We start from the raw sequence: 70,575 nt of genomic DNA, 5'->3' as shown, positions 1-70,575 counted from the left end.
GTCTGTATCAGTCTGCCATCAGAGTATCTCTGCTCAACACTGTCTCAGGTGGTCCATCCAGCTCATTGGACAGTGGGAACATGAGTCGGCCATGTTGGTTCTGGGAGCAGCTGAGCTTGCAGATCTTGATCCCAACCCTCCTGATAGAATAAATCCACACCAGACCTGGTTGACTGGCTCAGACCAGACAAAGGAGAAAGGAGGATGATGTGCACAGAGAATGGAACCTCAGTATCCCTAATACAGCTCATGTCAACCAATCACATCAGATAAAGGTATCCCCAGCCCAGCTAAGACCACTTCTAGTCTGGAATGCTAACTTCCTGGTTCAGCATTGTTTCAACTGAGCTTCTCAGTTTGGATTCCATGCGAGACCACGAACAGCTTTATCGGGAGCCTTGTGCCTCGTCCTCAGTCCTCTACATCTGCTGCAGGGCTCCAGCCAGGTCTCCACTTAATATGGCTGTTGACCCTCTGTTGTCTGTCTGACTGAGCCGGTAGGCTCGCTTTGAGTACTGGACATCTCACAGGGAGGCAGCATCCTGACACGCCCTTTCTGCCCCTGTCCTGGCAGCTGGCAGCCAGCGCTCCACTGCCTGCTTTCTGTCCCTGTCCTGGCAGCTGGCAGCCAGCGCTCCACTGCCTGCTTTCTGTCGCTGTCCTGGCAGCTGGCAGCCAGCGCTCCACTGCCTGCTTTCTGTCCCTGTCCTGTCAGCTGGCAGCCAGCGCTCCACTGCCTGCTTTCTGTCCCTGTCCTGGCAGCTGGCAGCCAGCGCTACACTGCCTGCTTTCTGTCCCTGTCCTGTCAGCCAGCGCTCCACTGCCTGCTTTCTGTCCCTGTCCTGGCAGCTGGCAGCCAGCGCTACACTGCCTGCTTTCTGTCCCTGTCCTGGCAGCTGGCAGCCAGCGCTACACTGCCTGCTTTCTGTCCCTGTCCTGTCAGCCAGCGCTCCACTGCCTGCTTTCTGTCCCTGTCCTGGCAGCTGTCAGCCAGCGCTCCACTGCCTGCTTTCTGTCCCTGTCCTGTCAGCCAGCGCTACACTGCCTGCTTTCTGTCCCTGTCCTGGCAGCTGGCAGCCAGCGCTCCACTGCCTGCTTTCTTCGGTCCACACCTGTAGATGGATGCAACTTTACAAATGTTACTGCAGCTGGGCCTCTCTCTCCCTCCTCTCATACGGCTCCCTGCTTCTTTTATTACACTCAAGCCAGGAGGGAGGATTGGGGGGGAGAACTTTAATAACGCCAAGCCCAGACGGAGGGAGCCGTATGGAGCGTCCTGGCATCAGATGAAGACGTGCGGCTGCATCGCGGCGTTCTCTCTCTTCCCAGAGGGCCCGTTGATTAAAGAGCAGCCAGAGTCACGTGATGCTTCGTCTGTTTGTGTTGGGTAAACTCCAGACCCTCCCGCCAGGCCCTGGGAAAAACAATATCACTGTCAGTTGGTGTTAAGAAAGGAGAACAGTCCACAGTAACAGAGGTAGTAGTCTCTCTCCACTGTCCATCCTGTCTGTCTGATGGGTGGTTAGCTTTGCTATAACTGTCTGATAGCCTTTGCAAATTACATTTAGAGAAAATCAAATTAAACTTGTCACATGCGCCGAATACAACAAGTGTAGACTTTACCGTGAAATGCTGACTTACAAGCCCTTAACCAACTGCAGTTCAAGAAGAGTTAAGAAAATATTTACCAAGTAGGCTACAATAAAAAGTAATAATAACAAGGAACACAATAATAATAACAACAACGAGGCTATATACAGGGGGCACCTGTACCGAGTCAGTGTGGGTGGTATATACAGGGGGCACCTGTACCGAGTCAGTGTGGGTGGTATATACAGGGGGCACCTGTACCGAGTCAGTGTGGGTGGTATATACAGGGGTACCTGTACCGAGTCAGTGTGGGTGGTATATACAGGGGGTACCTGTACCGAGTCAGTGTGGGGGGGGGCACCTGTATATACAGGGGGCACCTGTACCGAGTCAGTGTGGGTGGTATATACAGGGGGCACCTGTACCGAGTCAGTGTGGGGGGTATATACAGGGGGCACCTGTACCGAGTCAGTGTGGGTGGTATATACAGGGGGTACCTGTACCGAGTCAGTGTGCAGGGGTATATACAGTGCCTTGCGAAAGTATTCGGCCCCCTTGAACTTTGCGACCTTTTGCCACATTTCAGGCTTCAAACATAAAGATATAAAACTGTATTTTTTTGTGAAGAATCAACAACAAGTGGGACACAATCATGAAGTGGAACGACATTTATTGGATATTTCAAACTTTTTTAACAAATCAAAAACTGAAAAATTGGGCGTGCAAAATTATTCAGCCCCTTTACTTTCAGTGCAGCAAACTCTCTCCAGAAGTTCAGTGAGGATCTCTGAATGATCCAATGTTGACCTAAATGACTAATGATGATAAATAAAATCCACCTGTGTGTAATCAAGTCTCCGTATAAATGCACCTGCACTGTGATAGTCTCAGAGGTCCGTTAAAAGCGCAGAGAGCATCATGAAGAACAAGGAACACACCAGGCAGGTCCGAGATACTGTTGTGAAGAAGTTTAAAGCCGGATTTGGATACAAAAAGATTTCCCAAGCTTTAAACATCCCAAGGAGCACTGTGCAAGCGATAATATTGAAATGGAAGGAGTATCAGACCACTGCAAATCTACCAAGACCTGGCCGTCCCTCTAAACTTTCAGCTCATACAAGGAGAAGACTGATCAGAGATGCAGCCAAGAGGCCCATGATCACTCTGGATGAACTGCAGAGATCTACAGCTGAGGTGGGAGACTCTGTCCATAGGACAACAATCAGTCGTATATTGCACAAATCTGGCCTTTATGGAAGAGTGGCAAGAAGAAAGCCATTTCTTAAAGATATCCATAAAAAGTGTCGTTTAAAGTTTGCCACAAGCCACCTGGGAGACACACCAAACATGTGGATGAAGGTGCTCTGGTCAGATGAAACCAAAATTGAACTTTTTGGCAACAATGCAAAACATTATGTTTGGCGTAAAAGCAACACAGCTCATCACCCTGAACACACCATCCCCACTGTCAAACATGTTGGTGGCAGCATCATGGTTTGGGCCTGCTTTTCTTCAGCAGGGACAGGGAAGATGGTTAAAATTGATGGGAAGATGGATGGAGCCAAATACAGGACCATTCTGGAAGAAAACCTGATGGAGTCTGCAAAAGACCTGAGACTGGGACAGAGATTTGTCTTCCAACAAGACAATGATCCAAAACATAAAGCAAAATCTACAATGGAATGGTTCAAAAATAAACATATCCAGGTGTTAGAATGGCCAAGTCAAAGTCCAGACCTGAATCTAATCGAGAATCTGTGGAAAGAACTGAAAACTGCTGTTCACAAATGCTCTCCATCCAACCTCACTGAGCTCGAGCTGTTTTGCAAGGAGGAATGGGAAAAAATGTCAGTCTCTCGATGTGCAAAACTGATAGAGACATACCCCAAGCGACTTACAGCTGTAATCGCAGCAAAAGGTGGCGCTACAAAGTTTAACTTAAGGGGGCTGAATAATTTTGCACGCCCTATTTTTCAGTTTTTGATTTGTTAAAAAAGTTTGAAATATCCAATAAATGTCGTTCCACTTCATGATTGTGTCCCAATTGTTGTTGATTCTTCACAAAAAATACAGTTTTATATCTTTATGTTTGAAGCCTGAAATGTGGCAAAAGGTCGCAAAGTTCAAGGGGGCCGAATACTTTCGCAAGGCACTGTACAGGGGGCACCTGTACCGAGTCAGTGTGGGGGGTATATACAGGGGACACCTGTACCGAGTCAGTGTGGGGGGTATATACAGGGGACACCTGTACCGAGTCAGTGTGGGGGGTATATACAGGGGCACCTGTACCGAGTCAGTGTGGGTGGTATATACAGGGGGCACCTGTACCGAGTCAGTGTGCGGGGGTATATACAGGGGGCACCTGTACCGAGTCAGTGTGCAGGGGTACAGGCTAGTTGAGGTAATCTGTACATGTAGTTGGGGTGAAGTGACTATGCATCGATAACAAACAAACAGCGAGTAGCAGCAGTGTACAAAAGGGAGGGGGAGGGGTTCAATGTAAATTGTCCAGTGGCGATTTTATGAATTGTTCAGCAGTCTTTTGGCTTGGGGGTAAAAGCTGTTGAGGAGCCTTTGGGTCCCTGACTTGGTGCTCCGGTATCGCTGCCGTTCGGTAGCAGAGAAAACAGTCTAGAGCTTGGGTGAGTCTCTGACAATTTTATGGGCTTTCCTCTGACACTGCCTATGATATAGGTCCTGGATTACAACGGGAAGCTTGGCCCCAGTGATGTACTGGGCCGTACGCACTACCCCCTGTAGCGCCTTACGGTCAGATGCCGAGCAGTTGCCATACCAGACAGTGATGTACTGGGCCGTACGCACTACCCCCTGTAGCGCCTTACGGTCAGATGCCGAGCAGTTGCCATACCAGACAGTGATGCTCACATCGATGGCTCTGAACGAACTTTATTTAACTCTCTGCAAACTGGAAACGATTTATCCGGAGGCTGCATTCATTGTAGCTGGGGATTTTAACAAGGCTAATCTGAAAACAAGACTCCCTAAATTTTATCAGCATATCGATTGCGCAACCAGGGGTGGAAAGACCCTGGATCATTGTTACTCTAACTTCCGCGACGCATATAAGGCCCTGCCCCGCCCCCTTTCGGAAAAGCTGACCACGACTCCATTTTGTTGATCCCTGCCTACAGACAGAAACTAAAACAAGAAGCTCCCACGCTGAGGTCTGTCCAACGCTGGTCTGACCAAGCTGACTCCACACTCCAAGACTGCTTCCATCACGTGGACTGGGAGATGTTTCGTATTGCGTCAGACAACAACATTGACGAATACGCTGATACGGTGTGCGAGTTCATTAGAACGTGCGTTGAAGATGTCGTTCCCATAGCAACGATTAAAACATTCCCTAACCAGAAACCGTGGATTGATGGCAGCATTCGTGTGAAACTGAAGGCACGAACCACTGCTTTTAATCAGGGCAAGGTGTCTGGTAACATGACTGAATACAAACAGTGCAGCTATTCCCTCCGCAAGGCTATCAAACAAGCTAAGCGCCAGTACAGAGACAAAGTAGAATCTCAATTCAACGGCTCAGACACAAGAGGTATGTGGCAGGGTCTACAGTCAATCACGGACTACAGGAAGAAACCCAGCCCAGTCACGGACCAGGATGTCTTGCTCCCAGGCAGACTAAATAACTTTTTTGCCCGCTTTGAGGACAATACAGTGCCACTGACACGGCCTGCAACGGAAACATGCGGTCTCTCCTTCACTGCAGCCGAAGTGAGTAAGACATTTAAACGTGTTAACCCTCGCAAGGCTGCAGGCCCAGACGGCATCCCCAACCGCGCCCTCAGAGCATGCGCAGACCAGCTGGCCGGTGTGTTTACGGACATATTCAATCAATCCCTATACCAGTCTGCTGTTCCCACATGCTTCAAGAGGGCCACCATTGTTCCTGTTCCCAAGAAAGCTAAGGTAACTGAGCTAAACGACTACCGCCCCGTAGCACTCACATCCGTCATCATGAAGTGCTTTGAGAGACTAGTCAAGGACCATATCACCTCCACCCTACCTGACACCCTTGACCCACTCCAATTTGCTTACCGCCCAAATAGGTCCACAGACGATGCAATCTCAACCACACTGCACACTGCCCTAACCCATCTGGACAAGAGGAATACCTATGTGAGAATGCTGTTCATCGACTACAGCTCGGCATTTAACACCATAGTACCCTCCAAGCTCGTCATCAAGCTCGAGACCCTGGGTCTCGACCCCGCCCTGTGCAACTGGGTACTGGACTTCCTGACGGGCCGCCCCCAGGTGGTGAGGGTAGGCAACAACATCTCCTCCCCGCTGATCCTCAACACTGGGGCCCCACAAGGGTGCGTTCTGAGCCCTCTCCTGTACTCCCTGTTCACCCACGACTGCGTGGCCATGCACGCCTCCAACTCAATCATCAAGTTTGCGGACGACACAACAGTGGTAGGCTTGATTACCAACAACGACGAGACGGCCTACAGGGAGGAGGTGAGGGCCCTCGGAGTGTGGTGTCAGGAAAATAACCTCACACTCAACGTCAACAAAACTAAGGAGATGATTGTGGACTTCAGGAAACAGCAGAGGGAACACCCCCATCCACATCGATGGAACAGTAGTGGAGAGGGTAGCAAGTTTTAAGTTCCTCGGCATACACATCACAGACAAACTGAATTGGTCCACTCACACAGACAGCATCGTGAGGAAGGCGCAGCAGCGCCTCTTCAACCTCAGGAGGCTGAAGAAATTTGGCTTGTCACCAAAAGCACTCACAAACTTCTACAGATGCACAATCGAGAGCATCCTGGCGGGCTGTATCACCGCCTGGTATGGCAACTGCACCGCCGTCAACCGTAAGGCTCTCCAGAGGGTAGTGAGGTCTGCACAACGCATCACCGGGCAAACTACCTGCCCTCCAGGACACCTACACCACCCGATGCTACAGGAAGGCCATAAAGATCATCAAGGACATCAACCACCCGAGCCACTGCCTGTTCACCCCGCTGCCATCCAGAAGGCGAGGTCAGTACAGGTGCATCAAAGCTGGGACCGAGAGACTGAAAAACAGCTTCTATCTCAAGGCCATCAGACTGTTAAACAGCCACCACTAACATTGAGTGGCTACTGCCAACACACTGTCAATGACACTGACTCTACTCCAGCCACTTTAATCATGGGAATTGATGGGAAATGATGTAAATATATCACTAGCCACATTAAACAATGCTACCTTATATAATGTTACTTACCCTACATTGTTCATCTCATATGCATACGTTGATACTGTACTCTATATCATCGACTGCATCCTTATGTAATACATGTATCACTAGCCACTTTAACTATGCCACTTGGTTTACATACTTATCTCATATGTATATACTGTACTCGATATCATCTACTGTATCTTGCCTATGCTGCTCTGTACCATCACTCATTCATATATCCTTATGTACATATTCTTTATCCCCTTACACTGTGTATGACAGTAGTTTTTTTGGGGGAATTGTTAGTTAGATTACTTGCTCGTTATTACTGCATTGTCGGAACTAGAAGCACAAGCATTTCGCTACACTCGCATTAACATCTGCTAACCATGTGTATGTGACAAATAAAATTTGATTTGATTTGATTTGAACTGGTCAGGATGCTCTCGATGGTGCAGCTGTAGAACCTTTTAAGGATCTGGGGACCCATGCCAAATCTTTTCAGTCTCCTGAGGGGGAAAGGTTTGGTCGTACCCTCTTCACGACTGTCTTGGTATGTTTGGACCATGTTAGTTTGTTGGCGATGTGGACACCAAGGAACTTGAAACTCTTGACCCACTCCACTACAGCCCTGTCAATGTTAATGGGGGCCTGTTCGACCTGCCTTTTCCTGTAGTCCACAATCAGCTCCTTTGTCTTGCTCACTTTGAGGGAGAGGTTGTTGTCCTGACACCACACTACCAGTTCTCAGACCTCCTCCCTATAGGCTCCCTTATCGTTGTCGGTGATCAGGCCACTGTTGTGTCGTCAGCAAACTTAATGATGGTGTTGATGTCGTGTTTGGCCACGCAGTCGTGGGTGAACAGGGAATACAGGAGGGGACTAAGTACACACCCCTAGGGGCCCCAGTGTTGAGGATCAGCATGTCAGACGTGTTGTTGCCTACTCTTACCACCAGGGGGCTGCCCGTCAGGAAGTCCAGGATATACAGTAACCATCCTTCCGGTACCATACAGAGAGGTGATCTTTAGATGGGATATACAGTAACCATCCTTCCAGTACCATACAGGGAGGTGATCTTTAGATGGGATATACAGTAACCATCCTTCCAGTACCATACAGGGAGGTGATCTCTAGATGGGATATACAGTAACCATCCTTCCAGTACCATACAGGGAGGTGATCTTTAGATGGGATATACAGTAACCATCCTTCCAGTACCATACAGAGAGGTGATCTTTAGATGGGATATACAGTAACCATCCTTCCAGTACCATACAGGGAGGTGATCTCTAGATGGGATATACAGTAACCATCCTTCCGGTACCATACAGAGAGGTGATCTTTAGATGGGATATACAGTAACCATCCTTCCAGTACCATACAGGGAGGTGATCTCTAGATGGGATATACAGTAACCATCCTTCCGGTACCATACAGAGAGGTGATCTTTAGATGGGATATACAGTAACCATCCTTCCGGTACCATACAGGGAGGTGATCTCTAGATGGGATATACAGTAACCATCCTTCCGGTACCATACAGAGAGGTGATCTTTAGATGGGATATACAGTAACCATCCTTCCAGTACCATACAGGGAGGTGATCTCTAGATGGGATATACAGTAACCATCCTTCCGGTACCATACAGAGAGGTGATCTTTAGATGGGATATACAGTAACCATCCTTCCAGTACCATACAGGGAGGTGATCTCTAGATGGGATATACAGTAACCATCCTTCCAGTACCATACAGAGAGGTGATCTTTAGATGGGATATACAGTAACCATCCTTCCAGTACCATACAGGGAGGTGATCTCTAGATGGGATATACAGTAACCATCCTTCCAGTACCATACAGGGAGGTGATCTCTAGATGGGATATACAGTAACCATCCTTCCAGTACCATACAGGGAGGTGATCTCTAGGTGGGATATACAGTAACCATCCTTCCAGTACCATACAGAGAGGTGATCTCTAGATGGGATATACAGTAACCATCCTTCCAGTACCATACAGGGAGGTGATCTCTAGGTGGGATATACAGTAACCATCCTTCCAGTACCATACAGGGAGGTGATCTCTAGATGGGATATACAGTAACCATCCTTCCAGTACCATACAGGGAGGTGATCTCTAGGTGGGATATACAGTAACCATCCTTCCAGTACCATACAGGGAGGTGATCTCTAGATGGGATATGCAGTAACCATCCTTCCAGTACCATACAGGGAGCAGATATCTTTCAGGTGCTAAACCAAAGCCTGTTAAATGATAGACCATCCCTGGCTAAGCCTATTTATTGAAGAGGCTCTCTGTAGTCTACCTCCAGGATGTGTTGCATGCAGAGAAGAGGATGATGACCAAAAACACAATCAATTCACAAAGTAATGGATCCAGGGAAAGAGAGGACAAGGTGCTTAGTATCATTCATACATTTCCCAGTCGGTGGTAGATTCATTCATATTGCTGTAGCAATACATACCTTAATGCTATTTGTTATAGCTCATGTGAGAGAGAAGAGCAGTTCAATTCTACAACCACCTAAAAGGAAGTGATTACCAAACCTTCCATAATAAGGCCATCACCTACAAAGCGATGAACCTGGAGAAGAGTTCCCTAAGCAAGCTGGTCCTGGGGCTCTGTTCACAGACACCACAAGAGTCTCAGGACATCAACACAATTAGACCTAATCAAATCATGAGAAAACAAAAATATAATTACTTTGACATATTGGAAAGAATTAACAAAAAAACAGTCAACTAGAATGTGATTTGGCCCTAAACAGAGAGTACACAGTGGCAGAATACCTGACCACTGTGACTGACCCAAACTTAAGGAAAGCTTTGACTATGTACAGACTCAGTGAGCATAGCCTTGCTATAGAGAAAGGCCGCCATAGGTAGACATGGCTCTCGAGAGAAGACAGGCTATGTGCTCACTGCCCACAAAATGAGGTGGAAACTAAGCTGCACTTCCTAACCTCCTGCCAAATGTATGAGAGATGGCCGCCTCGCTTCGCGTTCCTAGGAAACTATGCAGTTTTTTGTTTTTTTACGTGTTATTTCTTACACTAGTACCCCAGGTCATCTTAGGTTTCATTACATACAGCCGAGAAGAACTACTGAATATAAGATCAGCGTCAACTCACCATCAGTACGACCAAGAATATGTTTTTTCGCGATGCGGATCCTGTGTTCTGCCTTACAACCAGTGTAACGGAGTTGATTACATGCAGTGACCCAAAAAAACGACTCAGAAAAAGAGGGAAACGAAGCGGTCTTCTGGTCAGACTCCGGAGACGGGCACATCGTGCACCACTCCCTAGCATTCTTCTCGCCAATGTCCAGTCTCTTGACAACAAGGTTGATGAAATCCGAGCAAGGGTAGCATTCCAGAGGAACATCAGAGACTGCAACGTTCTCTGCTTCACGGAAACATGGCTAACAGGAGAGACGCAATCCGAAGCGGTGCAGCCAGCGGGTTTCTCCACGCATCGCGCCGACAGAAACGAACATCTTTCTGGTAAGAAGAGGGGCGGGGGCGTATGCCTTATGACTAACGTGACATGGTGTGATGACAGAAACATACAGGAACTCAAATCCTTCTGTTCACCTGATTTAGAATTCCTCACAATCAAATGTAGACCGCATTATCTACCAAGAGAATTCTCTTCGATTATAATCACAGCCGTATATATCCCCCCCCAAGCAGACACATCGATGGCTCTGAACGAACTTTATTTAACTCTCTGCAAACTGGAAACGATTTATCCGGAGGCTGCATTCATTGTAGCTGGGGATTTTAACAAGGCTAATCTGAAAACAAGACTCCCTAAATTTTATCAGCATATCGATTGCGCAACCAGGGGTGGAAAGACCCTGGATCATTGTTACTCTAACTTCCGCGACGCATATAAGGCCCTGCCCCGCCCCCCTTTCGGAAAAGCTGACCACGACTCCATTTTGTTGATCCCTGCCTACAGACAGAAACTAAAACAAGAGGCTCCCATGCTGAGGTCTGTCCAACGCTGGTCCGACCAAGCTGACTCCACACTCCAAGACTGCTTCCATCACGTGGACTGGGAGATGTTTCATATTGCGTCAGACAACAACATTGACGAATACGCTGATTCGGTGTGCGAGTTCATTAGAACGTGCGTTGAAGATGTCGTTCCCATAGCAACGATTAAAACATTCCCTAACCAGAAACCTTGGATTGATGGCAGCATTCGTGTGAAACTGAAGGCACGAACCACTGCTTTTAATCAGGGCAAGGTGTCTGGTAACATGACTGAATACAAACAGTGCAGCTATTCCCTCCGCAAGGCTATCAAACAAGCTAAGTGCCAGTACAGAGACAAAGTAGAATCTCAATTCAACGGCTCAGACACAAGAGGCATGTGGCAGGGTCTACAGTCAATCACGGACTACAGGAAGAAACCCAGCCCAGTCACGGACCAGGATGTCTTGCTCCCAGGCAGACTAAATAACTTTTTTGCCCGCTTTGAGGACAATACAGTGCCACTGACACGGCCTGCAACGAAAACATGCGGTCTCTCCTTCACTGCAGCCGAAGTGAGTAAGACATTTAAACGTGTTAACCCTCGCAAGGCTGCAGGCCCAGACGGCATCCCCAGCCGTGCCCTCAGAGCATGCGCAGACCAGCTGGCCGGTGTGTTTACGGACATATTCAATCAATCCCTATACTAGTCTGCTGTTCCCACATGCTTCAAGAGGGCCACCATTGTTCCTGTTCCCAAGAAAGCTAAGGTAACTGAGCTAAACGACTACCGCCCCGTAGCACTCACATCCGTCATCATGAAGTGCTTTGAGAGACTAGTCAAGGACCATATCACCTCCACCCTACCTGACACCCTAGACCCACTCCAATTTGCTTACCGCCCAAATAGGTCCACAGACGATGCAATCTCAACCACACTGCACACTGCCCTAACCCATCTGGACAAGAGGAATACCTATGTGAGAATGCTGTTCATCGACTACAGCTCGGCATTCAACACCATAGTACCCTCCAAGCTCGTCATCAAGCTCGAGACCCTGGGTCTCGACCCCGCCCTGTGCAACTGGGTTCTGGACTTCCTGACGGGCCGCCCCCAGGTGGTGAGGGTAGGCAACAACATCTCCTCCCCGCTGATCCTCAACACTGGGGCCCCACAAGGGTGCATTCTGAGCCCTCTCCTGTACTCCCTGTTCACCCACGACTGCGTGGCCATGCACGCCTCCAACTCAATCATCAAGTTTGCGGACGACACAACAGTGGTAGGCTTGATTACCAACAACGACGAGACGGCCTACAGGGAGGAGGTGAGGGCCCTCAGAGTGTGGTGTCAGGAAAATAACCTCACACTCAACGTCAACAAAACTAAGGAGATGATTGTGGACTTCAGGAAACAGCAGAGGGAACACCCCCATCCACATCGATGGAACAGTAGTGGAGAGGGTAGCAAGTTTTAAGTTCCTCGGCATACACATCACAGACAAACTGAATTGGTCCACTCACACAGACAGCATCGTGAGGAAGGCGCAGCAGCGCCTCTTCAACCTCAGGAGGCTGAAGAAATTCGGCTTGTCACCAAAAGCACTCACAAACTTCTACAGATGCACAATCGAGAGCATCCTGGCGGGCTGTATCACCGCCTGGTATGGCAACTGCACCGCCCTCAACCGTAAGGCTCTCCAGAGGGTAGTGAGGTCTGCACAACGCATCACCGGGGCAAACTACCTGCCCTCCAGGACACCTACACCACCCGATGCTACAGGAAGGCCATAAAGATCATCAAGGACATCAACCACCCGAGCCACTGCCTGTTCACCCCGCTGTCATCCAGAAGGCGAGGTCAGTACAGGTGCATCAAAGCTGGGACCGAGAGACTGAAAAACAGCTTCTATCTCAAGGCCATCAGACTGTTAAACAGCCACCACTAACACTGAGTGGCTACTGCCAACACACTGTCAATGACACTGACTCTACTCCAGCCACTTTAATAATGGGAATTGATGGGAAATGATGTAAATATATCACTAGCCACTTTAAACAATGCTACCTTATATAATGTTACTTACCCTACATTATTCATCTCATATGCATACGTAGATACTGTACTCTATATCATCGACTGCATCCTTATGTAATACATGTATCACTAGCCACTTTAACTATGCCACTTGGTTTACATACTCATCTCATATGTATATACTGTACTCGATATCATCTACTGTATCTTGCCTATGCTGCTCTGTACCATCACTCATTCATATATCCTTATGTACATATTCTTTATCCCCTTACACTGTGTATAAGACAGTAGTTTTTTTGGAATTGTTAGTTAGATTACTTGTTCGTTATTACTGCATTGTCGGAACTAGAAGCACAAGCATTTCGCTACACTCGCATTAACATCTGCTAACCATGTGTATGTGACAAATAAAATTTGATTTGATTTGATGACCATATTAGAGATAGATATTTCCCTCAGATTACACAGATCCACAAAGAATTCGATAAACTCCCATATCTACTGGGTGAAATACCACAATGTGACATCACAGCATCAAGATTTTTAACCTGTTGCCACTAGAAAAGGTCAACCAGTGAAGAACAAACACCACTGTAAATACAACCCATATTTGTGTTTTTTATTTTCCCTTTTGCACTTTAACTAATTGCACATCATTACAACACTGTATATAGACATAATATGACATTTGAAATGTCTCTATTCCTTTGGAACTTTTGTGAGTGTAATGTTTACTGTTAATTTTTGTTTATTTCACTTTTGTTTTATCTATTTCACTTGCTTTGGCAATGTTAACATGTTTCCCATGACAATAAAGCCCCTCAAATTGAATTGAAAGAGAGAGGGGGGGAGAGGTCCTTAGTATCATTACTGAGCTACAGACAGAGAGCAGTCTGAACACCTCTGTCACCCCTGGATACAGACACCCCATCACCACTTTCTGCACCTCTTCAATCACCCCTTCACCCTGCCTGTCACCTGCCTAATGAACACACAGCCAATGACATGCATTTAATGAGGACCAGACCTGTCCACAGTCGTCCACACAGTGGCTGTGAGAAGAGATTAGACACAGAACACAGTCCTTTTCACACTACAGCTACACAACACAAACTACTGTACACTGAAATAACCCAAGTTAATCTGATCTCCTCAGACTAGTCTGAATCAATTCAGTTTGAAATGGGTTCAAGGTAAGGACTACCTCCATAGTAACCCTGGTCCAAGGTAAGGACTACCTCCATAGTAACCCTGGTCCAAGGTAAGGACTACCTCCATAGTAACCCTGGTCCAAGGTAAGGACTACCTCCATAGTAACCCTGGTCCAAGGTAAGGACTACCTTCATAGTAACCCTGGTCCAAGGTAAGGACTACCTCCATAGTAACCCTGGCCCAAGGTAAGGACTACCTCTATAGTAACCCTGGTCCAAGGTAAGGACTACTCCATAGTAACCCTGGTCCAAGGTAAGGACTACTTCCATAGTAACCCTGGTCCAAGGTAAGGACTACCTCCATAGTAACCCTGGTCCAAGGTAAGGACTACCTCCATAGTAACCCTGGTCCAAGGTAAGGACTACCTCCATAGTAACCCTGGTCCAAGGTAAGGACTACCTCCATAGTAACCCTGGTCCAAGGTAAGGACTACCTCCATAGTAACCCTGGTCCAAGGTAAGGACTACCTCCATAGTAACACTGGTCCAAGGTAAGGACTACCTCCATAGTAACCCTGGTCCAAGGTAAGGACTACCTCCATAGTAACCCTGGTCCAAGGTAAGGACTACCTCCATAGTAACCCTGGTCCAAGGTAAGGACTACCTCCATAGTAACCCTGGTCCAAGGTAAGGACTACCTCCATAGTAAACCTGGTCCAAGGTAAGGACTACCTCCATGGACTGTAGAAACCCTTGTGTGGTTACAGTCGACACTGAAATTCAGGAAGATCCCGTGGGCAGAAATATAAATTCAAGTTTTGAAGACCTTTATCAAAACCTACTATTCTCTCTGTCTCTGAAGTGCCCTTTGTTCCTGACATAAGGGTTATTACTGTGTCTCTAATGAAAGCTCTCCTGAGCCAGAGAAACTATTAGTTTAGCTCTTTAGAGAATATAAATAGGCTGAGCTGAGCTGAGCTTGGCGCTGAACAACACCTCACCAGCAACAGACTAATTACACTTCTGGTGAAGAGAGGAGGTGAAGAGACTTCTGGTGGAGGGAGGAGACTTCTGGAGGAGGTGAAGAGACTTCTGGAGGAGGTGAGGAGACTTCTGGAGGAGGTGAAGAGACTTCTGGAGGAGGTGAGGAGACTTCGGGAGGAGGTGAGGAGACTTCGGGAGGAGGTGAGGAGACTTCTGGGGTGGAGGGAGGAGGTGAGGAGACTTCTGGTGGAGGGAGGAGGTGAGGAGACTTCTGGGGTGGAGGGAGGAGATGAGACTTCTGGGGTAGAGGGAGGAGATGAGGAGACTTCTGGTGGAGGGAGGAGGTGAGGAGACTTCTGGTGGAGGGAGGAGGTGAGGAGACTTCTGGGGTGGAGGGAGGAGGTGAGGAGACTTCTGGGGTGGAGGGAGGAGGTGAGGAGACTTCTGGGGTGGAGGGAGGAGGTGAGGAGACTTCTGGTGGAGGGGGGTAGAGACTTCTGGGGTGGAGGGAGGAGGTGAGGAGACTTCTGGGGTGGAGGGAGGAGGTGAGGAGACTTCTGGGGTGGAGGGGGGTAGGAGACTTCTGGGTGGAGGGAGGAGGTGAGGAGACTTCTGGTGGAGGGGGGGTAGGAGACTTCTGCTTCATTAGAAATTACGAGGTGAGGTGATGACTGGAATTTCAAACAAGACACTCACCAAGCCAGGCTGTGAACGGCACGCAACTCACCCAGTGGTCAGCCACCCGTGTCCTCAGAGGGCTGTGATTGTGAGCCTGAGTGGTTCCTGTTTATCTGCTCACACACAAGACAAGACACTGTTTGTTTGCACTGCTGAAGACACTGGATGCAGTCATAGAGGCATTATTGAACACATGTACAACTGTTGATTGAATATTCTCTACATTCGCTGCCATAGTATTTGTTAACCTAGATATCAACACTAAAATTAGTGTACTTTGCTCTCTGTCCTCTCTCCAACTCTACCCTGGCCTAGACACAGCCCAGCTCAAATAGGTCACACTATGGACCATAATTAGTTGAAATGTCAAAGATGGTGAATTATTGATGACAAGGGAGGAAACCTAAAATTGGCTGGTTTCAACCAGTTTTTAAAAGGACAGCTGGAGCTTTGGGGGCAGTTATATTTGGGGACACTTTTGCAAAGTTTCACCAAATAAATATTTGCTTGAGTTTTGCACTCTGTGAGCAAGGCAAGACTGCATTGTCACCAGAACATATGATTGTTTTGCCAGCTGGGGACTTTGTGGAGAAATGAGCCATGAATTTATTTCTGACTGAAGGACATATTGTATGATGATATGAATCCCCTATGTAACGACCTACACCTGCTAGTTCTGCTGAGTCTGTACTGAGCTGGCAGAATGAAGCACCTGGATGATCCAAATAAGACCAGGATGTTACTTCCGTAATACATCCATGAGCACAATACAGTGACAACAGCCATTAATCAGACGGTCAGTGCCGGCGCTACCGGGTGGCAAAACCGATCTTGGACCCCCAGATAGATTTTGTCCCAAATTGACACTTTTCTTTCGATTGGCGAGAAATCTTCATGCGAATGTGTTTAAAAAACGGCATTAAAACAATATGCGCATTTCCTAACCAGTGATGTTTCAGTCAAATTGACTTGTCGCCTATAAAAGTCTGCGTGATGACGAAGTGCACATAAAATTACGTTTTGCTGTTATATTCGCATGTACCGAATAAAAAATACAAGTTAAATGGATGTCCATTACATTTTCAACAATACTGATGATTTCTCACACAAAAAAAGTGCGTTATATAGCGAGTGTACCCACTCTGGTACTGGCAGTCAACAGCTCACAGATACACTACCTACATGGTCAGATTGTTGTGGACAACAGAGAGATTATTCTATCATGTCACCAGAATAAAGAACCTCGATATTTATTGGAAAGGAGCATCAAACTCATCACCTTGCTCTTTCACCATCTCGGTGAATTTCATCATGTATTTCATCTGTAGCATAACTGCATGCTTTCCGACGAGAAGTACTTCATACTTCGATATGATAGTTACTATACCAATATTTGCGCATAAAATCGTTTCCACCGAAATTTCTCGCATAATACCGAAACAAATAGATTTCACCTTGTCTTGGGTATTTTGTTTACCGACAAATGTTCCATTTGCATTAGATCTGTCATTACATGTTTGATCAGACACATTAGTCACATAATAAAATATTGGATCATGGAAACCTGGTTAGAGATTGAAATAAATGGTTCACTTTTGCACATAGCTACAGCTAATAATAGACTAGTTCGTTCCGTTAAGTGTTGGCAGCGGCACGCCAAGACCCTTCTCTCTCTTGACATAACTCTACAATAATACATTGCAACTATGGAATCCATATGAAGAAGTCCCTTAGTTTTCAGACGAAAGAGACTTCCTGATATATGCGGTCGGGGAGGAGTAGGCAAAGATCGACTGGTTTGTTCTGGTCAATATTATTATTGTATTTTTTATTTAATTAGGCAAGTCAGATAAGAACAAATTCTTATCTACAATGACGCCCCCGGACAATGCTGGGCCAATTGTGCGCCGCCCAATGGGCTTCCCAATCACGGCCGGATGTGAAACAGGGACTGTAGTGAGATGCAGTGCCTTATACCGCTGCGCCACTCGGGAGCCCCGATATATTTTAATCTTTCAAAAGATCTGATTGGTCAAAAGACCAAATTAGCACCAAAATATTAGAATTGGGCTGCAAACGCAAGCATAACTGCTCCATGGTCTTTTTGCCAGACCAGGTGATGACAACTAATCAATGATTGAACAGCACCACCCAGTGGATGTATGTGGTAGCACAAATAACCATTATAAAATACACAAGACCATGATGTGTTTGTGTGTAAAAACGACAGTTTTACACGTTTATTTGGGTTCCCAGTACACATATTAAGGATTTGTTCAATAGTGTCCGCTTTAGGACCTCCTAATACACTGTTATGGCAGAATAGAATGTGTGGTCTGAGGGTGTAACAAGTCAACCGACTAGCTAGTTATAACTCAGAACTGCAGTCCTATATACAATCACCTCTAGAGATCTTTTCATAGGATGGCGGTTGGTTAATTAGACATTTATCAATATTGAAGAATAGCAACTTGTTGACGACTTGTTACAATCACAAGGCTTTTTGTAAATATGCCGAGATATCTTTTTAAATGCACTTCACAGCAGATGTAACGTAAACTTCTTTTATCGCTCTAGAATAATCTGCCGTACGTTTTAGAGGCACTGCCTTTGGCATCCACTTAGTTGGACAGTAGACAGCATATGGTCCAGTCCCCAATCGACCCCTAGACCCTAAGCACTTGAGATCCCACAAGCGCATAAGGGTGTCTCTCTCAAAACGGCACACTATACCCTATGTAGTAGACTACTTTCGATCAGGACCCAGTGTTTTTCCCAGCTGGGAACTTTGCGGGCCCTGGTCAAAAAGTAGTGTCCTACATAGGGAATAGGGTGGCATTTTGGATACACACATAGGGTCTATGAGGTGTTGATCTGGGAAAGGGCCTTTGTATGTCCTCTGACTAGCCATGTGTGATGAGTTGGATTGCGTGTCCTCCCATTAGAAGACAAGCACACTGAAACAGCCTCTACGGTAAGATAGATGCTGTACTTCTGCAGCCTTCAACCAACAACATGACAGAAGTTATACATCTCTACAGATACAGGTATTACGCCAAGAGAGGAAGATTTATTTCGTTCTTTATATCAAAAAATGTTTCAAGACCTGAGTATTTCAAGGAATAAGGTTGTTTCTTAACATACAAAAACGTACACGCATTTACGTGGACACTGAACCGCCACCAGGCTGCTATCTTCCCTTATGTGATTGAAACATGCACATCATTAATAACAAATAACTAATTAAAACGCAGACTTCTCTTTATCTCTCCTTAAAAGAACAGAATTAAAATCTGGAATTTTGTCAATCACAGAACCAGTGAACGTGGCTCCCGGGGTTTTTTTAGCAAGCAGACAAGTAGCATTACAGCACTGTGTATATATCATGTTGTGGACATTTCTGAAGATCCTTAAAACATCAGTAATTATTACTGTGTGTGGACAGGACTGACTGACTGACTGACTGACTGACTGACTGACTGACTGACTGGGTGGGTGACGAAGTTACTTTCACATAACTTCAAAGTTATAAAATCATGTTTTACTTGTTTTTAAATCATAAAAAAATTTTTTGTCCAGAATTATTTTATCTCTATCCAACAACTCCTGCCAAGCCTACTATCCAGATTAGTTTGTCCAGTCTTGCCAACTCAAATGTCAAGCCAAACATATTTGGACGGAGTTGGCAAGAGAGCCAAACAGCCTGCACCCAGGCTAAACGACTGTCTGAATTTACAGGTTCATTCCCTGGGCACTTAGCAGAGAGTCCAGCATGTCAAAAGTGTCTTTGTAGTCGGTGTGTTGGCCGTTAGACCCCAGCACTCCATTTGACCCCTCCGGGCCACCGTGGTGTCTCTCCACAGTCCTCGGGCCACCACCACCGTCCGAAGAGTAGTGGGAGGAGCCTCCGGCCCCTTTGGAACTCCTGCTGCTCTTAGCAGAGTGGTGGTGGTTGTTATGACTACTGACGTCAGGGTTGGCCCGTTTCCTGGAGGAGGAACTGGAGCCCCCTAGGTCGCTACCATGGCCCCCGAGGACTCTGAGTGCGGGGTCGATGGCCCCTCGGCCGTTCCCGCTGAGGGAATAGGGGTGCGAGTGGCCGTGCTTGGGGTGTCTGCTGGGGCCAGAGTGGTCTTTGTACTTCTCTTTGCCCTGTGGGACACCAACATGGCCGCCCTGGTCCCTCTCAGCTGATACTTTGATTCTCATCTTTAGCTCCTCGTTGCTGGCCGCAACGCCGTTCTCAACCGCCGAAGCCTGTGGTGGGAGACCTCGTGTCTTTTTAGAGCTGGCCTTGTCCCTCCTGCTGTCCCCGTGCTGGGAGACACCCTGCCCAGGCTGGGAGCGTCTTTTATGGGACTGGTGGTGAGGGAGGGCGGGGGACTGGTACATGTCCACACCGCTCTGCTCCTCTCGGACACCGTTCTGCATGGTCTGCAGGTCTGCTGCCTGTTTCTCTCTGTACTTATCCAGGGAGAGTTTCTGTGGGGGCCGGGTGAAGGGCGAGGGGTTATTGGGTAGGGCCTGTGGGTGCTTGCCTGCACTGGCCGTTTTGTGTTCGTGTTTGCCTGATGGGTACTTTGAAGGGATGGCTTGAGGAAGAAAGGCAAGGCCCTGGTCCAGCCCCAGCAGCTCAGCGTGGTCCCCAGCCAGGGCCTGGTAGGGAGGGAACGGGATAGACATGTCGTCTAGTGAAGCCATCTCCCCAGAGTCTGACAGAGACGAAGAGAAGAATGAGTTGCTGCCGGCCACACCGGTGATGCCGTCCAATGAGGAGGTCCCTTGGAAGGAGGTGTCGCCCGTTTGACTGTCCATCTTGGGCTTCTTGGCAGCTTGTGTGGCCTGGAATAGCGATGTGGTGAAATTCAGTTAAAAAAAGGGCAACACCAAACAATTCCACACCCAAATGTCAGTCAATATCATTCAGAAAACCAATCTGATGAAACAGTGAAGTAGTAGCTACTAGGGCTAAATGCTGAAACACTTACACCAGTTGTGAGAGCAGAACCTACCCTCCAGTTACGTATCCTTTTCAGCCTGCTGGGCGTCTTCTCCAGAATCTGCAGGAATTCATTGGTCAGCTCTACATCGGACACAAAGACAACTATTAGAACCCTGAAGGAAGTGATGGTTCAGCTCTACATCGGACACAAAGACAACTATTAGAACCCTGAAGGAAGTGATGGTTCAGCTCTACGTCAGACAAAGACAACTATTAGAACCCTGAAGGAAGTGATGGTTCAAAGACAAAAGACAACTATTAGAACCCTGAAGGAAGTGATGGTTCAGCTCTACATCGGACACAAAGACCACTATTAGAACCCTGAAGGAAGTGATGGTTCAGCTCTACGTCAGACAAAGACAACTATTAGAACCCTGAAGGAAGTGATGGTTCAGCTCTACGTCAGACACAAAGACAACTATTAGAACCCTGAAGGAAGTGATGGTTCAGCTCTACGTCAGACAAAGACAACTATTAGAACCCTGAAGGAAGTGATGGTTCAGCTCTACATCGGACACAAAGACAACTATTAGAACCCTGAAGGAAGTGATGGTTCAGCTCTACATCGGACACAAAGACAACTATTAGAACCCTGAAGGAAGTGATGGTTCAGCTCTACATCGGACACAAAGACAACTATTAGAACCCTGAAGGAAGTGATGGTTCAGCTCTACATCGGACACAAAGACAACTATTAGAACCCTGAAGGAAGTGATGGTTCAGCTCTACATCGGACACAAAGACAACTATTAGAACCCTGAAGGAAGTGATGGTTCAGCTCTACATCGGACACAAAGACAACTATTAGAACCCTGAAGGAAGTGATGGTTCAGCTCTACGTCAGACAAAGACAACTATTAGAACCCTGAAGGAAGTGATGGTTCAGCTCTACATCGGACACAAAGACAACTATTAGAACCCTGAAGGAAGTGATGGTTCAGCTCTACATCCCTGAAGACAGCAAACAAAAGACAACTATTAGAACCCTGAAGGAAGTGATGGTTCAGCTCTACGTCAGACAAAGACAACTATTAGAACCCTGAAGGAAGTGATGGTTCAGCTCTACATCGGACAAAGACAACTATTAGAACCCTGAAGGAAGTGATGGTTCAGCTCTACGAACAAAGACAACTATTAGAACCCTGAAGGAAGTGATGGTTCAGCTCTACATCGGACAAAAAAGACAACTATTAGAACCCTGAAGGAAGTGATGGTTCAGCTCTACGTCAGACAAAGACAACTATTAGAACCCTGAAGGAAGTGATGGTTCAGCTCTACATCGGACACAAAGACAACTATTAGAACCCTGAAGGAAGTGATGGTTCAGCTCTACATCGGACACAAAGACAACTATTAGAACCCTGAAGGAAGTGATGGTTCAGCTCTACATCGGACAAAGACAACTATTAGAACCCTGAAGAAAGTGATGGTTCAGCTCTACGTCAGACAAAGACAACTATTAGAACCCTGAAGAAAGTGATGGTTCAGCTCTTCGTCAGACAAAGACAACTATTAGAACCCTGAAGAAAGTGATGGTTCAGCTCTACGTCAGACAAAGACAACTATTAGAACCCTGAAGGAAGTGATGGTTCAGCTCTACGTCAGACAAAGACAACTATTAGAACCCTGAAGGAAGTGATGGTTCAGCTCTACGTCAGACAAAGACAACTATTAGAACCCTGAAGGAAGTGATGGTTCAGCTCTACGTCAGACAAAGACAACTCTCAGTCTGAATAAACAAGAAATACTAAACAGAGGGTGGAATTCCACTATAGAATCCCAAAGGTCTTGGGTTCAACACCTTCAATCAAGTGTTCCCAATTTCCCCCTACGAGGCTGGAATTCCACTGTCCTTAAAATTAAAATAAAAACACAAATGTTTCTGACCGTCCAACAGTGTGAGCGTGACGGTGCGGTCCAGATACTCCCACCAGTGTTTCCCATCAGTGGAGACCGGGATCTCCCAGTTGGACCATTTACAGGCCAGGTGGATGCAGACGCAGGCGATGACTGTGGGCTTGTGCTGCAGGCAGAACGTGGTGAGGTGGAGGCTGTCGGAGGAAAGACCACAGAGGAGACACCCGTTAGCTACAGTTCTAGGGTTGGAATACAGGACATTAGCACTAGCCCTGGGACATGGCTGAAGACCCTATGGAAGTGGTTTTCAAACCTTTCCCCGGGAAATCCCAGACGTTTCACAATTCTGTTGCAGCCCTGAACTAGCGCACGGATTCACCTAATCAAGGACTTGACGATTAGTTGACAAGTTGAATCAGGTGTGCTAGTTGTGGAAGGGCTGGGGTTCCCCGAGGAGAGGTTTGAACATCTCTATGGTGTCTCCAGACTAGAGCCATGTCTCTGGTCTAATAAAGCTCAGAGTGCAGCTGATCTGCATGCATAGTCCATATTATAATACTGCCTTCATATTCCAGACTGTTGAGAGAGTGAGTGGCAGAGGCACGTACCACGGTGGTTTTCTATGATGGATGATCGTGGCTGTTTCTCTTACCATTTCATACAGAATCTTACCTTAGAAAACTGATACATTGAGGACAACCTAGATGGTAAACTTGTTCTTTGAGAGTACTGAGCATTTTATTGGGATCAAGCTCATTTCCTAGAGATAATTGATGTCCACCATCCACCTGCTGTGTTCCAGTCCAGCCTGTCAAGTTATGCCATCTCACTCATACCTTCGCCAACTTTCTTTTTAAAAATGTCCCTTTTCAAAATGGTTCAATCGTCTTGCATTGCAAAAATCTGGGCAATACATTAATTATGGAAGTATCCCTTTGACTGTGTAAAAAAACTAAAAAATGTTGCCCTCTGTCCAGACATTGTATATTGCTGTTGATAGGATAGCAAAATTATTAATCTAAGTCAGGGCAAGTACAGTTACTAAAATTAAATTTAGGAAAATAATGAGCTGTAATGTTTATATTCTACTAAGGTAAAGAAGAGGATACCTATAGCATACAAGTCATTCATATATTAGAGAGAATTATGGATGATCATTTTACTACTGGAGTATTTAGGTGAGTCAATTATCACTAAGAATTTGCTTGTTACCCGTGTATATATATATATATATATATATTAGCTTCTATTTGTCAAACATAAATCAAGAAAAAACAAAGCGTTATTAATACTTACCAGGACAGATGCTATAGTTTACATCTTTTCACTGATCTTTAGTGGCAAGCTATATTCAGGCTACCAATTGTGTTTTAGGAAGGAGGAGACATATGCACTCTGGAGCAACCAAACGGTCAGTGAGGACAGTCTACAGCACCACCAACACGTTCACATTGTGCATTCAACCCCTATGTGCCAACACTGAGCCCTTGTACAATACACCGCACTGCTGCAGCCTGGCTGGCTGTCCGGTACCGCCCCTAGGGGTTTACCAGAAACCTGCCTGGCGCAAAGAGGGCGTTGGACACAGGAAGGGGGACCTGCCAGTACAGGAAGCTATAGTGTGCCATCACAGTGCAACATAGTGGGGGGGGGCGGGATCAGGATAACAACCTGTTGGTAGCCATGAAATAGGAAGTCTGTGCCAAATCCTTGCTTGCTGTAATAGAAGGAAGAGAGGGGTCAAAGGTTAGCTCGGAATCTCAGACAAGCACTGGAATGAAATCAAATGAAAACATTTTTAGAGCTGGTTACTACACACAGGAGAGGTTTAATAAAAGTACACGTGTCTGTGTCAGGGTGTGTGTGTCAAAGATGAGAGAAGAAGGCTGTACCTCGCACTAGCTGGGAACATCTCACAACATCAGTGTGAGGATGTTCAATTGTTATTTCAAAACCTGAAACCAATGGAATGGAACACGATTAGACATTCCAAAGCCCACTGGCCATCCAGATGCAAATGAACCAACAAGTTCCACGACTACGTCCCAAATGGCACCCCATTCCCTTTATAGTGCACTACTTTAGACCAGGGCCCACTAGGGTAGTGCACTACTTTAGGCCAAGGCCCACTAGGGTAGCGCACTACTTTAGGCCAAGGCCCACTGGGAAAGTGCACTACTTTAGACCAGGGCCCACTAGGGTAGCGCACTACTTTAGGCCAAGGCCCACTGGGAAAGTGCACTACTTTAGACCAGGGCCCACTGGGGTAGTGCACTACTTTAGACCAGGGCCCACTGGGGTAGTGCACTACTTTAGACCAGGGCCCACTGGGGTAGTGCACTACTTTAGACCAGGGCCCACTGGGGTAGTGCACTACTTTAGGCCAGAGCCCACTGGGGTAGTGCACTACTTTAGACCAGGGCCCACTGGGGTAGTGCACTACTTTAGACCAGGGCCCACTGGGGTAGTGCACTACTTTAGACCAGGGCCCACTGGGGTAGTGCCCTTGTACAATAAAAGCATTTTACTGTGTGTAAAGCATAGGGTGCCCTTTGGGATGCAGCCCATGAAGTTTCCATGTATCATCCATCTATAGACAGATCCTTACCTAGCGTCTGCAGTACTATCGTTTCTAGTATCACCAGCTCCTGAGCTTGCTGATGGTATGCCTAAAGTTCAACAGATTTCATATTTGTAATGTGTCTCTCTCTCAGTATCACCATGACAAGAGATCCACATCACAACACCCAGGTACAGAGGCCTCACTTACATTACTCTTGGTGTCTAGTGGTGCATCCTGGGGGTTGACGCAGGCGTGGGCCACTTTGATGACATGTTCAAGCTTCCTGGGTTGTTCCTCCACCTTCGCAGCCAAGAACAAGGTTGTTTGGGAGATGATCTGTAGAAATAAAGACATTAAGGTTGGGCGGTATCCAGGTTTTCATATCGTCATATCGTCCTACCGTCCTTCACTCATCCCAGGATTGACTGTATTACAGGCTTAACGCACAAGTGTGCGCCATAAAACTGGTTGAAAACGCCTATTGGAAGTCTTACCAGAATGCTAACATACTGAGCACAAGTAATAGAGAGGCTGCTAGCTAAATATGCTATCGAGCACAAAACATGTTGTTTTTCTTCAAAAACAGGCAGCTCAAAGTTATACATATACAGGAAGGGGCTACTGCGGAGCGGCAGGTGGACTGGTGGTTAGAGAGGTGGACTGGTGGTTAGAGAGGTGGACTGGTGGTTAGAGAGGTGGACTGGTGGTTAGAGAGGTGGACTGGTGGACTGGTGGTTAGAGAGGTGGACTGGTGGTTAGAGAGGTGGACTGGTGGTTAGAGAGGTGGACTGGTGGTTAGACTGGTGGTTAGAGAGGTGGACTGGTGGTTAGAGAGGTGGACTACTGCGGAGCGGCAGGTGGACTGGTGGTTAGAGAGGTGGACTGGTGGTTAGAGAGGTGGACTAGTAACAGAAAGGTTGTGGTTAGAGAGGTGGACTAGTAACAGAAAGGTTATGGTTAGAGAGGTGGACTAGTAACAGAAAGGTTGTGGTTAGAGAGGTGGACTAGTAACAGAAAGGTTGCAAGATCGAATCCCAGAGCTGACAAGGTAAAAATCTGTAGTTCTGCCCCTGAACAGGCAGTTAACCCACTGTTCCTAGGCAGTCATTGTAAATAAGAGTTTGTTCTTAACTGACTTGCCTAGTTAAATAAAAAATGTTTTATGTAAAGTCATTTTTGGTGAGTTTGTACATTTACAAGGGAATGTTAGACATTGTGCAACTGAATAATACTGGTTGTGGAGCAGCATGTGTACACGCTATGTATGTGTGGAGTATGGAGTCGCTAGGCCAACGGGCCTGCCTGCTCTGAGAAGATAGGGGAGAAGCAGACGGGCCCAGAACGGAGAGGAAAACACAAGGATTTGTTTTTTTATTTCACCTTTATTTAACCAGGTAGGCTAGTTGAGAACAAGTTCTCATTTACAACTGCAACCCAGCCAAGATAAAGCACAGCAGTTCGACACATACAACAACAGAGTTAAACATGGAATAAACTAAACATATAGTCAATAATACAGTAGAACAAAATAAATAATATACAGTGAGTACAAATGAGGTAAGATAAGGGAGGTAAGGCAAAGAATAGGCCATGGTGGTGAAGTAATTACAATATAGCAATTAAACACTGGAATGGTAGATGTACAGAAGATGAATGTGCAAGTAGAGATACTGGGGTGCAAAGGAGCAAGATAAATAAATAAATACAGTATGGGGATGAGGTAGTTGTATGGGGCTATTTACAGATGGGCTATGTACAGGTGCAGTTATCCGTGAGCTGCTCTGACAGCTGGTTCTTAAAGCTAGTGAGGGAGATATGAGTCTCCAGCTTCAGTGATTTTTGTAGTTCGTTCCAGTCATTGGCAGCAGAGAACTGGAAGGAAAGGCGGACAAAGGAGGAATTGGCTTTGGGGGTGACCAGTGAGATATACCTACTGGAGAGCATGCTACAGGCGGGTGCTGCTATGGTGATCAGTGAGCTGAGATAAGGCGGGGCTTGACCTAACAGAGACTTGTAGATGACCTGGAGCCAGTGGGTTTGGCGACGAGTATGAAGCGAGGGCCAGCCAACGAGAGCGTACAGGTCGCAGTGGTGGGTAGTATAAAGGGGCTTTGGTGACAAACTGATTAGCTCTACTCAACAAATTGGATGCAGTCTTGGAGGCTATTTTATAAATGACATCGCCGAAGTCGAGGATCGGTAGGATAGTCAGTTTTACGAGGCTGTTTGGCAGCATGAGTGAAGGAGGCTTTGTTGCGAAATAGGAAGCCGCTTCTGGAATTAATTTTGGATTGGCGATGCTTAATGTGAGTCTGGAAGGAGAGTTTACAGCCTAACCAGACACCTAAGTATTTGTAGTTGTCCACATACTCTAAGTCAGAACTGTCCAGAGTAGTGATGCTGGATGGGCGGGCAGGTGCAGGCACTGATCGGTTGAAGAGCATGCATTTAGTTTTACTTGCATTTAAGAGCAGTTGGAAGCCACAGAAGGAGAGTTGTATGGCAATGAAGCTTGGCTGGAGGTTAGTTAACAAAGTGTCCAAACAAGGGCCAGATGTATACAGAATGGTGTCGTCTGCGTAGAGGTGGATCAGAAAATCACCAGCAGCAAGAGCGACATCATTGATGTATACAGAGAAAAGAGTCGGCCCGAGAATTTAACCCTGTGGTACCCCTATAGAGACTGCCAGAGGTCTGGGCAACAGGCCCTCCGATCAAGCTGCAACGGCAGCTGTACAGATAACTCATCCAAAGGCTTTGACACCTCAAATACCACTACGACAGTGCTCGTCCTAATATTTATATATTTCTTAATTTTACATGTGTGTATTGTTGTGTATTGTTAGATATTACTGCAGTGTTGGAGCTAGGAACACAAGCATTTCACTACACCCGCAATAACATCTGCTAAATATGTGACCAATAAAATGTGATTTGATTGATGAGAATTCACACATTATCAGCAGACAGCGCTCTGACTGATGTGTAGTTACTTTTCTATGACACTTTTCTCTATGTAGCCAGCCTACTTCTCTGGTAAAACGCCAGATTAACTGGCTACATTCTTTCTATGATAAAACAGAAATATGATGGCCATGCATCGTTTTCACAAAAAAATACATAGCTTTTTAAAATTGTAAGCTCATTTAACCTACTTGTGTGGCTGCCAGCCAAATAGCATTGCAATTCTGTCGTCATCAGATAAAAATTATGCTTATTTTCTGCCGAATGTGTTGTATTTTCTGTGAAGAAAAACTATAGTTGCACATCCCCGATCACTCTACTGAGGCAAAACACACTTGACTTTCAATATAAAACACGACCTCTGTCAATACACAGTTGGATTCACCTGCTCCCACTTTCCCCAGTGTTGCTATTTACAAAACATGTGACTAGCTCAACTGTTCTGGGGGAACTATGGTAGGGAACTAGTGTAGGTAGTACAATGTGGCTCAGCTGGTAGAACATGGAGCTTACAACGCCAGGGTTGTGGGTTCGATTCTCACAAGGGACCAGTATGAAAATGTGCGCTTACTACTTACTGTAAGTCGCTCTGGATAAGAGCATCTGCTAAATGACTCAAACGTACAAGTTGACTGCAGGTATTTACTTAAAAAGTAGCTACAAATATTAAAATGTATAGAAAAGCTCATATTAAATAGTTTAAACGTTATAGAGAGCACTTAACTGGCTATTTCCAAATAACCCGGTATACTGCCAAGACGACAAGAAAATCCATCAGATCTCCCTTGTAGATAGAAGTTAGCCTTGTCCCAAATCTGTTTGTGCTGCAAGTCATTGTCACACCAAGCACAATGACTATAAGAGTTGGCAAGACGGCACAAAGAGATATAGGAAGAGGCTAGATAGCGAGTCAGAAAATGAAAAAAATGAATGTTACAATTGAGATGGTGATTACTTACATTCCTATGAAACTTAGTGAAAGAGTGAATCATATAAAATCTATGCATGTAAACGATTGCAGTGTTGATGATGAGTTGAGAGCTGAATACAAGGGTTAAGGTATTCCAAGTGATATGCGGAAACAACAGTAATACTGCAATCAATGCATAAACTATTCTAACATCATAGCTGGCTGATGTCATTTACCGGTAGTTGGGTGACAATCCACCTAGCTTTGTTCCCATCTCAGCTAGTTAGCTCAGGTTCACTAACGTTACTCCAATAATGAGACACAGCTGACCAAGATGTCACAACTAACTACCTCGTGAGATAACAAACCATATTATATATGTTCATAAAAATAATTAACTAATAGTTACTCGTACATCCAGTAGACGATAAGAGCTGCTAAGGCGAACGTCTAGCAGGCCAAAATAATAGCTACCGTTAGCTGATCACATAACAGAACGAGGTTAGCATGGTAGCTATCAAGTTAGCTGAAGAACTAGCTAGCGTAACAACCTCAAAGGTTACGGTTACTGCGTTAAGTATCCTATTTTGTAATCCGACCAAGACATAACGTTAGTCGAAGTAAAACATTCAACTTGTATTTGAAATGGACACATTTAGCTGTGTTTCAGTTACTTGCAAAGAAAGCTAGCTAAGCTACTAGGTACCAAGCTAACAAACGGCACAACCATTTTGGTAGCTAGTTAGCCTAGCTGCCACATAGCGGGCTGAAAGACTCATTTTCAGAAAGGATACACGTTGAGTCTCTGGCCCATATCCTGAATTAGGTTGGCGGCTTGCTGTCGGTAAGAAAGTTCCCTATCAGATTCGACTCCACTGCGGCGGGACGGCGTTGTTTCTAGTTGCTCCCGGGAAAAGAGCCATTTCGAAGAAGGTCCCCGGTGCACCGCCATTGCGCTCCAACGACTAGCCCCTGGTGGCTCGAGGGGGTAGGGAGCGTAGGAAACAAAACGCGCATGCGTGTTGGCTACTCTCCTAGGACTAGTAAACCAATTTCTCAGCAAATTAGCACTATTTTAACTTTCAATAGAGCAAATTAAAAAATCTCTCACAAATTGTGGAGAATCATGGATATGATAATAGGTCCATTCTGTCCAAACTTGCAGGCTCAAAGTCGTGTAAAGAAAAAAAGAAGACACCCAGTATCCCATAGTTCCCCGCGCGTGTAGATTATATTGCGGCTCCACTTTTAGATCTCTACGGTCAAAAACACACCCAATCATTACACACGCACCCTTTGCCAACATGAAGGCGGATAGGGGAGCCCCTGCCATTGAAATACAAGAATACAACTTGTGATTTCAAGAGGTAGCGAATCCCATTGCCTACGAAAATAGATGCGACACCGAATTAATATTTTGGGTGAGGCAACTCTTTTAATGCAATGTGCAATAGCTTTCCAGGATCTTTGAATATGGGGATGGTTTATACAGGCCTCGGGCCCAGAGAGCATAGCTAGCTTATGCTAATACGTTATCATAAATATCCAAAGTTCCCTTTTCATTCGCTAGTTAACTAGCTAGCTACCAAACTGCATTTTCAGATACGATCTCTGGCAAAAAATATGCATAAATGATTAGTTAACTAACGTGTTAGTAACTAGTCAGTATCAATATGCTAATGTTAATTCATCATCGGGGCTTGATTGGTAGCGTTAACGTTGATGTTGGGGTGTGTTCATTAAAGCCGATTCTGTTGCAAAACTTCTTAAACGGAAGCAAACGAAACGGGGAGGGAGCTAACTGAATTTGTACAATTAAAAACTATTTTTAGTTGCAAAATGGAACGTTTTGCAACTGTTTGGAAGAATAATTACACCCCAGATCAGTGTGTGTCCAGTGTATAAAAAGATTCACAAAATCCCCAATGTTTCTTTGCATCAATTTGCTACATTAGTTTCAAATGGAAATGTCAACCAGGCTACTGATTTTTGTTGTTTGACAAACCAACGTTGAAATGTTTTGTTGTTTACAGTAAAGTGCATATTCAGATTTCTGTATGTACCAATGCAGGTTTATAATATATTATTCTACCATTGCAGCCCTGCAGAATGTCCAAGATAAGGCGGAGGGTAACAGTGGAGAATTCTAAAACCATATCTGACAGCAGCAGTAGCCAGACCACCACCACCCCGTCTCGCCGGCCCAGCGTGTTTGAAAGACTTGGCCCCAGCACTGGTAGTAATGCTGTCGAGGTGTGTACCTCTACACCTGCATCTAACCCACTGACAGATACAACACATGCATGTCCAGAGAAGGTAGAGAAAGAACATCTTTGAATTTTGGATTCATCAGAGCAAAACCCTATTTCTGCTTCATGAAATGACACTTTCTTGCTTTCTTCCTTTCAGACTAATTGTAGAAATTGGTTGAAGACTGGGAATTGCAGTTACGGCAATACTTGTCGCTACACACATGGAACTCAGCCACGAGGCAAAGGATTTAGTGGATCTTTTAGCAGGTTAGATGGCCTTGGAGAATTGCCTGTGACCCGTGTATGCAGGCAACTGAAAAATAGATATTTTATGCAAGTGGGCAACACAGTCAGACGGTCCACATATTCTCCCATGGCTGTTTCTTATTGTATTTGATAAGCCAGTTGTCTTATGCTGAACCAATGCCGGAGATTACCATATGTTTGTGTGTAAACAGGTCAGCGGAGAGACCAACTGGGGATCTGCGAGAGAGGATGAAGAATAAGAGGCAGGATGTTGAATCAGATGCTACAAAGAGAGACCCAGAGGAGCCTACGTCCCCCACAGCCAGAGTGAGTTACTCTCCACACACACCTCACTTTCATGTCCGGTTTTCTTTTGTTCTTTAGGACATAGTGAACAACCATTTTACTAGTTAGATATTAGACCAACATGTATGGGAGTCTTCCATGTAAACCTGTCTGTGTTCTGCAGCAGCGAGACTCGTCCCGAGGCCGCCACAGGGAGAAGGAAGATATAAAAATCACTAAAGAGAGAAGCCCTGCCAGCGAAGAAGAGACCACCGAGTGGGAAGCCAACCGCGAAGGTGAGGTTTGAAAGTAGGGCCGTGTTCAATAGGCACAACGAAAAGAAAGAAAGCCCTTATTAACATATGAAAGGAGAACTAATGAATGTCGAACTGTTTTTCACTCTATTGGGAAAAGTTGTTTGTATTGCATATTCTAACCTTAAGTAATGTGCTGTTGTATTTGTCTTTTAGACTCGGATAACGGCGACTACGACTACGAATTATCCCTAGAGATGAAGAGACAGAAGATTCAGCGGGAGCTCATGAAGTTGGAGCAGGAGAATATGGAGAAAAGAGAGGAGATTGTTATCAAGAAAGAGGTACCGGTATGCATGTATCGACTGTAGCTATATCTACTATAGTTCATAGAGCCCTGCATGATTTAAGACTGAGGTTGATCTGTTTTATAACCTTATACACTTACAATCTCTCACTAGGAGCCGACCACCAAAACTAGGACCACTATCATATCCAAGGTAAGAAGAGATACCTACCTAAACTTATTGTCATTCAGGAGCCATCCATATCAACACTCATATCTGGTTTAGACTTCTCTCCTTCTCTCGTGTCCATGCTAACCAATTCTGCCTTTATTCCACGTTGTAATTCCAGACTTCCCCGGAGCGTTCCAGCTCTAAAGGTTCCCCCTCCTCCAGGAAGTCCAGTGGATCTCCCAAACACACTAAAGGACCTAAAGCTTCCGGTTCTAGGAAGAAGGAGAAGAAGACCTCTGTGTCGTCCTCTGCATCCGCCACGGCCAGATCTTCCAAGGGGGGCCACGGGAAGAAGAAAGGTCCCCGCACCCCCAGCCCCCCTCCTCCGGTGCTTCCGCTGGTGAACCCTGTCGTGGCAGCCGGGGGGAAGAAACACAAGGGGAAGCACAAGAACAAGGAGAAGTGTGAGGAGAAGCCGCCCAAGGAGGGAAAGGAGAGGGGGAGAGACGTGGAGAAACACAAGGAGAAGAAGGAGAAACGCAGGTAAAGAGGTTCACTGCCATGCTTTGTCCAGCTCCACTCCAAGCTGTAGAGGGATCTAGCAGCCTCTTGAATAGGCATATAACCAGACCCACTGAAAACAACAGCCGTTTAAACAAGTCTGTTAGCACTGTTGTTGAATATACTATGAAAGGGACTCACTTTTAGTTTCTCTTGGCGCTTGCAGAGACCGGTCAGACAGCTCCCACAAGGCCAAGCGGTCAGTGATGTCTGAGGAACGATCCGGCAGCGTGTCCTCTCCTTCCAGAGACCGAGAGGCGTCTCCGTCAGCCAGGAAGAACAAGTCCACCTCCCCAAAAGTAGCCTCCCAGAAGAAACTTGCACCTGCCTCCCCACCTCACAGGTCAGTAGCCTGTTAGACACTAAGAAGATAACAACATCATTGTCATGCCGGAAGCAGTAAGATGACAGTATAAACATCGGCTTGCAGAAATGGAGAAATATGCAGCAGCACCTGAACCTGAGACGATGGTCTAAAGATGTCATCTATCCTAACACTAGCATTTTCAGTCATGTTATTAGCAGGATTCTCATGAGTTGGTGTAGATGGTAGACAGACTAGCAAGACGGTCACTTTCCCTGAATAACCATAACCCCTCGTCCTCTCCTGGTCTTCCAGGTCTCCCCCTCCCCGCCACAAGCGCACCCCCACCCCGCCCCGCCACCACTCCCCCTCCTCCCACTCTGGCTCCTCAGCCCAGAGACACTCTCCTTCCCCCCGCCGGCGCCGCTCGGCATCCCCCGCCTACAACCGCGAGCCCCCAGCCGCCTCCTCACCTCCTGGCCAGAGGTGTTCCTCACGCTCCCCTGCAGCCTCCCGGGACACCTCCTCTCCTCAGAGGAGGACTAGCCCCGGAGGACGAAACCACTCTCGGGGGCGTGAGAGAGGACGCAGCGAGAGGGGGAGGAGCCCACCTGCCCAGGAGCACCGACACGAGCGTCGAGACGGTACAGCAACTCATTAACATAAAACACAGACCATTTTCTATATGTGGTCACCACCTTTAAATAAACTACTGGTTTTCTATATGTGGTCACCACCTTTAAATAAACTACTGGTTTTCTATATGTGGTCACCACCTTTAAATAAACTACTGGTTTTCTATATGTGGTCACCACCTTTAAATAAACTACTGGTTTTCACACACCTTTAAATAAACTACTGGTTTTCTATATGTGGTCACCACCTTTAAATAAACTACTGGTTTTCTTTCAAAAACTAAACTACTGGTTTTCTATATGTGGTCACCACCTTTAAATAAACTACTGGTTTTCTATATGTGGTCACCACCTTTAAATAAACTACTGGTTTTCTATATGTGGTCACCACCTTTAAATAAACTACTGGTTTTCTGGTTTTCTATATGTGGTCACCAAATAAACCTTTAAATAAACTACTGGTTTTCTATATGTGGTCACCTCCCTTTAAATAAACTACTGGTTTTCTATATGTGGTCACCACCTTTAAATAAACTACTGGTTTTCTATATGTGGTCACCACCTTTAAATAAACTACTGGTTTTCTATATGTGGTCACCACCTTTAAATAAACTACTGGTTCTCTATATGTGGTCACCTCCCTTTAAATAAACTACTGGTTTTCTATATGTGGTCACCACCTTTAAATAAACAACTGGTTTTCGATATGTGGTCACCACCTTTAAATAAACAACTGGTTTTCGATATGTGGTCACCTCCCTTTAAATAAACTACTGGTTTTCTATATGTGGTCACCTCCCTTTAAATAAACTACTGGTTTTCTATATGTGGTCACCACCTTTAAATAAACTACTGGTTTTCTATATGTGGTCACCACCTTTAAATAAACTACTGGTTTTCTATATGTGGTCACCTCCCTTTAAATAAACTACTGGTTTTCTATATGTGGTCACCACCTTTAAATAAACTACTGGTTTTCTATATGTGGTCACCACCTTTAAATAAACTACTGGTTTTCTATATGTGGTCACCTCCCTTTAAATAAACTACTGGTCACCACCTTTAAATAAACTTCTTTTCTATATGTGGTCACCACCTTTAAATAAACTACTGGTTTCTATATGTGGTCACCACCTTTAAATAAACTACTGGTTTTCTATATGTGGTCACCACCTTTAAATAAACTACTGGTTTTCTATATGTGGTCACCACCTTTAAATAAACTACTGGTTTTCTATATGTGGTCACCACCTTTAAATAAACTACTGGTTTTCTATATGTGGTCACCTCCTTTAAATAAACTACTGGTTTTCTAAATAAACTGTGGTCACCACCTTTAAATAAACTACTGGTTTTCTATATGTGGTCACCACCTTTAAATAAACTACTGGTTTTCTATATGTGGTCACCACCTTTAAATAAACTACTGGTTTTCTATATGTGGTCACCACCTTTAAATAAACTACTGGTTTTCTATATGTGGTCACCACCTTTAAATAAACTACTGGTTTTCTATATGTGGTCACCTCCCTTTAAATAAACTACTGGTTTTCTATATGTGGTCACCACCTTTAAATAAACTACTGGTTTTCTATATGTGGTCACCTCCCTTTAAATAAACTACTGGTTTTCTATATGTGGTCACCACCTTTAAATAAACTACTGGTTTTCTATATGTGGTCACCACCTTTAAATAAACTACTGGTTTTCTATATGTGGTCACCACCTTTAAATAAACTACTGGTTTTCTATATGTGGTCACCACCTTTAAATAAACTACTGGTTTTCTATATGTGGTCACCACCTTTAAATAAACTACTGGTTTTCTATATGTGGTCACCACCTTTAAATAAACTACTGGTTTTCTATATGTGGTCACCTCCCTTTAAATAAACTACTGGTTCTCTATATGTGGTCACCTCCCTTTAAATAAACTACTGGTTCTCTATATGTTGCTGTTTGTTTATATGAAAACAGTGTCTACATTGTGTCGTTTGACTGGACGCTGTAATAACACCTGTGTTTTTGTCTCGTCCATGCAGAGAGCCGCGGGAAGCGAGAGAAAGACGGTACCCGTGACGACCGGGACTACGAGGTGGCAGAGACGAGCTCTTCTCGTGATGCCGCCCGTGAGGACCGGGAGACAAAAGAGGGGCGAGAGCGCCGGGGTGACGGGCGCGGCGACCGACGAGGAGACTCCACCAGTACCTCCAGGGACCCCACCAGGGATAGAGACCGGGACACCAAGGACTCGACCCGGGAACCCAGAACCACAGAGACCACGTCAACACGCTCCGGACGAGACCCTCTGGAGTACAGGGACCGAGAACGAGAGAGGGAGCGAGAAAAGGAGAAAGAGAGGGAGCGGGAGAGAGGAGAGAGGGAGAAGACGGACAGGAAGGAGGAGGCTGTCCCGGAGGAGGGGAGGGGCTATGGGAGGGGCCACGCGCGAGAGGAAGGAGGGAGGACTGAAGGGAGGGGGGAGACGAGGACAGAGAGTAGAGCTGAGAGACCTGGCAGGGGTAGGGGCCGCGAGGCTGACGCATCTGACAAAGGTGAGGTCACACATGACATCACACATCTTATGACCAGTAAAATCTACTAATGGCCAGTTGGAGTAACAGTTGTTAATGTGTTTGTTGCTGTTGTGTTTGTGGAAGTGAGGGAATTTGATCAAGATGAACTGCGGTGCACCAGTCTATGGCTGAGGGAGGAGCTCCCTTCTCAAATGGAACAGTAATCTGTGCCGCTCGGCCATGTTGTCAACAAAGCAGCGTGGAGCATCATCCAGAAACATCTCTTTTTGATCAAATGAGTTTTCATTGGGAAGGCAGATAAAGCGTTTATATCAAAAGCAATCACTTTGGCACGTGAGAAAAGCCTGTGATTCCTCCTCATTACTCCACGTTCATAAAATACGTCACTTTTGTTTTGAACCTGTTTCGCCGTCAGCCCAGAGGGGGGCACCTGGCTCGTGCCTGGGAGGCCGCCCGGTTACACAACGAATACAGTCACTGTTCACCTGGTGCGAACTCCTCCCACCGGGGCATCCCAGGCCAGATAATCCAATCCCCTCTGTGTCTGTTTCAGCATTCTCTTAACTCTGTCCCTCCTGCCTCCGTTTCCTCAGGCTCCACCCGGAATGCCCGAGGCTCCCAGCTGGAGAGCGGTGGTCATGACGGCTGGGAGTCACGTAGCGGCGGAGGCTTCCGTGAGAAGAGTGCGGAGAGGAGCACCGACCGTGGGGCGGAGAGAGGAGGCGCAGAGAGAGGAGGAGGCGCCGAAAGAGGAGGTGTCGACAGAGGAGGAGCGGAACGTGACCGTTATGACGGAGACAGGAGAGGAGGGGAGCAGGCGACTGGGAGAGACTCATCCTACGACCGTAGAGGTGGTCACACCGACCGTGGTGACCGCAGAGAGAACAGGGAGAGAGGTGAGAAGAAAAAATACATTTCATCTATAATACTAGTTCAATAAAATACCATTTGTAATACGCTTTTCATTGAAAAACAATCTCAATGTTCTGTAGTGAGTGATTTAAAATAGAAACGAGACATAGACAGAAAGGACACAGCTAGACAGGGCAACTGACAAAGTACACAGCTGATGCTACAAGAGGCAAGGCCAACAAGAAACACAGTTATATGTAACAGAAAGCCTTCGTAAAGCATCCTGTCTCTCCCTCCTACGGGAGAAGAAGATCCAGGTCCCTCAGGCCCTCTCCTCTAATGCTTTTTGAAACATTCATTCAGAATGAACCCTTGGTGTTGGATGTTGTGACTGACTGGCTGTTTCCTCTGTTTCTAACAGACCAAAGAGCTTCCTCTCCTGGTCGGCACCCAGCCAGAGGAGAAGAAGCAGACAGGGAGGAGACCAGAGGGAGGGATGAACGCAGAGGAGAGGAAAAAGGAGGGGACAGGCGAGAGGACAGGGCCAGAGAGAGGGAGCGAGAGAGGGAACGGGAAAGAGAGAAGGAGAGAGAAAGAGAGAAGGAGAAGGAGAGGGAGGCAGAGCGGGAGAGGGTTCGGGAGAGGGAGCGAGAACGGGAGCGAGAGAGGGAAAAGGAAAGGGAGAGGGAAAAGGAGAAAGAGAGGGAAAAGGAGCGAGAGAGGGAGCGGGAGAGGGAAGAGAGGGAGCGGGAGAGGGAGGAGCGAGATAGGGAGAGGAAGGAGAGAGAGCGGGAGAGGGAACGAGAGCGGGAGAGGGAGCGAGAGCAAAGAGAGAGGGAGAGGCAGCGGGAATGGGAGGAGCGTGAGAAAGGAAGGGATGAGCGACGGGAACGGACTAGGGATGAACCAAGGGATGACCGCTCTGTCCGAGACTCGCATGAAGACCGCAAGACCAGGCAAGTATCAGTAGTAACCACCAGGGTTGGGGCCAGTTCCATTTCAATTCCAGACTCAACCCTGGTAACAACTAACCCATGACACTTAACTAGAATCACTCCATTGTTTTACCTTAGTTGTGGTTTCCGTCTGTTTCTTTCCAACTTAACACAACCCAGCTGACCTCTAACCCCTCTTCTCTGTGTGTGTCATCTGCAGCCGGAAGAGGCATAGGGTAGAGACCACACCCAGCCCGACTCGCCCCTCTCCCAAGCGAGCAAGGGACGCCACCCCAGGAGACGGCGAGGAATACAACAGCCCTGAGGAGAAAAGTGAGCGTTTGATTGGTGGAGGTCAGCCCAAGGTCCGCCCCACCTCTGGCTCTGGCCCAATCACCATCCTCCCCGTCACAGTACCAGTGTGTCCTCCTCCTCCAGTGCTTGACAGTAGGGACACTTTTTAATGGGAAAAACAAACAGCACTGGTTCTGTCTGGAGGAAACTAGTCCCGTATGGATTAACACCTCCCCAAAGGGTGCCTTGGCCTGATCACTTCAATATCCCTCCACGTGAGCCCAGGGCACACTCAGTAATGGTGATAATACCTTTTAATGTTTGAGCACATTTGATACAGACAGACTGGAACTCAACGTGCTGACATAGAAGTAACAGCTGGTGTTTGATTGTTATTAGAAGGCGATCAGAGATCTTTGAGACCGAGCCAAGGCGCCCTTTAAGATAACAAGGTGTTTTGTTTCTTTGACCTTTGTTGACGTTTCCATGATGTTGATAAACCTTGGTGCTAACAGAATCCCTCGGCTTCTTGGTGTGTGTTCAGGTGTTGAGAAACACCGACTGTTGAGTCAGGTGGTACTCCCGCCCCAGGACCCCCTCCTGCGTTCCCCCCCCAGCACCTCTGTAGCGGAGGACGCCAAGCCCAGCCGCTGGAAGGACGAGGAGCGCCGTGGAGGCGGGGACAAGAGGGAGGGGAGGAGCCGCCGGAACGAGGAGGCCGACGCCCGCGGAGACAGAGGAGGAGCAGGCAGAGGAGGGGAGAGACGGGGGGAGCACCCCTCAGATAGCAGTACCCCTGTCTCGGCCTCCGGCTCGGACTCTAGGAGGGGTAAAGAGAGGGACAGTCGGGAGCCCACCCCTCCCCCGCCTCCCGTGGCCCTGGTCACTGAGGACAGAGATGCTCCAGTCCCGTCAGGTCATGAGGAGGGCAAGAAGAAGACTAAGTCCCAGAAGAAAGGCCTGAAGAAGGGGAGGAAGGAGGAGGCTGTGGCAGGAGGTGTTTCAGGAGCTCCAGAGAGGTTCACCAACCCAGAGCCCCCCTCCTCCATGGCCCTCTCGGATGGCCCCCCGCCCCCTCTCCTCTCTCCCCGCAAAGCGCCTAAGAAGAAGGCGCTGGACAAGAAGAGGAAACGATCCCGTGGCGCTGAGTCGGACGCGTCTGAGGAGGAACCAGGCTCCTCCCATCTTCCCCCGGGCAAGAGGAACAAGAGGGGTCCCCGGACGCCCCCGCCCGCGCCAAAGGAGGCTCTGCTATCCCAGAGGGCCATGCCACATTCAGTTGCAGAGCCCTTGCCACAGCCCGTCAAAATGGACGCCAACTTCAGCGACTGGTCTGACGAGGATGTGCTGGAGCGCGGTGGTGGATCGGCGCCCGTTAAGGCACCCCCCACAGTCCCCACTGAGAGGACTCCGACCGAAGCTCTTCCCAGGAGAGGAGGTCCGAGGGGGGGCAAGGAGAGGTTGGAGAGGCCTGTTCCCCTGCCCATCGCCCCTCTGCTGTCCCAGGACCCTCCCATGTTACTCCAGACCCTGCCTCCCCAGCCCCTCATGTCCCAGCCCCTGCTGAGGAAGCCTCCTCCGGAGCAGAAGAGGAGCAGCAGTATGGGAAGCAACCAGAGCAGGGCCTCATCCAGACGTCTCCGTTCTCCCTCCAACGAGTCAGCCCACAGAGAGGACCCTCAGCAGGGCCAAGGACCAGGCCGACCCAGGAGAGGACACCAGCTCCAGGGGGCCAACTCCCGAGACCGGGAACGAGAAAGGGAGCGAGAAAGGGAGCGAGACAGGGAAAGAGAGAGGGAGCGTGGTGAGAGGGGACCAGTGCTCACAGAGCCTCCAGTGGTGAGGGGAGAGGAGCGGAAGTCACGCATCGACCAGCTGAGGAGAGGAGAGCCCAGTCGCAGCACCTCCTCAGGTACGCCAGACACATACTACTAACAGGTTTTGTTGAGAAAACAGTGAGCTCCTTTACTAGTTTGATTGATATTATTATCTCTTATATTACATTTCTGTTGGTTTTCCTTCCCAGACCGGCAGGACTCTCGCAGCCACAGCTCCAGACGTAGCTCTCCTGAGTCAGAGCGTCAGGTGCAGTCGCGGGCCGGGTCCTACGATGGCCGAGAGCGTGAGAGGGAGAGAGAGAGGGAGCGGGAACAGTTTGAGAGGGAGCGTGAGCGCAAGGACCTCCGACAGCAACAGGGGCCTCCGGGGCCACTACCTCCTCTCCAGCAGCAGGGGCAGCAGAGAGACTGGGAGCCCGAGGGGCCACGGGAGTGGGGTGGGAGGGGCCGTGAACCCCTCCTCATGCGTGGAGGCAACAGAGAGCGTGATCTCCGTGACATGCGGGGTGAGAGAGAGCGGCTTCTGCCCGAGGGTCTCCTGCAGCAGCACGAACGAGAGCGGGAAAGGGAGCGTGGTGGCAACAGGGGCATTGGCCGTGGTGGTGACCATGGCAACGACCGGGAGCGGGAGAGGATGCTGCTGATGGACCTGCCGCCACATGGGGACCCCAAGAACAGGATGGACATGAGGGGAGACAGACCAGATATGAGGGGAGACAGACCAGATATGAGGGGAGACAGACCAGATTTAAGAGGGGACATGCGAGGAGATATGAGACCTGATATGAGGGGAGACATTCGAGGGGATATGAGAGGAGATATGAGAGGAGACATGAGAGGAGACATGAGAGGAGATATGAGACCTGATATGAGGGGAGACATTCGAGGGGACATGAGACCTGATATGAGGGGAGACATGAGACCTGATATTAGGGGAGACATTCGAGGGGATATGAGACCTGATATGAGGGGAGACATGAGACCCGATATTAGGGGAGATATTCGAGGGGATATGAGACCCGATATGAGGGGAGACATTCGAGGGGACATGAGACCTGATATGAGGGGAGACATGAGACCTGATATTAGGGGAGACATTCGAGGGGATATGAGGGGAGACATTCGAGGGGACATGAGACCTGATATTAGGGGAGACATTCGAGGGGACATGAGACCTGATATTAGGGGAGACATTCGAGGGGATATGCGACCTGATATTAGGGGAGACATTCGAGGGGATATGAGAGGGGGGCCAGATATCAGACCGGACATAAGGCCAGATCACATGAGACCAGATATCAGGGGGCCGGACAGGGCTGAGTTCTCTCTCCTGCTCCCCCACGAAGCCTTGGGACACGGCAGCATGGACCAGGACAAAGCAGGCAACAGCCATCACCCTGTGGGAGGACAGATACAGGAAGCAGAGAAACAGGACAGCGTTGACGGTAAGGATCATCTACAATCACAGACTACTAGCCTGATCCCAGAACTGTTGGTGTGACAGTGACCATGGGATCTGGCAACAACAGCCTGATCCCAGAACTGTTGGTGTGACAGTGACCATGGGATCTGGCAACAACAGCCTGATCCCAGAACTGTTGGTGTGACAGTGACCATGGGATCTGGCAACAACAGCCTGATCCCAGAACTGTTGGTGTGACAGTGACCATGGGATCTGGCAACAACAGCCTGATCCCAGAACTGTTGGTGTGACAGTGACCATGGGATCTGGCAACAACAGCCTTGTCCCAGACCTGTTTGTCTATGTTTGTGTTGATATGGTAGCAGGTTATTGAGTGAGTTTATTTGTTTGTCCTCAGACGAAGATGACGCGAAGGCGGATGACGCTGTGTCGGTGGTGTCTGGCGGGGAGGAGTACGAGCCAATCAGTGATGACGAGTTAGATGAGATCTTGGCGGACAGCGCCCAGAAGAGAGAGGATGGGCAGGAAGAAGAGAAGACGCCAGGTACAATACTGAGAACAGGGCTACACAGTCCTTCTGGCTGAGAACAGGGCTACACAGTCCTTCTGGCTGAGAACAGGGCTACACAGTCCTTCTGGCTGAGAACAGGGCTACACAGTCCTTATTGTTTGCCAGCGGGGTTGCCAGGTCATGAGAAATTCTGGTCCAATGGCTCCCCCAAACCAGCTCAAAACTAGCCCAATATCACACACCTGGCAACCCTGTCTAGTCTGCAGTTGGACCCTGGTAAAAGACAAACTGTTGTGTTTTTTTTATTATTGTGAACTAAATTGTTGTTTGGTTATTGTGGTCTAAGTCCTTCATATGTGCTGTGTTCCTACAGGTCCCCTGGATGTGATTGATGTGGACTGGTCCAGCCTGATGCCCAAGCAGAAGCAGGAGCCCCGGGCGGCAGGGGCAGCTCTGCTCCGGTTCACCCCAGGGGCAGTGCTCCTCAGGGCGGGCGTCTCCAAGCGGCTTGCTGGGCCCGAGCTCCTGGAGAGAGTCAGGGAGGTCTGCAAAAAGGAGCTGGACGACCCTAAAGGTGATTGGAGGAGATATTAGTACTATTACATACTGTACTCCATCTTTCTCCTACTGGATTATATTAGTACTATTACATACTCTACTCCATCTTTCTCCTACTGGATTATATTAGTACTATTACATACTCTACTCCGTCTTTCTCCTACTGGATTATATTAGTACTATTACATACTGTACTCCTACTGGATTATATTAGTACTATTACATACTCTACTCCATCTTTCTCATACTGGATTATGTTAGTACTATTACATACTCTAATCCATTTTTCTCCTACTGGATTATATTAGTACTATTACATACTGTACTCTCTTTCTCCTACTGGATTATATTAGTACTATTACATACTCTACTCCATCTTCTCCTACTTGATTATATTTAGTACTATTACATACTCTACTCCGTCTTTCTCCTACTGGATTATATTAGTACTATTACATACTCTACTCCATCTTTCTCATACTGGATTATATTAGTACTATTACATACTGTACTCCTACTGGATTATATTAGTACTATTACATACTCTACTCCATCTTTCTCCTACTGGATTATATTAGTACTATTACATACTCTACTCCGTCTTTCTCCTACTTGATTATATTAGTACTATTACATACTCTACTCCATCTTTCTCATACTGGATTATATTAGTACTATTACATACTGTACTCCTACTGGATTATATTAGTACTATTACATACTCTACTCCATCTTTCTCCTACTGGATTATATTAGTACTATTACATACTCTACTCCATCTTTCTCCTACTGGATTATATTAGTACTATTACATACTCTACTCCATCTTTCTCATACTGGATTATATTAGTACTATTACATACTGTACTCCTACTGGATTATATTAGTACTATTACATACTCTACTCCATCTTTCTCATACTGGATTATATTAGTACTATTACATACTGTACTCTCTTTCTCCTACTGGATTATATTAGTACTATTACATACTCTACTCCATCTTTCTCCTACTGGATTATATTAGTACTATTACATACTGTACTCTCTTTCTCCTACTGGATTATATTAGTACTATTACATACTTTACTCCATCTTTCTCCTACTGGATTATATTAGTACTATTACATACTGTATTCCTACTTGATTATATTAGTACTATTACATACTCTACTCCATCTCTCTCCTACTGGATTATATTGGTACTATTACATACTGTACTCCGTCTTTCTCCTACGGGATTATATTAGTACTATTACATACTCAACTCCATCTTTCTCCTACTGGATTATATTAGTACTATTACATACTGTACTCTCTTTCTCCTACTGGATTATATTAGTACTATTACATACTCTACTCCATCTTTCTCATACTGGATTATATTAGTACTATTACATACTCTAATCCATTTTTCTCCTACTGGATTATATTAGTACTATTACATACTGTACTCTCTTTCTCCTACTGGATTATATTAGTACTATTACATACTCTACTCCATCTTTCTCCTACTGGATTATATTAGTACTATTACATACTCTACTCCATCTTTCTCCTACTGGATTATATTTGTACTATTACATACTGTACTCTCTTTCTCCTACTGGATTATATTAGTACTATTACATACTCTACTCCATCTTTCTCCTACTGGATTATATTAGTACTATTACATACTCTACTCCATCTTTCTCATACTGGATTATATTAGTACTATTACATACTGTACTCCTACTGGATTATATTAGTACTATTACATACTCTACTCCATCTTTCTCCTACTGGATTATATTAGTACTATTACATACTGTACTCTCTTTCTCCTACTGGATTATATTAGTACTATTACATACTCTACTCCATCTTTCTCCTACTGGATTATATTAGTACTATTACATACTGTACTCTCTTTCTCCTACTGGATTATATTAGTACTATTACATACTTTACTCCATCTTTCTCCTACTGGATTATATTAGTACTATTACATACTGTATTCCTACTTGATTATATTAGTACTATTACATACTCTACTCCATCTCTCTCCTACTGGATTATATTGGTACTATTACATACTGTACTCCGTCTTTCTCCTACGGGATTATATTAGTACTATTACATACTCTACTCCATCTTTCACCTACTGGATTATATTAGTACTATTACATACTCAACTCCATCTTTCTCCTACTGGATTATATTAGTACTATTACATACTCTACTCCATCTTTCTCCTACTGGATTATATTAGTACTATTACATACTGTACTCTCTTTCTCCTACTGGATTATATTAGTACTATTACATACTCTACTCCATCTTTCTCATACTGGATTATATTAGTACTATTACATACTCGAATCCATTTTTCTCCTACTGGATTATATTAGTACTATTACATACTGTACTCTCTTTCTCCTACTGGATTATATTAGTACTATTACATACTCTACTCCATCTTTCACCTACTGGATTATATTAGTACTATTACATTCTCTACTCCGTCTTTCTCCTACTGGATTATATTAGTACTATTACATACTCTACTCCGTCTTTCTCCTACTGGATTATATTAGTACTATTACATACTCTACTCCATCTCTCTCCTGCTGGATTATATTAGTACTATTACATACTGTACTCCTACTGGATTATATTAGTACTATTACATACTCCTACTGGATTATATTAGTACTATTACATACTCTACTCCGTCTTCCTACTGGATTATATTAGTACTATTACATACTCTACTCCATCTTTCTCCTACTGGATTATATTTGTACTATTACATACTGTACTCTCTTTCTCCTACTGGATTATATTAGTACTATTACATACTCTACTCTGTCTTTCTCCTACTGGATTATATTAGTACTATTACATACTCTACTCAGTCTTTCTCCTACTGGATTATATTAGTACTATTACATACTGTATTCCATCTTTCTCCTACTGGATTTTAGAACCATGTATAATATGACAAACATTATCCATACCAGCTCTGTCTACTTTACAAGACACAGACTGTTAATGGAAGTATGCATACTTAGAACGTGGCTCAGTTGTGTGAGAATGTGTGGTGCTAGTATATCATAAAGCCCCCCAAGCAGTCAGTGTGGTGCTAGTATATCATAAAGCCCCCCAAGCAGTCAGTGTGGTGCTAGCATATCATAAAGCCCCCCAAGCAGTCAGTGTGGTGCTAGCATATCATAAAGCCCCCAAGCAGTCAGTGTGGTGCTAGTATATCATAAAGCCCCCAAGCAGTCAGTGTGGTGCTAGCCCCTATCATAAAGCCCCCCCCCAAGCAGTCAGTGTGGTGCTAGTATATCATAAAGCCCCCAGTCAGTGTGGTGCTAGTATATCATAAAGCCCCCAAGCAGTCAGTGTGGTGCTAGTATATCATAAAGCCCCCAAGCAGTCAGTGTGGTGCTAGTATATCATAAAGCCCCCAAGCAGTCAGTGTGGTGCTAGTATATCATAAAGCCCCCAAGCAGTCAGTGTGGTGCTAGTATATAAAGCCCCCAAGCATCAGTGTGGTGCCCATAAAGCCCCCAAGCAGTCAGTGTGGTGCTAGTATATCATAAAGCCCCCAGTCAGTGTGGTGCTAGTATATCATAAAGCAGTCAGTGTGGTGCTAAAGCCCCCAAGCAGTCAGTGTCATAAAGCCCCCAAGCAGTCAGTGTGGTGCTAGTATATCATAAAGCCCCCAAGCAGTCAGTGTGGTGCTAGTCATAAAGCCCCCAAGCAGTCAGTGTGGTGCTAGCATATCATAAAGCCCCCCAGCAGTCAGTGTGGTGCTAGCATATCATAAAGCCCCCAAGCAGTCATAAAGCCCCCCAAGCAGTCAGTGTGGTGCTAGCATATCATAAAGCCCCCCCCCAAGCAGTCAGTGTGGTGCTAGCATATCATAAAGCCCCCAAGCAGTCAGTGTGGTGCTAGCATATCATAAAGCCCCCAAGCAGTCAGTGTGGTGCTAGCATATCATAAAGCCCCCAAGCAGTCAGTGTGGTGCTAGCATATCATAAAGCCCCCAAGCAGTCAGTGTGGTGCTAGCATATCATAAAGCCCCCAAGCAGTCAGTGTGGTGCTAGCATATCATAAAGCACCCAAGCAGTCAGTGTGGTGCTAGTGTGGTGCTATATCATAAAGCCCCCAAGCAGTCAGTGTGGTGCTAGCATATCATAAAGCCCCCAAGCAGTCAGTGTGGTGCTAGCATATCATAAAGCCCCCAAGCAGTCAGTGTGGTGCTAGCATATCATAAAGCCCCCAAGCAGTCAGTGTGGTGCTAGCATATCATAAAGCACTAAGCAGTCAGTGTGGTGCTAGCATATCATAAAGCACTAAGCAGTCAGTGTGGTGCTAGCATATCATAAAGCCCTAAGCAGTCAGTGTGGTGCTAGCATATCATAAAGCACTAAGCAGTCAGTGTGGTGCTAGTATATCATAAAGCACTAAGCAGTCAGTGTGGTGCTAGCATATCATAAAGCCCCCCAAGCAGTCAGTGTGGTGCTAGCATATCATAAAGCACCCCAAGCAGTCAGTGTGGTGCTAGCATATCATAAAGCACTAAGCAGTCAGTGTGGTGCTAGCATATCATAAAGCACTAAGCAGTCAGTGTGGTGCTAGCATATGATAAAGCACTAAGCAGTCAGTGTGGTGCTAGCATATGATAAAGCACTAAGCAGTCAGTGTGGTGCTAGTATATGATAAAGCACTAAGCAGTCAGTGTGGTGCTAGCATATGATAAAGCACTAAGCAGTCAGTGTGGTGCTAGTATATCATAAAGCACCAAGCAGTCAGTGTGGTGCTAGCATATGATAAAGCACTAAGCAGTCAGTGTGGTGCTAGCATATGATAAAGCACTAAGCAGTCAGTGTGGTGCTAGCATATGATAAAGCACTAAGCAGTCAGTGTGGTGCTAGCATATGATAAAGCACTAAGCAGTCAGTGTGGTGCTAGTATATGATAAAGCACTAAGCAGTCAGTGTGGTGCTAGCATATGATAAAGCACTAAGCAGTCAGTGTGGTGCTAGTATATGATAAAGCACTAAGCAGTCAGTGTGGTGCTAGTATATGATAAAGCACTAAGCAGTCAGTGTGGTGCTAGTATATGATAAAGCACTAAGCAGTCAGTGTGGTGCTAGTATATGATAAAGCACTAAGCAGTCAGTGTGGTGCTAGTATATGATAAAGCACTAAGCAGTCAGTGTGGTGCTAGTATATGATAAAGCACTAAGCAGTCAGTGTGGTGCTAGTATATGATAAAGCACTAAGCAGTCAGTGTGGTGCTAGTATATGATAAAGCACTAAGCAGTCAGTGTGGTGCTAGTATATGATAAAGCACTAAGCAGTCAGTGTGGTGCTAGTATATGATAAAGCACTAAGCAGTCAGTGTGGTGCTAGCATATGATAAAGCACTAAGCAGTCAGTGTGGTGCTAGCATATGATAAAGCACTAAGCAGCGGCAATAGAAGCATCTTTTGTATGTTGCTTCCATTCATCACAGGAAACATGCAGTGAGTCTAACCCAGCTCTCCGTCCATTCCTCCAGATGCTGACAAGCTGTTTGAGCACGACCTGGGTGCTCTGAACAAGGCAGCTCTGAACAGGAAGATAGAGAGGGCAGGTCTGCTGAGGAACCTGGGCCCCTGCTGTAAGGCCCTCTGTGCCCGCAGGGACATGGCCATCAGACGGCAGCTCCTCAAGAACGAAAAGGTGAGTGCTCCAAGAAAATGTACTTGTACCCAGAACCATAGACTATTCTAGACCATATACCAATTGACTAAGATGGCCCTGTACTGTAGGATATATGGAGGAATGTGGAGATAGTATATTATAATAGATGGAGCAATATTTTGACACACACTGCCTATCGCTGTATAGTAAGCTAACTCTTTCTCTCTCCAGGGCCTGGCCAAGCAGATGTACCCCAGTGTTCCTGTGGTGGACAGTGAGCTCTTCCAACTCAGCATGCGTCTCTTCAAGAAGACTGTAGCCGCCGCCAGAAGCAACCAGCCCCCGTTGGGGCCCCCAGCAGGCCCAGAGAAGGCCGACAAGGGGCCACCGGGGCTGGTACCGGCAGCTTCACCGGTAGCCAAGCCCAGTACACCACAGCCCCCCGAGATGTGTGTCTCCTGAGAGCGTGCGGGGCTTATGGGTAAAAACAAACGCTGCATGATGAAACTGACCTGTGATCAGAAATTGAATCAGCTCTGACTACTAAGCCTGCTCTGAGTCCCTGCACCCTAACTCTAAACTCCGCCCCCTAATGCTAAAACCCGCCCCCCTGCTATAGCTTTGTTAATCACAAGGAAAAATCTAACAAAACGCTGAAACTCTTGTCAGTCAGCAGTGCTGTCATTATGGAAGACTGATCTGATCCGCAAGTACTGTACTGCTTCTACCATAGAGACTATTGGAGATACTAGCCTATGGAGGGATTGATAGAGGCCTTGTACAATGTACTGTACCTTGTACTAGAAATGACAATGCTACAGGAAAGACATGCATTTTCCCGAATAACACAGTTGTTGTTTTTGTGCGATGGGATATTTGTTGTCGGAGGGGGATAAGTCTCCTTTTCGTAATGGCGTTGCTTTATGGTTTTTGTTTCTTTTGTTGTGCATTGGTTTTTAAGACTGCATTAAAGTGGTTAGTTGTTCATTTGTAATGGCTCTTATCCTTGCTTTGTATGGAGTTCAGTCTCAGTGCCATGTGCTGCTTGATGTCATTTGTGTATTGTTCAAGAGACATTGACTACATCCCGATGGCACCCTATTCCCTATGTAGTGCACTTCTTCTGACCTGGCCCATAGGGCTCGGGTCAAAAGTAGTGCGCTGTACAGGGTGTAATTTGGGATGCACCCTGGCCAAACGCACTCAAATCTCTGAGTGACTTGTATGAATGTTTACTGTACTGCCTAGGCTACTCCACCCCGACATGAATACATGTCTCTTGAGGTCACTCGAAACTTTGGCAATGGCCTAGGACCTCTGGGTTAAACTCAGCCAACACCCTCAGACTGCTGTGCCATAACAACACTCCAGTCTAGACTCTTACCGACAGGACTCTGGCTGGCCTGAACATAATCAGGAGATGGATTTAACTCTTAAACTATGATGACTCTCTGTAGCAGTGTTGAATTGTCTTAATGTATTCTGTTTGCAGGTTGAAAGATTACATGAATTGTGGTGGTAGGTCTAATTGAATTGATTCTGGTGGTGGGTGTAATTAGGGCTGGGCGGTATACCGTTTTTTGCGATAAACCGATATTGATGCATGGACCGGTTTGGGTTTTTATTTTACCTTCTATACCGGTATTTGAATGTTTGGTTTGTTAAATGAGATACGTAGTGTGTAACGTCCATTTTTATAGTTCACTACTTGAGTCTTCTCTCCCCATCACTCAAGGAGCGCATTTGTTCTTCCTCGACCACGAGACACTTGCGTTTAGTCTGCATGGTCTATGCAGCACATGCAACAATGTTGATGACAACAATGCAGTTGTCACTTTGTGTCTTAATATAAATATACTAGCATTCTATAATTACACTATTAGCTTTTTTTTTTTTTTACATCTGCAAACAGCTAGTTTGTCTTAAGTTGTTCCTAAATCTTGTTAGCCGCTAATGCTAATCGCTAGCTAATAATTGTCCTAGTAGGAGCAAGCGTAATTAGCTTATCAGCCTGATAATACCAGTGATGGTGTAGACCTAAATCAGCATATTTGTGCAACAGTGTTTTCTAAATTAGAGGTAAACGCAAAGCAAGAACATGTTAGCTACTTCATGTAGCTAAGAGAGAACATTTAATGTAGCCAAAGATTAAAGGGCCCCCTAGGAAACACCTATCATCAACACTTTAGTTCCTACACTGTCACAATAACTCCTCCCTGGCATTTTCATTTGTTGTCATGTCAAACACTGTATTAAAAGTGCCCACTATTATATAACTAGAATAGACATTCTATTTCCATGATTCCAAAAGTTAAGTGTTATGCTCTAAATGCAAGTCAAATTGCAACATTTGGTTAAAAGTAAGGCCCAGATTGCTTGCCCATATCATGTAGCCCTATGTGGCAGTGTAGAAATGATCTCAAATGCAGAAATTGATGGAAATTCTGACTTTTGGGGTGTTGAAGTGAACGGTATAAAACAGAATGCAGAAAGACTCATTGAAATCACTCAGTATCTATGTGTTGCCACCCTAGGATCACTCACTACTCATAAAGCACCCGAGGATCACTCACTACTCATAAAGCACCCTAGGATCACTCACTACTCATAAAGCACCCTAGGATCACTCACTACTCATAAAGCACCCTAGGATCACTCACTACTCATAAAGCACCCGAGGATCACTCACTACTCATAAAGCACCCTAGGATCATTCACTACTCATAGAACACCCTAGGATCACTCACTACTCATAAAGCACCCTAGGATCACTCACTACTCATAAAGCACCCTAGGATCACTCACTACTCATAAAGCACCCGAGGATCACTCACTACTCATAAAGCACCCTAGGATCACTCACTACTCATAAAGCACCCTAGGATCACTCACTACTCATAAAGCACCCTAGGATCACTCACTACTCATAAAGCACCCTAGGATCACTCACTACTCATAAAGCACCCTAGGATCACTCACTACTCATAAAGCACCCTAGGATCACTCACTACTCATAAAGCACCCTAGGATCACTCACTACTCATAAAGCACCCTAGGATCACTCACTACTCATAAAGCACCCTAGGATCACTCACTACTCATAAAGCACCCTAGGATCACTCACTACTCATAAAGCACCCTAGGATCACTCACTACTCATAAAGCACCCGAGGATCACTCACTACTCATAAAGCACCCTAGGATCACTCACTACTCATAAAGCACCCTAGGATCACTCACTACTCATAAAGCACCTTAGGATCACTCACTACTCATAAAGCACCCTAGGATCATTCACTACTCATAAAGCACCCGAGGATCACTCACTACTCATAAAGCACCCGAGGATCACTCACTACTCATAAAGCACCCGAGGATCACTCACTACTCATTCACTACTCATAAAGCACCCGAGGATCACTCACTACTCATAAAGCACCCGAGGATCACTCACTACTCATAAAGCACCCTAGGATCACTCACTACTCATAAATAAAGCACCCGAGGATCACTCACTACTCATAAACACCCGAGGATCACTCACTACTCATAAAGCACCCTAGGATCACTCACTACTCATAAAGCACCCTAGGATCACTCACTACTCATAAAGCACCCTAGGATCACTTACTACTCATAAAGCACCCTAGGATCACTCACTACTCATAAAGCACCCTAGGATCACTCACTACTCATAAAGCACCCTAGGATCACTCACTACTCATAAAGCACCCTAGGATCACTCACTACTCATAAAGCACCCTAGGATCACTCACTACTCATAAAGCACCCTAGGATCACTCACTACTCATAAAGCCCATTTAGAACTTTTATTATTAAAAATCATAAAATTAATAAAGAAAATATATTGCGATAATATTTTGCCCATATGGCCCAACCCTAGGTGTAATTGAATGAATTGTGGTGGTAGGTCTACTGCTAGAATGAGAATATCTGGTCTACTGCAGAGTTTAACTGACCTCACATGTGAAGAGAAAATAACTGAAAGCATCATACATGTGTTGTGGTACAGAGAAGAGTGAAAAAGACCAGTTTTATATTTGACATGAAACCTTTATTACTCAGTAACCATCGCCTGTCCACCTAGCTCTGTCAATACCATGTGACTGACCATACCAAACATTGGTTGATTAAAAAAGGTCAACAGGAAACTGTCACTCACTTCTCTTCATGGACGCCATTGGACGGCGGCGTGTTTAGGATGAAGAATAAGACAATTCATGGAATTCAATTGTGAAATAACAGTTCTGAGGATGAGAAAGTGAAACCATTTTTTCCTTCTCCCAGGTACAGTGCCAATGTAGTCTAATGTACTGCCCTTACAGGTGGCAAACTGAGACGGAAGAGGAAGCGAGGCATCCCACTCCCTCACTTTATGGTTTATATACAGTCAAGGAACTAAGTAGACCAGACACAGCTGCTATGGCAATGGTGTCTATGGGAGAGCCACCCCTTAATAAGTAGAACGTAAACAGCCTGAGTAAGACATCTTTGTTCATCCACCTTCTTTGACATAAGTATTGGTATAGAAGAGGGTTGGCTGTATGCCTCCAATCCCTATTGCCATGATCCCATATTATGTGTCTGGGCTGAATTTAACTGGATTAACCCTGAAGGACATCTATATATCTGTCTGTCTACTGTACTGGACGGGAACATGAGGTAAGACCCAGGGACTGTACACCCCATGACATAATACAGGCATAGTATTATCCACTGTAGTAGCTTCAGCCAATCAGCAGGAGTTACGCCACAGTGACCCTTCCCCCTGTCACCTGAACACAGGCATTGCAGACACCGACTCCTCCCACTCAGCCCTTGTCAACCCTTTGAGGTCACAAAATCACACCATTTATATAGGTGCCGAGTCTTGAAGCTAGATGGAGTTGCTTTACTCTGTATGAGCGGTTAGACTGGAGGGAAGAGAGCTGGGGCTCTGATATTGTTAACTGGTTAGTGTTTCACTACCATCTCTATAACCTCACATTCAAACTGATTCTGCTACGTTTCAATGGTGTGCTCAGCATTCAGTCTGGTTTAACCAGGCTACTGTCTCCCAGACCCACTTCAGTGTTAGTCCATAATGCAGAACTGCTTTGTGTGGAAGTAGTGCAGAGGGTGGTACAATTTAGCACAGTATGTAACAGTAATCTCTGGTTTAAATAAAGTTATAATACAAAAAGCTTTGTTAAATAACATTGAAATGTGGCACTTAATTCATTGGTCGTATGGCGAATACAGCCATTAACCATGACCATAGTGAGTAACTCTCCATCAACTCGGTCCTCATGCCATTCATAGCCACCATGGTGACAGCTACCAGGAAGTAGAGGCATGTAGTACAGTCATCGCCCATGGTGACAGTTGCTAGGCAGAGGCAGGAAGTGTTGCTAGGTCGAGACAGGAATTACTGTCAGCCAGGTAGAGGAGTGACGATCATCCTACCGCAGATCAGCACGTTATATCAGACCAACCTGTAGTCTCCATCCCTCCCTGGCTTGAACCCGGATGGTGGGGATCACTAGTCTCTACTATGGCTCCTAGTTAGAGCAGCCAGGCTAGGCGGCTAGCTAGCTACACCCTCCCTACCTCTTCAGTAAACCACACACTGATTAAGATGCATGTTAGATTAGAGAGACATATTATTGTTGCAAAACAGTCTTTCTTTAGTGTCGTTGTTGTTCAGTTCAGCAGGAAGTCCGGGCTCGGGTAGCCGAAGAGGCTGAAGTCTCCTTGGTACCGGCCGTAAAGCCGCCTGACGTCCCGCTTGCTGATGCCTGAGAAGTAGCGCTCCACCTTGGTCCGGTTGTAACGGGTGATCCCTGGGGGGATGGTGGGGTACGATACCAGACGCTCGATCCCGGCAGCTTTCAGGATGTAGGGGGCATCGCGTTCTAGAGTTTCGTGGTGCCCCACGACGCTGTACGTGATGTCACAGGGGGCGCAGAGTTCCGCGTACGTCACCCAGTGGATAACATGCTCCCCAAACTGACGGTCCATGCGGCGCCGCCCGGGCTCATCGCCCAGGTAACGGATGAAGTCCTCGAAGCGCAGGCCCGTAGTCGCCTGGTTGTCGTCGTTGTCACGGTGACTCTTACGGTACTTGCGGATGATGGCGGGAGCGATGTCGTGCTTGTACCAGGGCTCGAAGCGCGGGTTCTTCACAAACTTGTCCTTGAAGGCGGAGATGAGGCGCTCGAACGGGTCTCTGACGATGAAGAACTTGAAGTATGTGGCTAACCTGGCGAGAGAAAACAAAAAGCACAGTCCCGTAGAATCAGAGCACCACAATGGAATACAGGGCAGGGCCAAACAAGTCAGTAAAGGTGTTCAGCAAAACTTAACGTAAGCACAGCTCTATAACATTTCAGTCATTTAGCAGACATTCTTATCCAGACCAACATACAATTAGTGCATTAATCAATTAGTGCATTTAAGATAGCAAGTGATTGGGTATGTGTAAGCGATGGTAGCCTACATTACCATCTTATTACTTTATCCAATCTAACTAATTCAGATCTGTGATTACTTCAAGGAAGGAAGGTAGGATGCATTTCTGAAGTATTGAAGCAGGGCCTTAACCTTTTAGTGATTTCTTTCTCCGTCAGAGAGGAGAGGCGGGGCAGTCCGTTCTTCTCATGGTCATGAACCAGGTTCTCTGGGATCTCCTCCACAGTGGAGAACTCTCCTGAGGGGCAAAAGGACAGAGAAGAACACTATTTTTTCGTCCTTCACTGGGATCGAGGCTACTACATCACTACAATTTACAGACAGATAAGCTTACGTTTTGAGTCAACTTTTACTCATCATCATCCCTCACTGACACTCCGTCACTCTCTCCCTACCGTCCTCCCTCACTGACTCTCTCCCTACCGTCCTCCCTCACTGACTCTCTCCCTACCGTCCTCCCTCACTGACTCTCTCCCTACCGTCCTCCCTCACTGACTCTCTCCCTACCGTCCTCCCTCACTCACCATTGAGAACGATGAGGACCTTCTTCCATTGAGTGTTGCCCACTTTGGGGGTCTGGCAGAAGAGGATCTTGTGCTTGTCGCACACAAAGATGCGGTCCAAGACAAACTTGTTGATTGAGGTGTGAGTGAGGTTCTTGAGGGAGTCGTTCTTACACACGGCTGACAGCAGCTCCCGACGCCTCGTCTCCACAGTGTTCCAGTCTGTTGGGTTGGCCATGGAGGGGCCTACTGAGGACTGACACACACACACAGACACATACACATACACACAGACACACACACACACACAGACACACACTTCAAGTAACTGATGATTCTGTTTCAAGGGCGAACACACGCAAACAAAACACCTACCAGGTTTGATGACTTGGGAGCTCTTCTGTCTGATTTCTGAGCTGGCAGTGATTTGATGGTCTTAACTCCTGGTTGAGTCCAACTCTGCATCTCAGTCTTCTCCCCATAGTCTGAAACACAAAACACTAAGAGATCACAAGACAATTCCAAGGGGGATAGACTACACATTTAAATCTAACAGCATAGCTGTTATGTAACTATAGCTACAACTAGTTGAACAATTACTGAAAGGTATAGATAGCTAGTACTGATGAGAAAAAACAATCAGGTTTCAGTCTGATAACTTACCATCCGTGGTTCTGGCGTTAAAATTGATGAACTTGTTGGCAAAAACGAGGATGAGCAACACCCAGCCGCAAGCCCCGACGAGCAGCCAGTGGTGCCGCATCGTTATTTGCATCACCCGTGGGCCATCGAAGTAGCGACGGTACCTGCAGAAACAGCTGTTTAGCAATAGCAGGTAGTCTTTCTCGGCAGACTCTGCACAGATGAAAGGGGGAAACCTTACTATAATATTTGGACTAACTAACGTTAACTAGTTGTCATAATCTTTGGACTCAGACGGGCGCTCCACCGGCAGAGGAGTGGCACAGGGACAGTGAGGAGAGACTAGTTACTTAGCAGGCTACCTAGCTAGCTTAGCATCCATAGGCTACCATTTCAGCAGGCTGTAAAACTACATGACCATTTATGCCAATCACCAACTAACTATAGGCGTGGTCAAAACAACTGTCCCTACTGAAAGACAGGGCGAGATCAATTTAGCTCAGCTAGCTGGCTAACTTCGGTTAACGTTAGCTACTGTTAGCTTGTTGCTGTTTGCTAGCTAGCCATAATTCTGACCATTCCGAATGGTGTAGAAAGCTAGGCCTGCTCCTGAGTACGTTTGACTTGATCAGAAAATGATCTGATAGCTAGTTTCCCAATGTACAACCCAAATGTGATGTCTTACCTGCTGTGTAATTGCAACTAATGCAATAGTAACGTTTCTTGTGATGTTCGCGTACCTGTCCCGTTATCCATGTTGTTGATGCATAAACACAGACCAATTTCGCCCTCTAGCGGTCAAATGTTTACACCGCACAACATAAGACTGGACAAGACTACCCGAGAACTAGCTATGCAACTGGCCAGTGATATCATATGCTCCTGTATTTAAAAAATAAAATAAAAAAACTCGACACAAAAAGTTGTGCATTATGCTCACTGCAAATATAAAATGAGCTTAGGCTATGGGCTACCATCATACATGGCTTCATATGGCACACAATGCAACATTGACTATTCGCCCCAGTCACACCATGCTGCTGGTCATGTGTGTTTGGACAACAACCCGGTTGTACATCCAGATGCCAGTGGGAATGAGTACCAGTGTTGCACAACAAACACACATATCAGGATAAGGCTTACCGTGTGATATAATTCTTTTTTTATTAAATAAATACAATTCCTCGGTTACATGGCATCATGGGTATTATTGGCATTGTTTGCATAAATTACATTGCTGCTGTTGCTCTTGGTCTTCTTGAGGAGCAGCTGGGCTTGGGTGTTTATAAGAACACCATACTCAGCTAAGGTGAACCCCCCCCCAACAGCTCATCATTCCTTACAGCCAGTTGGATGTGCCAGGAAGGTTAAATCAAATCAAATTGTATTGGTCGCATACACATATTTAGCAGATGTTATTGCGGTTGTAGCGAAATGCTTGTGTTCTTAGCTCCAACAGTGTAGTAGTATCTAACAATTCACAACAATACACACACATCTAAAAGTCATTGAATGGAATTAAGAAATACATAAATATTAGGACAAGCAATGTCAGTGGCATTGACTATAATACAGTAAGTATTTACATATAAAATGAGTGAAACAGTATGTAAACAAAATTAAAGTGACCTATGATTCCATGCAGGATTAAGTAACTGGGTGGTAGCCGGCTAGAGACAGTGACTAAGATCAGGGTAGAATACTGGGTGGAGGTCATCTAGTGATGGCTATTTAACAGTCTGATGGCCTTGAGATAGCTGTTTTTCAGTCCCTCCGTCCCAGCTTTGATGCACCTGTACTGACCTCACCTTCTGGATTATAGCAGGATGAACAGGCAGTGGCTCAGGTGGTTGATGATCTTTATGCCCTTCCTGTGACATTGGGTGCTGTAGGTGTCCTGGAGGGCAGACCACAACACCCCCTGTGGCAGCCAGCTGGAGAAATTGAGTGTAAATTTCAGACACTCGTCACATCATTATAAAAAATCTCCCCATGTTACATCAGAATAGAGCATATAACTGTTGTGGCAGAGACAAGATGAGGGTCTGAAATTTGCACTCAAAATGCAAAACTCTCCAGCTGGCTATAGGCACTGGGATCAGGATTCAAGCATTTTTGGAAATGATGGGTAAACCCTCAAGAGACTATATTGGCTAACACAGATGACTGGTCAATGGATAGGGATTCAATCACATCTAATAATATTTATTAGATATAGTGCTTATCATCACAATGACAATCTCAAAGAACCTAATAAATATATATATGTATTGGTTCTGGCAGTTCTTGGACAATGGTCTTCCACAGAGGATAAGGCGTTTGAGGAAGTTGAAAAGGGCAGTAGCTTGAGTCAATAGAAAAGGAAGGGAGAAGTGTGAGGTGTTTGTGCGTTTATAATGTCATGAATAGTTACATTTAGGCATCCAACCTCATTCAGACATGCAAGTCACAGACACGCTTCAAGTAGGCCTGTATTCATAACAGTTCATCTACTTGGTAGTGCAGGGATCATCAACTAGGTTCAGCCTCAGGACCATTTTTTAGGGAGTGGGAACATAATTACTAATCATTTGTAGAGTGCAAATTGACTGCAAGAAGCCCAAACAGATGTGACTTAAACAATCATTTCGAACCTGGCTTACATTTCTATATGATCACGTGTCTCCCTATTATGGTGGAATACTGGGGAACAGATGTGAAATTAAAATCACTTAGAGCGCTTTCCACACAACTAAAATATTATTCTGCTCAGAAAACTGTGGGGGCAAATAAAACCAGTGGGCATCCTCATCCTGTTGTGGTGGTGTTGTTGTGGTGTTGTTGTAGTGTTGTTGTAGTGTTGTAGTAGTGTTGTAGTGTAGTGTTGTGGTGTTGTAGTGTTGTAGTGTGTTGTGTTGTGTTGTGTTGTTGTAGGGTAGTGGTGTTGTAGTGTTGTAGTAGTGTTGTTGTAGTGGTGTTGTAGTAGTGTTGTAGTGTGGTGGTGTAGTGTTGTAGTGTAGTGTGGTGTTGTAGTAGTGTTGTGTTGTAGTGGTGTTGTAGTGGTGTTGTGTTGTAGTAGTGGTGTAGTAGTGTTGTTGTGGTGTTGTAGTGTGGTGTTGTAGTAGTGGTGTAGTAGTGTTGTAGTGTGGTGTTGTAGTAGTGTTGTGTTGTAGTAGTGGTGTAGTGGTGTTGTAGTGGTGTTGTAGTGTGGTGTTGTAGTAGTGTTGTAGTGGTGTTGTAGTAGTGTTGTAGTGTGGTGTTGTAGTAGTGGTGTAGTAGTAGTGGTGTAGTGGTGTTGTGTTGTTGTAGTAGTGTTGTAGTGTGGTGTTGTAGTAGTGTTGTAGTGGTGTTGTAGTGTAGTGGTGTTGTAGTGGTGTTGTAGTAGTGTTGTAGTGTGGTGTTGTAGTAGTGGTGTTGTAGTAGTGTTGTAGTGTGGTGTTGTAGTGTTGTAGTGTGGTGTTGTAGTGTTGTAGTAGTGTTGTGTTGTAGTGGTGTTGTAGTGGTGTTGTAGTAGTGTTGTAGTGTGGTGTTGTAGTAGTGGTGTAGTAGTGTTGTTGTGGTGTTGTAGTGTGGTGTTGTAGTAGTGGTGTAGTAGTGTTGTAGTGTGGTGTTGTAGTAGTGTTGTGTTGTAGTAGTGGTGTAGTGGTGTTGTAGTGGTGTTGTAGTGTGGTGTTGTAGTAGTGGTGTAGTAGTGTTGTAGTGGTGTTGTAGTAGTGTTGTAGTGTGGTGTTGTAGTAGTGGTGTAGTAGTAGTGGTGTAGTGGTGTTGTAGTAGTGTTGTAGTGTGGTGTTGTAGTGTTGTAGTGGTGTTGTGGTGTTGTAGTAGTGTTGTAGTGTGGTGTTGTAGTAGTGGTGTAGTGGTGTTGTGGTGTTGTAGTAGTGTTGTAGTGTGGTGTTGTAGTAGTGGTGTAGTGGTGTTGTAGGGTATAATAAAGACATCAGACACAACTACTTCTATACATTTATTCTACAAGCGTTGAAGACAGATCTAATTCTCATCAACATTGACCGTCTGTAGACCTGTTGACAAAGGACAGAAAAAGCTTTTAGCAACAGAGCGTGACAATAATAAACCTCTGTCTTCATCATCCTAGGACAGAAAAGATGATACAACTAAATCTTTCATATTGGTGTATTAAGAACAGAACAGGGATATACAGTAACAGAAACTATCGTTGACGTTTCAGCACAATAAATGACACTCTAGCAAACCTATGAAGGCACATTTGGTATTGACAACGCCTCACCTTTGTATGTTGTGACAGGGACATACGTGACGAGTGTGTACAGTTTGTTTGGGGAGTCTTCATCCTCATTGCGCTTCCTGGACAATCGTACCCTCATCCTGTATGGCACATTCCTGTAAATAACACAGTGAACGTTAGTCTCATCCTGTAAATAACAGTGAATGTTAGTCTCATCCTGTAAATAACATAGTGAACGTTAGTCTCATCCTGTAAATAACACAGTGAACGTTAGTCTCATCCTGTAAATAACACAGTGAACGTTAGTCTCATCCTGTAAATAACACAGTGAACGTTAGTCTCATCCTGTAAATAACATAGTGAACGTTAGTCTCATCCTGTAAATAACACAGTGAACGTTAGTCTCATCCTGTAAATAACACAGTGAACGTTAGTCTCATCCTGTAAATAACCTAGTGAATGTTAGTCTCATCCTGTAAATAACATAGTGAACGTTAGTCTCATCCTGTAAATAACACAGGTGAACATTAGTACTAAGCAGAATGAAAACATGCTTGTGCAACAAGTTGTAGTGCTATTTGTGTCAACAACCATAAGTGGTTGTATGGGCAGAGAAAGAGCTGTTACCAAACCAGATTCAACTAATGGGCTTAGTGATTGTTTAACCAACTTAATATGGTTTGGGAAACATGAGTACAGTAATACCTGATTCATATGATAACAGGGTGTATTCACTAGACACCAAATGGAAGCAAACAGCAGAAATGGGGAGAAACCTCTGAACTTGTCCAATAGAAACCCCATGTTTACTGTTGAAAAACATTCTGCTAGTGTGCACTAATGAATACACCCGATTAATCTTAAAACAGGCATCTCATTAGTCCTTACTTGACGCCTTTGGTCCACACAGCCTTGTTCAGGCGGGTGTCGATGCGTACATCAGGAGTTCCCATCTCCTTCATGGCGAACTTGCGGATCTCTTTGAGAGCGCGAGGAGCTCTCCTCTTGAAGCTCCTGTAGAGAGAAGGAACATTCTGACCAGACGCGGGGGACGAACAAAAACTAGCCTACATCTTGAGGGACACCTGCCAATTTAGAGGAACAGCAGATTTGTCAACAGCCATGTGATGTCACGCCATGCTCTGTGATGTAAATACTCCCATATGATGTCACACCATGCTCTGTGATGTATATAGTCCCATATGATGTCACACCATGCTCTGTGATGTAAATACTCCCATATGATGTCACACCATGCTCTGTGATGTAAATACTCCCATATGATGTCACACCATGCTCTGTGATGTATATACTCCCATATGATGTCACACCATGCTCTGTGATGTAAATACTCCCATATGATGTCACACCATGCTCTGTGATGTAAATACTCCCATATGATGTCACACAATGCTCTGTGATGTAAATACTCCCATATGATGTCACACAATGCTCTGTGATGTAAATACTCCCATATGATGTCACACAATGCTCTGTGATGTAAATACTCCCATATGTCACACCAGACCATATCCTCTGGTACTGATGAAAAACGACTTCAGGTGCAAATGACACAAGTGTTTTGAGGACTCTGAGCCAACATTGACCTGGCTTCTGTTGGTGAATTTGTCCATTTGCACCACAGTACTTACACTCCATGGATGCGCTTGTGGATGTTGACGGTGTATTCTCTGGTCACCACCTCATTGATGGCTGAACGCCCCTTCTTCTTCTCTCCCTTCTTGGTAGGAGCCATCTGAAAAGACAAACCGGGACGGTTCAAGTTGAGATTGTCCCATACAAAGTAAAACGCCAGAACTGCTAGGCTAACGTTAGCTAGCTAGCCAGGTACACTAACGTCCAAAACAGAAAAACATCCCTGCTCCACCGAAACAAAAATGGCTCATGAAAATGGCTAAATGTAACCATTAATTGGACTGCCTGTAGTTAGCTGGCAAATGTATATGTTATGTCTGATAGCTAGCCAGCTAGCATATTACGGAGCCTGTGGTGTGCACGGTAACTAAAGTTCTGACTGTTTTTGTTAACTAAATGAATGCACAATGCATCACAAACTCAAATCCGATTGACAATGAGGTACACAACTTTGGATTTGGACAATGAAAATATGTATTTTATGCATAAATACTGCAGGATGGAGTTAGATTGTACGAGGATTATCAATCAGACAAACTCACTTTGGTGGGGAACTGTTGAAAAGGAAGGACCGGAAATAGATCCAGCTGAATGTTGTCCGTAGAAAACAAGTACCTATGACAATGTTCCTACGTCTTGTTGCCATGGTAACCATGAACGCTACACTGTATCGGTATGTGGTTAGCTTTAAACATTGAAACATTGCTAGCGCAGAAAAGGAAGCCTATTTCATTGATAACTTAGGACCAAAACCTGAACTGGGATAAGCCGTCGAATTTTGCTATTAGTCTCTCAACTTTTAGCTATAACAATATGACAACGAATTATGTTAGAATTAATCCCCCGGTTGTTGAGTTTACCGACGTAAAAGCAGGGAAGGTTTACAAGACCACTGTCACGGTGACCAACACTGGAATTACCTCGAAAAGAATGAGACTGCTTGAACCCACATCAAAGGTGAAATCCTTTCTGCAGTGCTGCCTGTCAGCTGTCTTTGTGTGTAATACGTTAGTAAAGTTCAGAGCAACGTGTGCTTAGTTTTCATTGCGCTTTTGTCCTAATTCTAATTTATAAACTCATTTTGATTGATTATTATACACTTTTGTTACTTCCACCCTTCATACTACCCTGCCCCTCTCTTCTTTAATTGTATCAACCCGTTGTCCTACCACTCAAGCTGTTCAAATTCAGGGTGACAAACACAGAAACCCCCATTGCTGCTGGATTGTCCCTGAGTGGCACTCTAGAGTTCAGGCCTGAGAAAGATGAGGATGTCTGTGACCGTCTGCTCCTTGTCCTGGAAGACAAAGCCATGGAGATCCCCCTCTTAGCGTAAGTAGAGTCATATATACACCTGCTATGACATCACTCATTCATGTAGTTGCTTTCACGGGTTCCAACAGACATGTGCCTAGGCATTAGCGGGTTAATGCAATCTTCAGCTCTCATCCAAGGTTACTTATATTTGGGCTTTCCTGCAGGTTCTCCCCGGTGTGTTCTCTCACCATGGAATCTCTCGCTGATTTCGGCTCTGTGATGGCAAACAGTCAGGTGATCAGCAAAGAGGTGGAATTGACCAATCAGGGATCTGCTCCAGGTATTATGCTTTTGCCTCTCCCATTGAACCCACTTCTGTAAACTTGCATTGATTGATTTTAGTTGACATTTGCAGTAATCTAGCTGATTTATTTCTGGTATATTTCTTATTGTTGTATTAATTGATTGCTGTTCTTGCCCTTGGCCTTGCTGAAGGATCTTTTCAGGTGCTGTATGATGGAGACCAGTCCATCAGGCTCTCTCCCAGCAGTGGCGTCCTGCAGTCTGGCGCAACCCAGTGGCTGAAGGTGGAACTCTGCACTGACAGACCCACGAGGGTCAGAGAGGAGGCCCAGTAAGGAAACTAGAGACTCTTGAACATCATCTTAAACGCTCCACCTTATTCTGCTTAGTGTTACTTATGGTTCTTTGTTTATTGAGTTTCCTCCCTCCCGCAAAATCAAATCAAATCAAATTTAATTATATAGCCCTTCGTACATCAGCTGATATCTCAAAGTGCTGTACAGAAACCCAGCCTAAAACCCCAAACAGCAAGCAATGCAGGTGTAGAAGCACGGTGGCTAGGAAAAACTCCCTAGAAAGGCCAAAACCTAGGAAGAAACCTAGAGAGGAACCAGGCTTCCCTTCTTCCCTTTCTCTCAGGGTGAAGCTGCAGAACAGTAAGGACGTGGTCCTGAAGATCAGGGCTGATGTTTTGGAGCAGAGCCTGGAGCTCCAGGACCTAGAGGGGGAGAGGTTGTCCTGCCTCCGCTTCGGACCCGTCTTCTTTGGGACGTCCCGGGTGGAAAAGGTGGTTCTGGTGAACAATGGACCACAGGCCTGCGACTGGATGGTGGTGCTGCAGGACGATGCTCCAGGGACAGAAATGGTACGCACACACAGAGAGTAAACACAGACACATTTCCTGTATGGGAGACCAGATGTTGCTGGTAGTGGTGTTGGAGGGCCAGTAGGAGGCACCCTTTCCTCTGATCTAAAAAAATGCCCCAATGCCCCAGGGCAGTGATTGGGGACATTGCCCTGTGTAGGGTGCTGTCTTTCGGATGGGACGTTAAACGGGTGTCCTGACTCTCTGTGGTCACTAAAGATCCCATGGCACTTATTGTACAAGTAGGGGTGTTAACCCTGGTGTCCTGACTAAATTCCCAATCTGGTCTTCATACCATCATGGCCACCTAATCATCCCCAGTTTACAATTGTCTCATTCATTTCCCCCCCTCTCCCCTGTAACTATTCCTCAGGTCGTTGCTGTAGATGAGAATGTGTTCTCAGTCAATGTACCTGGTAAAATTATGTTAAATACATTTTTTTGACATATTTCACACTGAAGTGCAACTATACTAAACTGTGTTTTTAGATCCCTATCGTTAGGCCTGATACACTTTTGTATTGCTGTATGCGTGTGTGTGTGTGTGTGTGTGTGTGTCCGTGTCTGTGTGTCTGTGTGTGTCTGTCTGTGTGTGTGTGTCTGTCTGTGTGTGTTTGTGTGTCTGCCTGTGTGTGTGTGTGCCTGTTTGTGTGTGTATGTGTGTCTGTGTGTGTGTGTGTGTGTGTCTGTCTGTGTGTCTGTGTGTTTGTGTGTCTTTGTGTGTGTGTGTGTCTTTGTGTGTGTGTGTGTGTTTCATCAGGGCTTTGACCTCCAGAGGAGTACAGACGCAGCGCTGCTAGAGAGGAGTGTTCGTAACAGGGCCACCGCTGTGGATCCCTCCACTGTGATCGCCTGTGTGCCCAACGAGGGACGACTGAGACCCTACGACAGAACCACTCTGTGGGTCTGCTTCTGTCCTGTCAGCAGAAGGTATCCAGCCCTCCTGTGTGTGTGTCTATGTGGGGGTATAAATGTGTATAAAGATATTATAACAGGCAGTATATAATGGTTGTTCTGTTCTTCAGAAGGAGCAGGGAGGAGCAGAAGACCAGTGGGGCCTCAGCAGCAGCCAGTAAACAAGACTACTCACTCTTCCTCAAGTTTCAGACAGTGGGAAGTAAAGATGGCTTCAACCACCAGCAGCACTCCACTGTACCTCCCCACAATGGTACAGCAAGCCTCAGTCTGTTCCTTATCAATAGCAGGAACAATATGCTGCAATTTAACAGTGTATATTATATCATTAGTATAAACAACAATTGAAGCCATTCTCTGGTGAGGGGTACTGACTGACATGTGTACAACAGCTATAACAGAAGTGTTGTGCTTGATCTGGGACTGTCTTGTACTTGACCCCTGACCTCTCTGACCTCTAAGCCCTGACCTCTATCCCCAGGTTACTGTGTGGAGCTGGCGGTGACTGGCTCAGCCCTCCCTGTCTCCCTGGTGCCCAGCCCCGGCCACAGTTTCAGCTTCCAGCAGTGCCTGATGGGAGAGCGTGTGGACGTCCTGTGTGTGCTCCACAACCTCTCCCCTCATCTCCCTGTCACCTTCAAGTTCCGAAAGATGGCCAACTTCATCAGTGACCCCCCTAGTGGGACCATCTCCCCAGGGCAGAGCCAGGTAGATAGATGGTCAACTTCATCAGTGACCCCACTAGTGGAACCATCTCCCCAGGGCAAAGCCAGGTAGATAGATGGTCAACTTCATCAGTGACCCCACTAGTGGAACCATCTCCCCAGGGCAGAGCCAGGTAGATAGATGGTCAACTTCATCAGTGACCCCCCTAGTGGGACCATCTCCCCAGGGCAAAGCCAGGTAGATAGATGGTCAACTTCATCAGTGACCCCACTAGTGGAACCATCTCCCCAGGGCAGAGCCAGGTAGATAGATGGTCAACTTCATCAGTGACCCCACTAGTGGAACCATCTCCCCAGGGCAGAGCCAGGTAGATAGATGGTCAACTTCATCAGTGACCCCACTAGTGGAACCATCTCCCCAGGGCAGAGCCAGGTAGATAGATGGTCAACTTCATCAGTGACCCCCCTAGTGGAACCATCTCCCCAGGGCAGAGCCAGGTAGATAGATGGTCAACTTCATCAGTGACCCCACTAGTGGAACCATCTCCCCAGGGCAGAGCCAGGTAGATAGATGGTCAACTTCATCAGTGACCCTCCTAGTGGAACCATCTCCCCAGGGCAGAGCCAGGTAGATAGATGGTCAACTTCATCAGTGACCCCCCTAGTGGAACCATCTCCCCAGGACAGAGCCAGGTAGACAGATGGTCAACTTCATCAGTGACCCCACTAGTGGAACCATCTCCCCAGGACAGAGCCAGGTAGACAGCCCTGGTCCAGGCTCAGATGGCTCCTTATTTTGGCCAGAGGAAAGTAGTCCACTATACAGAGTGTCTGGTTCCTAAAGTTGTACATTATATAGGAAATAGGAGCCATTTTGGAGACAACCCCAGTCTCCTCCAAGCATCCTCTCTGACGGAACAGACAGAAAGGATGAATTATCAATATCCTCGATATCCTCCCTGAGTCTGACAGAAAGCTGATCAGAATCATTGATCTGTGTTTTTGTCCAGGACGTGGTGCTGTCCTTCGCCCCCCACCAGATGGGGACGTTCAAGGTGAAACAGGTGCTGGAGGTGCTGGGTCAGGTGGTACACCTAGAGCCCTCCTCCATCAAGCTCCGCCTCCACAGCTTCCACACCATCACCCTGCACCTGTCAGCTGTTTGCCGAGCGCAGACCGCATGCGAGACACCCAAACTCAACCCCGGTGAGACCCAACACTACCCCCTGCACACAGCCAGCACTGAACCCCTCACTGCCCTGTCCACTGATCTCCTTTCCATACTGTATAGTTCACACTGAACCCCTCACTGCCCTGTCCCATACTGTATAGTTCACACTGAACCCCTCACTGCCCTGTCCCATACTGTATAGTTCACACTGAACCCCTCACTGCCCTGTCCACTGATCTCCTTTCCATACTGTATAGTTCACACTGAACCCCTCACTGCCCTGTCCACTGTCCCCCATACTGTATAGTTCACACTGAACCCCTCACTGCCCTGTCCACTGATCTCCTTCCCATACTGTATAGTTCACACTGAACCCCTCACTGCCCTGTCCACTGATCTCCTTCCCATACTGTATAGTTCACACTGAACCCCTCACTGCCCTGTCCACTGATCTCCTTCCCATACTGTATAGTTCACACTGAACCCCTCACTGCCCTGTCCACTGATCTCCTTTCCATACTGTATAGTTCACACTGAACCCCTCACTGCCCTGTCCCATACTGTATAGTTCACACTGAACCCCTCACTGCCCTGTCCCATACTGTATAGTTCACACTGAACCCCTCACTGCCCTGTCCCATACTGTATAGTTCACACTGAACGCCTCACTGCCCTGTCCCATACTGTATAGTTCACACTGAACCCCTCACTGCCCTGTCCCATACTGTATAGTTCACACTGAACCCCTCACTGCCCTGTCCACTGATCTCCTTCCCATACTGTATAGTTCACACTGAACCCTTCACTGCCCTGTCCACTGATCTCCTTCCCATACTGTATAGTTCACACTGAACCCCTCACTGCCCTGTCCCATACTGTTTAGTTCACACTGAACCCCTCACTGCCCTGTCCCATACTGTTTAGTTCACACTGAACCCCTCACTGCCCTGTCCCATACTGTATAGTTCACACTGAACCCCTCACTGCCCTGTCCCATACTGTATAGTTCACACTGAACCCCTCACTGCCCTGTCCCATACTGTTTAGTTCACACTGAACCCCTCCTGCCCTGTCCCATACTGTATAGTTCACACTGAACCCCTCACTGCCCTGTCCACTGATCTCCTTCCCATACTGTATAGTTCACACTGAACCCCTCACTGCCCTGTCCACTGATCTCCTTCCCATACTGTATAGTTCACACTGAACCCCTTACTGCCCTGTTCTCTGATCCATACTTTATAGTTCTTCAAAGTATTGTCTGGCATTCTATCTTCAACCTGTTATTGGACCCACCCAGTCATTGTTTTGTCTGTGATGTATCAGGAATCACCCCGGCTGTGACCAATGAGACAGGCCAGCATGCCCGGGTGCCCTCCAGTGAGCTGGGCAGGTGTGTGGGATTGGTGCGGGCAGCTGTCCTCAGCACGGCCAAGACCCGGCTCCACAGTCACGGTCAGAGCCAGAGCCACCGTAGGAACCAGAGTCTCGGCGGTAGCCGGCGAGAGCTACTGGCCTTCCCCAACGACAGGGCCTGCAGCATCCGCCCTGCCTCTCCGGACACCACCTACAGGTCATCTGAGTTATACTGGCAGAGAGTATCTGCCATGGCACCCTGTGACCTATTCCAGAGACGTATCAGTACTACTAATAGTAATGATGGAAATAGTATCAGTACTACTAATAGTAATGATGGAAATAGTATCAGTACTACTAATAGTAATGATGGAAATAGTATCAGTACTACTAATAGTAATGATGGAAATAGTATCAGTACTACTAATAGTAATGATGGAAATAGTATCAGTACTACTAATAGTAATGATGGAAATAGTATCAGTACTACTAATAGTAATGATGGAAATAGTATCAGTACTACTAATATTAATGATGGAAATAGTATCAGTACTACTAATAGTAATGATGGAAATAGTATCAGTACTACTAATAGTAATGATGGAAATAGTATCAGTGCAGTCAGGTTTGCAGGGACCTACATGCCAGATCAAATCAAATTCTATTGGTCACATAGAATGTTAATGCGAGTGTAGTGAAATGCTTGTGCTTCTAGTTCCGACAGTGCAGTAATATGTAACAAGTAATCTAACAATTCCACAACAACTACCTAATACACACAAATCTAGGTAAAGGGATGGAATAAGAATATGTACATATAAATATATGGGTGAGCGATAACCGAATGTCATAGGAAAGATGCAATAGATGGTATAAGATACAGTATATACACATGAGATGAGTAATGCAAGATATGTAAACATTATTAAAGTGGCATTATTAAAGTGACCAGATGTCTGGGCAGTCAGCGCAGTTGGTTTACAATTTGCATCCGTGTTCTTGTAAAGACCTATGTAGCCCCTATGTTCTGTAAAGTCTTATGTAGCCCCTATGTTCTGTAAAGTCCTATGTAGCCCCTATGTTCTGTAAAGTCCTATGTAGCCCCTATGTTCTGTAAAGTCCTATGTAGCCCCTATGTTCTCTAATGTCCTATGTAGCCCCTATGTTCTCTAATGTCCTATGTAGCCCCTATGTTCTGTAAAGTCCTATGTAGCCCCTATGTTCTCTAATGTCCTATGTAGCCCCTATGTTCTCTAATGTCCTATGTAGCCCCTATGTTCTGTAAAGTCCTATGTAGCCCCTATGTTCTGTAAAGTCCTATGTAGCCCTTATGTTCTGTAAAGTCCTATGTAGCCCTTATGTTCTGTAAAGTCTTATGTAGCCCCTATGTTCTGTAAAGTCCTATGTAGCCCCTATGTTCTGTAAAGTCCTATGTAGCCCCTATGTTCTGTAAAGTCCTATGTAGCCCCTATGTTCTCTAAAAACCTATGTAGCCCCTATGTTCTGTAAAGTCCTATGTAGCCCCTATGTTCTCTAATGTCCTATGTAGCCCCTATGTTCTCTAATGTCCTATGTAGCCCCTATCTTCTGTAAAGTCCTATGTAGCCCCTATGTTCTCTAAAGACCTATGTAGCCCCTATGTTCTGTAAAGTCCTATGTAGCCCCTATGTTCTGCCTATGAACTCTTATGAACTGCTTATATCGTCTCTCCCTCCACCCAGGACCATCTTCACAGGGGTGGAGCGTTACCGCTACGAGGACCCTGACTTTTCCTTCACGAAGGAGGAGGAGCAGCAGAGACAGAGACACAGAGATCACTACTTAGCCTTCATCAGGAGCCTGCGAAAGACACGCTTGCAGAAAACCACTGCGAGGTATACAGAGTGGGATGTGTGTTCTGTATGTTGTAATCTTGGCACCCACAACCAAAGAGCTACCCAGTAAGCAAAATGACACGGAAAAGACTTGACATTACACACATTTCAGGTGCTGAAAAGAATAACAAATAATT

General features: G+C 46.0%; 5 protein-coding genes across 9 annotated transcripts in view; 2 read left to right on the top strand and 3 right to left on the bottom strand.

The window, feature by feature from the left end:
* Positions 1–17,863: 17,863 nt before the first annotated feature.
* LOC112216414 (cyclin-T2-like) lies at positions 17,864–30,129 on the bottom strand. Of its 5 annotated transcripts, none has more exons than XM_042317980.1 (9): positions 29,748–30,128; positions 29,003–29,084; positions 25,287–25,415; positions 25,125–25,185; positions 24,409–24,471; positions 24,188–24,233; positions 22,547–22,710; positions 20,670–20,740; positions 17,864–20,499 (listed from the first exon to the last, which is right to left on the bottom strand). In XM_042317980.1, the coding sequence occupies exons 1-9, from the start codon at positions 29,903–29,905 to the stop codon at positions 19,390–19,392; spliced, it is 1,884 nt and encodes a 627-aa protein (XP_042173914.1). In that variant the 5' UTR covers positions 29,906–30,128; the 3' UTR covers positions 17,864–19,389. The 5 variants fall into 5 exon arrangements, with proteins under 5 accessions (XP_042173914.1, XP_042173913.1, XP_042173915.1 ...); XM_042317979.1 differs by having other exon boundaries at positions 20,646–20,740; positions 29,748–30,127; XM_042317981.1 differs by lacking the exons at positions 25,125–25,185; positions 29,003–29,084; positions 29,748–30,128 and having other exon boundaries at positions 20,646–20,740.
* An 88-nt stretch (positions 30,130–30,217) lies between these two features.
* Positions 30,218–49,571, top strand: LOC112215258 (zinc finger CCCH domain-containing protein 13-like). The gene is made up of 21 exons (XM_042317984.1): positions 30,218–30,374; positions 31,054–31,206; positions 31,363–31,472; positions 31,664–31,778; positions 31,921–32,032; positions 32,207–32,340; positions 32,452–32,490; positions 32,627–32,991; positions 33,176–33,352; positions 33,629–33,957; positions 35,991–36,503; positions 37,079–37,381; positions 37,759–37,970; positions 38,013–38,293; positions 38,493–38,605; positions 39,111–40,478; positions 40,593–41,849; positions 42,225–42,371; positions 42,712–42,912; positions 48,453–48,616; positions 48,809–49,571. The coding sequence occupies exons 2-21, from the start codon at positions 31,063–31,065 to the stop codon at positions 49,037–49,039; spliced, it is 6,315 nt and encodes a 2,104-aa protein (XP_042173918.1). The 5' UTR covers positions 30,218–30,374; positions 31,054–31,062; the 3' UTR covers positions 49,040–49,571.
* Positions 49,572–52,630: 3,059 nt separating this feature from the next.
* Positions 52,631–57,012, bottom strand: chst10 (carbohydrate sulfotransferase 10). The gene is made up of 6 exons (XM_024376382.2): positions 56,879–57,012; positions 56,215–56,357; positions 55,927–56,036; positions 55,573–55,807; positions 55,181–55,286; positions 52,631–54,839 (listed from the first exon to the last, which is right to left on the bottom strand). Exons 2-6 carry the CDS (start codon positions 56,324–56,326, stop codon positions 54,281–54,283), a joined length of 1,122 nt encoding a protein of 373 aa, XP_024232150.1. The 5' UTR covers positions 56,327–56,357; positions 56,879–57,012; the 3' UTR covers positions 52,631–54,280.
* Positions 57,013–60,120: 3,108 nt separating this feature from the next.
* Positions 60,121–62,693, bottom strand: LOC112215259 (60S ribosomal protein L31). Its single transcript, XM_042317988.1, has 5 exons — positions 62,575–62,693; positions 62,029–62,132; positions 61,265–61,390; positions 60,419–60,531; positions 60,121–60,191 (listed from the first exon to the last, which is right to left on the bottom strand). The coding sequence occupies exons 2-5, from the start codon at positions 62,130–62,132 to the stop codon at positions 60,160–60,162; spliced, it is 375 nt and encodes a 124-aa protein (XP_042173922.1). The 5' UTR covers positions 62,575–62,693; the 3' UTR covers positions 60,121–60,159.
* Positions 62,557–70,575, top strand: part of LOC112240401 (cilia- and flagella-associated protein 47) — a 15,267-nt gene continuing 7,248 nt past the window's right edge. The window contains exons 1-11 of the mRNA XM_042317987.1: positions 62,557–62,989; positions 63,210–63,364; positions 63,514–63,629; positions 63,785–63,923; positions 64,232–64,457; positions 65,218–65,387; positions 65,483–65,625; positions 65,854–66,080; positions 67,048–67,243; positions 68,535–68,781; positions 70,286–70,438. Coding sequence (XP_042173921.1) covers positions 62,846–62,989; positions 63,210–63,364; positions 63,514–63,629; positions 63,785–63,923; positions 64,232–64,457; positions 65,218–65,387; positions 65,483–65,625; positions 65,854–66,080; positions 67,048–67,243; positions 68,535–68,781; positions 70,286–70,438 — 1,916 coding nt within the window. The 5' untranslated portion in view covers positions 62,557–62,845. The remainder of the gene's footprint in view (positions 62,990–63,209; positions 63,365–63,513; positions 63,630–63,784; positions 63,924–64,231; positions 64,458–65,217; positions 65,388–65,482; positions 65,626–65,853; positions 66,081–67,047; positions 67,244–68,534; positions 68,782–70,285; positions 70,439–70,575) is intronic.

Source organism: Oncorhynchus tshawytscha, unplaced genomic scaffold (assembly GCF_018296145.1).
Source record: "Oncorhynchus tshawytscha isolate Ot180627B unplaced genomic scaffold, Otsh_v2.0 Un_contig_4972_pilon_pilon, whole genome shotgun sequence".
Lineage (NCBI taxonomy): Eukaryota > Metazoa > Chordata > Actinopteri > Salmoniformes > Salmonidae > Oncorhynchus > Oncorhynchus tshawytscha.
Note: the sequence above shows the minus strand (reverse complement) of the source record. Positions and strands in the feature narration are given on the sequence as shown.

Coding starts and splice junctions, on each gene's coding strand:
- LOC112215259 (XM_042317988.1), bottom strand. CDS start 62,132: ATGGCTCCTACCAAGAAGGGAGAGAAGAAGAAGGGGCGTTCAGCCATC. Junction 61,391..62,028: donor CACAAGCGCATCCATGGAGT/GTAAGTACTGTG, acceptor TTCTCTCTACAG/GAGCTTCAAGAGGAGAGCTC. Junction 60,192..60,418: donor CCCTGTCACAACATACAAAG/GTGAGGCGTTGT, acceptor CTTTGTCAACAG/GTCTACAGACGGTCAATGTT.
- LOC112216414 (XM_042317979.1), bottom strand. CDS start 29,905: ATGGCGGTGCACCGGGGACCTTCTTCGAAATGGCTCTTTTCCCGGGAG. Junction 24,472..25,124: donor GATAGTACTGCAGACGCTAG/GTAAGGATCTGT, acceptor CATTGGTTTCAG/GTTTTGAAATAACAATTGAA. Junction 20,500..20,645: donor GTTCTGCTCTCACAACTGGT/GTAAGTGTTTCA, acceptor TCGCTATTCCAG/GCCACACAAGCTGCCAAGAA.
- LOC112215258 (XM_042317984.1), top strand. CDS start 31,063: ATGTCCAAGATAAGGCGGAGGGTAACAGTGGAGAATTCTAAAACCATA. Junction 33,353..33,628: donor CCTGCCTCCCCACCTCACAG/GTCAGTAGCCTG, acceptor CTGGTCTTCCAG/GTCTCCCCCTCCCCGCCACA. Junction 38,294..38,492: donor CATGAAGACCGCAAGACCAG/GCAAGTATCAGT, acceptor TGTCATCTGCAG/CCGGAAGAGGCATAGGGTAG.
- chst10 (XM_024376382.2), bottom strand. CDS start 56,326: ATGCAAATAACGATGCGGCACCACTGGCTGCTCGTCGGGGCTTGCGGC. Junction 56,037..56,214: donor TAACGCCAGAACCACGGATG/GTAAGTTATCAG, acceptor TTTGTGTTTCAG/ACTATGGGGAGAAGACTGAG. Junction 55,287..55,572: donor GGTCCTCATCGTTCTCAATG/GTGAGTGAGGGA, acceptor TTTGCCCCTCAG/GAGAGTTCTCCACTGTGGAG.